This window comes from Panthera tigris, chromosome A1, assembly GCF_018350195.1.
Source record: "Panthera tigris isolate Pti1 chromosome A1, P.tigris_Pti1_mat1.1, whole genome shotgun sequence".
Classification (NCBI taxonomy): domain Eukaryota; kingdom Metazoa; phylum Chordata; class Mammalia; order Carnivora; family Felidae; genus Panthera; species Panthera tigris.
Window position 1 is genome coordinate 3324465 of NC_056660.1, and position 72089 is coordinate 3396553.

Here is a 72089-nt window from a genome sequence, read left to right on the forward strand (position 1 = left end):
ATGCTTCCTCGTCTTTGTCGCTCAACCTACCGTCAGTTCACACTCAGGGGCCAGTTGGGAGAACTATCGAACGTACCACTTGGCTATTGGGATCTAGCTTTTAATTTTACATTTCCTTATCTCAACTTACTGGTGCTTATTTTGTAAAGGAAAGTTCCAAGTGATTTCAGACTGTAAAATAAGTTAATAATCTTAGATAACTTTATATCATACATATATATACATATATGTGTGTGTGTATATATATATATACACACACGCACACACAAATAATATCCAATATCTTAGATAACTTTATGGAACTTGAGATTAAACTTTAACACATTTTTTTATTCAAATACAAGAGATACCAGATATCTCTGGTATCAAGACTAAGTTGAATTCAAAGTAGATTTGGACTGGGGCAGCATGAATATTACTTAATCATATCTTTTAACAGAAATATAAAAGGAAGGTTGTAACAACTGGGTGCTTAAGTGAATGAAAACAAACAAGGGTTGTTCTTTTGTTGTTATCGTGTATGATTAAAAGCTGTATAAGCAGGGACGTGTTATCATAATATAATACACTGGTTTATTGTAATATTTGCATAGTCATATTACTGTATACTATGATTATTAATTTACCAAAAAAGGCGCTGTAAGTATACTGGGAGAACGGAAGGGGGTAGTTTATGTGAATTAATGGCTATGAGGATTGTATAAAATAGATTAAAATCTCAACCTCAATAATAGGAAAATAATAGATATCATCACTTAAAAGTTAAAAATCAAGAAATAGTTTTCTAAGCATTTTATTTGGGAATGTGGTGGCCAATTAAATTAGAAACAGCTGAAAGATGTGAATGAATAGAACAAAATTGGGACGATGGGCAGAGGACCATCATTTTTTTCTTTTCTTTTTTTTTTAATTTTTTTTTTAATGTTACTTATTTTTGACCGAAAGAGAGAGACAGAACATGAGCGGGGGAGGGGCAGAGAGAGAGGGAGACACAGATATCATAAGCAGGCTCCAGGCTCCGAGCTGTCAGCACAGAGCCGACGCGGGGCTCAAACTCACAGACCGCGAGATCATGACCTGAGCCGAAGTTGGACGCTCAATCGACTGAGCCACCCAGGCGCCCCCCCCATCATTTTTTTTCTTAATCACGTATTTGATTATCGCTCCAATAGTACCATCTGGATATACGTATATTATTATTATTTTCATAAAATGAACACTTAAAAAGCGTGGTTTTTTTGAGAAATTAAGTCCCTGTATTAAATTTTGTTTTGTTTTTGTTTTGGTATGAAGGGATAGACCACTGCAACATTTCCCTTTAGCTAATGTAGCAAAGTGCAAATGTTAATCAGGCCAAACTGTTATTTCTTGCCAAAATAGTAAAACACCATCAAGGACAATGAGAATTAAAGAATATAGGTTGCAATCCTGCCTCTCCAATAAATGAAACTATCTTCATATTCTTGTCTAAATGTATTTATCAAGACTAAAAGCTCTGAGTCACACTATCTTGTTTTGGATCCTGGTTGTACCTCTTATTATGTGATTTTGAACAAGTTAATTAAACTCTTTAGTGAACACACATCGCTGCCTTACTTAAAAGTTAAAGAAGAGAATAAATGTAAAACACTTACCTTGAGTGCCTGGCACATATTCGGGTTCCATAAATGTTAGGATTTCTCTAGCCCATCATTAAAATCACAGCAGGGGCACATTTGCATCTTACCATATAAATCCCATTCATAAACCACTTTCCATCTTCTGACGTTGTAATGCCCTGTATTCTACGAACTCCCAGCCATTCTCTAGAAATGCCTTCACTAACTACTCCTCTGTAGATCAGATTGTTCCTTTTCTTTGCTTACGCTCTACAGCAACCAGCTTATTTTCTTAATAAAGCTTAGTGACACACAAAATGAATATTTCTGGGGGTAATTATTTGTTCCATGTCAATTTGTGGCTGATAGTAGACTTGAAACTCTTTGGAGCGGGGACTCTGTCTCAATCATTATTATGTCCTTAGCTGTGAACACAGTATTTGACACATGGTAGGTGTTCATAATATAATTGGCTCAACGAGTGATTGGACAATCATTACTATGGCTGCATAACTTTCCATCAGGTAACTGAGCGAATTCTTCCTCAACTATGTCTTACTGTTAGAATGCTACCAATTTTCAGCTACCCCCCCTTGTTCATTGTGCCGTAGTACGTACTTTAGGATAGGATTTTTTTCTCATTTGGGATTATCCATGTTTAAAGAATACACCCAAAATGCGGATGCTTCTGTCTAAATTCTCAGATCGTATTTATATTACTATAGTATAATAGTATACTTGAATAGACCATCAACATACGTTTGAACGTGTAAGTGAGCAAATGAAAAAGAATGAATGAGTCAAGACTGTCAGGAGATTTCCTGATCTGAACTCTACGTTATGTTTGTTTGTTTCCTTTCCTTAATCCATCTTCCCAGTGACCAAATATTTTGCATGGTTGATGCCTCATCTTTTGAGAGGGAAATAGTACAACACGGAGTACTCTTGCGCTCTTTTTCTTAGCATGTTGATAATTCTATCTCAATGCCCACGTACTTCCTTCATAAATGTGATTTGATGCCTTGTTACTGAAAGCCAACTTCAAAAATCTTCTGTTGTGAGTGACTTTTTTAGAGAAGTCTGCTTTAGTTACCCACCCCCACCCCGGGGATCATCAGCATTGTCATTATCATCATCTTATAAAAAAATGCTGAGAGCTTACGTGCATGGCGTGATGGTGAACACACTACATATATGATCTTGTTCATTCTTGCAAAAACCAACAAATCTCTGATCATTGCCCTATTGCAAAAACGAACCCCCTAAACTTGGTACCTAAGGCCAATCAAGTTACTTGGCTTTGACCCACTTTCAGTTTTATTTTATCCAGTAAATAACCTTGCCTTCCTTTTGACAGTTGTGGAAACTGAGCCTTGTAACATGGAAATAATTAGTACAGACTCACAAATAGAGAATGATGGGTCTTCTTGTCTCCAAAGCCTACATTCTAAGCCAGCACACCACAAAGCTTCCATACTCCGTTTCTGTTATGAGATCTACCATTTGGTACTTCTCTGTCCTTCAAGCATGTGAAGGACACATACTATGCCTTATTCATAGTTGCATATTTGGCACCTATCACAGAACCAGCAGATAAACGTCATCCAGTGATACTGATGTTTACTCACGCATAAAATTTATTTCCACCCACCATTATGAATGGGTTCAACCTATGATCTTATTAAAAAACTCTTGCCCCAAACAAATCCTACTTTCATATTTCTACCTTTCATTTCCACTTTGCAAAAGTTATTTAACTAACCTAACTACATTTCGTGTTCTGTTCTTATTTTAATTTCCTGGTCTGAATGCCAAATAGTATGCTTTCTTGGTTCCATTTGAAATATCAGAGAAAGAAGTTCCAGTCATTCAGATACAGCTTTTTTTTTCTTATTTCTGTCAATTTATCCTTTTCTGTGTGAGGCCCCTTCTAAATCTAAATACTTAAATGAATAAACATTAAGTTTTTTTTTTAAAAAAGGGGCGCTTGGATGTCTCAGTTGGTTGAGCGTCCCACTTTGGCTCAGGTCATGATCTCATGGTTCGTGGGTTCAAGCTCCACGTTGGGCTCTGTGCTGACAGCTCAGGGCCTAGAGACTGCTTTTGATTCTGTATCTCCCTCTCTCTCTGCTCTTCCCCCGCTCTCTCTCTCTCTCTCTCAAAAATAAACGTTGAAAAAAGTTAAAAAATAAATACATAAATAAGTAAATGAATATTAACCATCTGAAAACAGGAGGAATGCAAGAGAATGGCAAAACACTCACATTGTAGTTTCCTAGCAGCCTGGATCTAAGAGGAAAAGTGCTTTATTTAAATGTATGTTATTGCAACACAAATACCAACTAAAGTCACCCTAACCCTTAAGATGTAGCTGGCTCAAAATCCCATCTCTTCAGTCCCATGTTCTCCCCAGATATCTGTGAATTCCTGGTGTTCATGTGCCCTCAGTTTCTGGCTCTCATTCCAATTACGACTGATATAATGCTGATATAAAGTGGACCTCACTGGAGATTTGGGTAAAAAGAAACCGGAGATAACCCTGCCATAACATTTGATCAAGAATTTAAATGTGAACACTAGCTGCTCCTATGGTTTCTTGACAACTTCTCACCAGCACAAGGGGCAGGCTCCCGTCCTACATTCTTCTTCCCTCTTCTCTCCTCACCTCCCTCTCTCTCTTCCTAGGTCACTCCTACAGCCTCTTAACCCCTGCTCCTTGGGTATTGCCCTTGAGGTTCTGACATCTCACACTGCTGCTTCCTTGTCACGATAGGACAAGGACTCATCCAAGCATTAAACCAAAGGAGGCCCTCCTCTCACTTCTTTTCCAGAAATCCCCTGATTGCCCTGCAATGCTGTCTTGCCCCCAGGCCCGGTCAATACTCAGGCATTTGTGTCTGTCTCTTTCTTTGCAAGGACATATCTGCAGACCTCTGCTAGGCACAGAGGTAGGACAATATGCGACTTTTGTGTTAGGCAAACCAGAAATATTGATTAATACGTCCTCAAATCCCACCTGAATTATCAGTTATTTCTTTTCCATTTTGGTGGAAGCATAGAAACTGTTAGTTTTTTTGTACAGGATTCAAAACAAATTTTAATCATTACTTTTTTTCAAGAATTGCACATCTAGATGTCAGCTATCAATTAGCTTTGATATACATATGGCCATATACATGTTTATATACACATTTATACAGATTATATAAATATAATAGCTATATTGTTATGTTATATATAAATCATCTATATACTATAGATGATCCTTTATCAATGCTAATTGATAACTATGTAAATGCAATATATATATAAATTGTAACTATATAAATGCAATATATATAAAACTGTGTGTATACTAAGTCATATATACACATGTACATACACATTAATTTATATGTATTAAATTTTATATAAATATACACATACACGTACACAACGCATATCTGCATGGCCATGTTATGTAATAAGATATGTGTGTAATCTATCTCACGTCCTGTTTGTCTCTCCTGCAAGGCACATTAAAGACAGGAAGTTCACCTTGTCTATTCATACACACATTCATCCATGACTCGATAAATGCTGTCACGCGACAAAGATGTATCCGATGCTCTATAGCATCTGGCTTATTTTCTTAATAAAACTTACTGACACACAAAAATGTAATCAGTAAGTGTCAGGTGCCTCCTGTTATTCTTGTTGGCTGCTGATTTCAAGGTCATGGAAGGAAATGATGGAAAGTTCTGGGGTTTATCAAAATCATACATTTAACGCAAAATGACTGGAATGTGAACGTATACACATGGAACCCCTGTTACTGGTTTGTCACACTGTAGAAAGTTCTCTCCCTCCTTGAGTACTCACAAAGCAGTCTTGTCTTCTAACGTCACTCAAAGGGTCCCTTTTCTCAAAAATTGGTCATGAGCAAGCATACACGTGTTCGAGGTGATTCTTCAGTGAAGCAGGTTATATATGAAAAGAACCTTAGATTGCAATTATTTCCATCTCTCATCCTTTCGAAAGCTTTAATATTACTTCTGTAGATGTGATTGTTCAAAGCTATAAATTCCCCACTTACTCATTTTGAAACCCCTCTGACATGTGACCAAGAGTTGGAAATACATAAATGTTAAATTTTACGTTTTATTTTCTGTGTTACCGTAGCTTACTATTCTCTTGTCAATTGTCATCTGTTACCCAATCAAAAGAAAATGGGTAAGGAAAGCTTATTGTAGTCCAAGGACCATTCCTTTTTGCATGACTTTACCAATGTTAATAGGATGTAGGCTAGCAGAATCGGCAGTTCTCAAAAATGGTTAGACCGACTGGGAAAGGAACACGTCTCATGTCTCTCTGTTCTGCCTCTCCCTAACTCCAGTATAAAAATATCTGATTTACAATATGTGTTGGGGTGCACTCTGCCATCAGAAATATTTCCCTGTTGGGGCGCCTGGGTGGCGCAGTCGGTTAAGCGTCCGACTTCAGCCAGGTCACGATCTCGCGGTCCGTGAGTTCGAGCCCCGCGTCGGGCTCTGGGCTGATGGCTCGGAGCCTGGAGCCTGTTTCCGATTCTGTGTCTCCCTCTCTCTCTGCCCCTCCCCCGTTCATGCTCTGTCTCTCTCTGTCCCAAAAATAAATAAAAAACGTTGAAAAAAAAATTTAAAAAAAAAAAAAAAGAAATATTTCCCTGGTGACTCAAGTGCATTCCCTCTTATTGTTTTATAATTTCAAACTCAAGTTCTCATGGCTGCCTTGTTCAGAAATGTGCCTTTTTTCATAAAAGAGACGTTGGACACACGAGTTGCAACAGAACCAGTTTACTCTGTCTCTCACTACAGTTCAACATCGGGTGGCCATAAAACTGGTAACAGGCGTTTCCCATATTTTGTTTCGACACCTGCAAGGTGGGAGGAGTCAGATTTTACAGCCTGAAAGACTTCTGTGATGATTCTAGCTCCTTTTACTGGTGTAAACTCTTGGGGCACTTCTTGTTTTTTGTTTGTTTGTTTTTTTTTTCCTTAGTCTGTTTTCTCATCAAAATGGCAATGTTCACATTCACTGCAGGGGTTTCTGCTGATGTTTTGAGGCTTAAAAGAAATAAGGGCTTTATGTCACATTGTAAATAGAAGACTATTGATTATCTAGACTACTAATTATCATCAAGTATGATGATACCTCGGTTTCCAAACTAAGTTTAAATCATTATTTTATTTTTTAAATTTTTTTTAATGTTTATTTATTTTTGAGAGAAAGAGAGAGTAAGCCTAACAGGGGAAGGGCAGAGAGAGAGGGGGAGACACAGAATCCGAACCAGGCACCGGGCTCCAGCTGTCCGTGCAGAGCCACACGTGGGGCTTGAACCCATGAACCGTGAGATAATGAACAGAGCCTAAGTCAGACACCTAACCCAACTGAGCCACCCAGGCACCCCTGAATCATTATTCTAGTATCTTTCAGGACTCCTTGAGGAAGGGGTTGATTCCAGGATGCAAGCAGATTAAAACAAGATGATCTGGAGTGCGCTGAGGTTCCCAAGAGTGAGAAAATGCTCCAGAAACGTTAGGAACATATTAAAAGGGCACAGTAGACAACCTGAAAAAAGCTCCCAATGGTCAAAACAGCAATAGTTTGAGGAACAAAATCAACAGAGAACTGGATTAGAGTCCACAGACTAAAATAAACACCCATGAGCCCAACACACTGGTATAAGCAAATAATTGAAAAACTTAACAGAGAAGGGATATACCAACTGATGGATAGAGAAGCAATGTGGAAAATATGAACGTTACAACACCACAGTAATAATTGTTGCACGCAAGATTTACAAAAGGATGGGAGAGAAAATCTGAGGAGGAACAGAATAGTTACCTAGTCTCACAATATCTTTCCCAAGATAATTAGGAATTACAAAGGGAAAAAGGTATCTTTATAATGGAAAAAACCCACAGACAACATCTTAACTAAGTAAGCGATCAGGGTAATAAAACATCTGGACATCATATACCCTCGACATGCTGCAGTGAGAAAGGCCCATCGTGTCTGCAATCTTCTTTAAAAACTACCTACCTTCCATCTAATAATGAAAATATATAGGGTTAACCCAAACTGGAGGACGTTCTGTAAAGCAACTGACCAGCACATATTAAATGCCAAGGTTCTGCAAGGCAGGGGAACATTAAGGAAACAAAGGAGATTGGCAACTGACTTCAGTGTGAGTTCTTGACTGGACGTGGCACAGAAATACGGTTGCTGGAAACACACCAATGTTAATCTCTTAGTTTTCGTAATTGTGCCCTGGGTGATGTAAGACATTAACATTATGGAGGATGTGGTGAAGGGTATGCGCAACTGTTCTAGAAGTCTAAATTTATTATAAAGTTAAAAACTATTTTTCAAAGCCAAGTTATTTTCTTTGGGAATATATGCCGCAATAGCAATGAAAATGGGTAACTTCTAGTTATATTACCTATACTTCTGAAGAGTTTTGAGGCAAATTCCCTTAATCTATCCCTGAGTACATGCCCTTTTTCAAAACGAAATGCTTCTGTTGTTCGTCAACGGCATTTTTATTTTTTAATTAATTCATTAGTTTGTTTCTTTTGGTTAAGTAGCTTGAACTCAGGCTCAACGAATGATGTGGAGAGAAGCAAACCGAGATGACATCATGAGTTAGAGTCTAAACCCAGAAAGGATATCCAGAAATAGTCTGCAAGTTTCCAAAAGTCTTCGAGAGAGCAAAGAGATTCAGGATGGAATGAACCACCAAACTTTATCATTTTATTCTCTAGACTCTTCAGGATTTTTAATCTGTTTAAAGAACGAAGAAACACTTGATTTCCTTTCAGAATAAGCATTTTATAAGAGGTATGATAGATTGGGGAAAGCATCAGAGTTCCTGAGATGAAGACAATTCTTGTAACTGCAGAACATGAAATAAGGCTCAGGTATTAATTGGTACAGGTACATTTATTGCAAAATGATGCAAAAAAATTGCATACTGTTTTATTAAAATCAAACACCTGAAAAAAAATTTTTATTTAGATGATCCCATCATCTAGTCATAATAGTTATAAAGCTTCTAGGTTTCAAAACTACGTAAAATTTTCAAAAGAAACTGTGAGATTTCACCATATAGGCGCATCAAAAATAGATCATGATTCACTGTAATTTAATTAAAATAGCCACATGCGTGTTTTTAAGCTTGTTTGTTTATTGATTTGTTTGTTTTTAGTAATCTCTACACCCAAGGTGGGGCTTGCACCCACAACCCCAAGATCAAGAGTCACATGCTTTTTCAACTGAGACACCCAGGTGCCCCAATAGCTCTGTTTCTAAAATGATATTATTTTTGCTTTTAATTATATAAAAGTGCATGGGATTCCCAGTAGAATTTTAAAAGACATCTGCTAATTTCAATGTTAAAAATATTTAGTATTACTGCTCCTGTCCATATATGTCTTATTCTAACTTCTCAGGAGTAGTCTCATTTAAGCTGAAAGATTTGATTACATCTGGTATATAACTCCATATTCTGTTGTGGACTCAAGACCCCAGGAAAACTAATGTTAGGATTGGTGTTTTACACAGGATGTCCTTATGAAGGCATTTAAGGTAATTTTACTTTTAAATAATGAAATCTAACAGCAAAATAATACCTTTCATAAAATGTGAATTGTTTGAAGACCTAGGATAGTGTAAGTTAATGTCACCTCAGTCTTATGTCTCTGGATGATTAAAGGAATCTGCTGGTAGGGGCGGGGGGTGAGGGGGTGAGCGGGGTGGGGGGTCAGCTCCATTCCCCAACTCTCCCCAAGCAGAGAGAATCTCCATTGTGATGGTTTCTCTTTCTTCCCTTCCAATTATCCAACATGTTGTTTCCTTTCTTTCTCTTTCTTTCTTTCTTTCTTTCTTTCTTTCTTTCTTTCTTTCTTTCTCGTTCTTTCTTTCTTGTTCTTTCTTTTTCTTTCTTTCTTTCTGCCTTGCCTTTTCTTTCTTTCTTTTCTTTCTTTCTTTCTTTCTACCTTGCCTTTTCTTTCTTTCTTTCTTTCTTTCTTTCTTTCTTCCTTCATTTTCTTTCTTTCTTTCTTTCTTTCTTTCTTTCTTTCTTTCTTTCTTTCTTTTTTTCTTTCTTCCTGCCTTTCATTTTCTTTCTTTCTTTCTTTCTTTCTTTCTTTCTTTCTTTCTTTCATGTTTATTTATTTACTTTGAGAGAGAGGGGGGAGGGCAGGGCAGGGGCAGAGAGAGGGAGGGAATCCCAGACAGGCTCCACGCTAGCAAGGCAGAGCCGCACACCAGGCTGGAATACAGGAACCAGGAGATTATTACCTGAGGCGAAATCAAGAGTGGGATGCCGAACCAACTGAGCCACCCAGGCACCCCTACCATGTGTTCTTAAGTTTAGGCGCAATGATCCTGAATCTTTGGGGATGATAGGCCCCTCTCAAAACACGATGATATTTATTGCTTATAAAAAAGAAAAGTGTCTATATACAAATGACACCGAATTTTGCTTACTGATTTCAGTGGTTCCTAGGTCTGAGGAAGTTCTCCCATGGGCTTTAGTTTGACACCTTCTGAAAAAGCCATTCTACTCCTAAAATGATTGCGTATTAGGCACAGGTCTAGGCTGGATGAACACGAAGCAGAAAAATTAGTAGGAACTGTCACCCTGTCTCTCAAGGCAATTACAGCGCAGCCGGGGAGAGTACGCAACCATTTACAGAAACAGGAACTATCCCTTGTTGAGTATTTCCACGTGCTTAACAGCGGCTACCTCACTTACCTCTCAAAATAAGTCTGTGTGTAACTGGCCGCATACTTTGCAGACAGGTGCAAAATGAAAATGCGGGCCCCCAGGTTTAAGAAAGCAGGAAAACACTACCTGCAATGGTGCTAAAACACGAAGCTCCCTACTTTCTTGCGCGCTCTCTGTACCCTTCGCCGCAGGATTTGGGTGACGATTTCACAGCTGGCCTCGATCACGCGCAGGGATCATCAGTGCGCATGCGCAGAGCCTCCAGGTGCCGGAGGGCATGGCCCCCACACGGGAACTAGGTCCCCCCCGCCTCCGCTGAGTGGGCGGGCTGCTGCGCTGGCCGGAAGACGGGAGCCCCTGCCGGCCGTCCCCACTCCCCTGGGCCTGCAGTTCCAACCAAAGTGGGTAAGCAGCCCCTAGGACCACTGCGCCTTCCTTGCCGGTGTGCACTGCGTGACTTTGTCATGCCGGGGAGGGGGGGGTCACCCATGGCGGGGGAGGAGACAGACCCTCCCTGTGGAAGTGGACGAAGCAGCAGGGGGGAGACGTTGTGTGGGCTGAGGCCCCCAAGGCCCATCCCCCGCCCCCCATCCCGTGCTCCATTGTCCCATTGGACTTCACCTAAGAAGCACAGATTCAAAGGTGAGAGGATTAAAATGGCGAGACGTTAGAGACCATGAGGATCAGGGCATTTGAGTAGCTGGTGGAGGCACACAGAGCTAGTAATTGCGGAGCTGGGGTTCCAACCCGTGTCTGCGGTTCCAAAGCCAGCTCGTAAGAACTAAGGCACACGGTGAAGGGATGATGACAGATACGAACCAAGTCGTGGCAAGGGCTTGGAAGAAACGGCTGAAGGGGAAAGGCACCCTTAGGTGGAGCACTGGGCTCCTAAGAAGAGGGGCAGGGACTGAGCAGGGGCTGGTGACATGTCTGGGGCGTCAGACACCTGCACCGAACGCGTTGGGAAATGGGCAGGAGAGCAAATGAGACAGTTGTCAGAAGGGCCTCCTGATGCAAGGGTGTGAAAAACGAGGAGAGGGACTGAGATTCGATCTAAGAGGCTTCAGGAAGGTACTGGGGAATCATGAAGCAAAGCTTTCTCCAGGTAATCCATGTACGGCTGACCCTGGAACAACACGGGGTTAAGGGTGCAGACCGCCCACACAGTCAAAAATCCATGTCTATGCTCCCCCAACGCTTTGCAAATAGCCTACTGCTGACCGGAAGACTTGCCAACAACATAAATAGTTGATTAATGCATGTGTTGCAAGTTATACGTGTTATATGCTGCATTATTACAATGAAGTAAGCTAGAGAAAAACATTAAGAAAATCATAAGGAAGAGAAAAATACATCTCTAGGATAGTATTGTATTTATCGACAAAATTGACGTCTAAGTGGACTTGTGCAGTTCAGACCTGTGTTGGTCAAGGGTCACCTGCAAACTGTGGCTCCAGGCACTGGATCCAGATGTCATGAGAGCAAGGGAACGTTCCAGAAGTTTAGCACTGAAACAAAGAATGTCAGGAACAGGCACAGGAGACCCTGCAGTGAAAGAACCAGCAAGTCTGGGGTAACGGATTATGTTTGGAATATAAGACAAGAGCAAATCATTCAGGGAAGGATGGATGAGGTATTTCAAGGATGTTCGTCATATTCCTTTTCAAGCCATAAAGCTCATCAGGCTCCACTGAACTGTATTCATTCAGATGTAACTTCTACAGATACTGACTGGACGGAAGCACTTTCTTTTCTTGCAAGTCTTACCACAATTTTTACAGCCCCCAGCTAAGATTCCCGCAGACATTGAGGAAGAGCGGCAGAGTCTGGTACATGATATGAGACATCAGACCTCCAGACATCGGAGCACATTCTTGCTTTTTGCTGGGCTGCATGTTTTTGTCGGTTTCCACAGCCTCACATCTGCATCTCAGTAAGGCTTTGTTGTTAGTCACTTTGCCACAGAGGGATTTAATAGAAGAATTAAATGGGAGGCACCTGGGTGGCTCAGTGGGTTCAGCCTCTGACTCTTGACTTTGGCTCAGGTCATGATCTCACCATTTGTGGGTTCGAACCCCACACCAGGCTCTGTGCTGACAGCACGGAGCCTGCTTGGGATTCTGCCTCCCTCTCTGTCTGCCCCTCTCCTGCTTGCTCTCTATCTCTATCTCAAAATAAATGAAAATAAACTTTTTAAAAAAAGAAGAATTAAATGGGAGGACCCATATTCTTGGCTAATCAGACTCAACATTGTTGGTTTCTGTAGGGGAGCAATGCATCAGGCTATTATTGGCACGGCAACTAGGTGGCCCAGTCAGAACAGCTCATAGACACACAGCTTCTATCCCTACCCAGGTACATCCATCTAAGCATGGCAGGATGGTCTCAGAATATAAAAAAGCCTAACTGTGGCAGTCACCGGCACCTTTTTTTGCATAGGATTTATTTGATGGTTCTTTTTTCTCAGTCAAATCGGTACATTATCTGGGTACATAACGTCTCTAACAAAGCCTTTTGGATTATCGCCCATCACGTCGAAGAGTTCAACATTGCTAAGCCGCATTTACTCAGATCAGTGACCCCACCAAAGTTAGCTCATTGGTAAGAAAGTCATGCCTACACATGGAAGACTCGTTGACTTTAAAATAAAATTCTACAAAATAAAATAACATAAACTAGCACTCTCCATTCTACGAAGTGTGCTAAATGCCTTTCTGCATCGGTACGATGTCTTCGCAGTCACCCGTCATGCTCTGGCCCTCTGCCCCTTGTACGGAAGAAAAACATCATCCCACTGCTCGCAGCCAGATTCCCAAAGGAACGGGCTGGAGCTCAAAATGTTAACCTCAACTCTCTCTCATAAGAGAGATAAATGTTAGCACTACTCTTTATAAAGTTTAACTTACCCTCCGTGTGCACCCATACGTACAGACACAGATAGGATAACCGAGGGGAAAAAAATAAAGGGAAGAAATGCATGTTGGTTTCAAAATCTTTTCGTGCACATTTCGGAAAATGAAATCAAGTTCAATATTATGAGTTCGTCAGTTTGGTGGGGCTGCCATAGCGAAGCAGCACTGACTGGGTGGTCTAAACAACAGAAATTCTTTTTTTATTTTTTGTCGTTCTGGAGGCTGGAGGTCCGTTGTCAAGATGTTGCCAGGGTTGGTGTCCTCTCTCCTTGGTTTACAGATGGCCGTCTTCTCTCCATGTCTTTGTAGGTGGTTCCTTCTGTCTGTGTCGGATTCGGACCCACCCTAATGACCACACGTCACCTTACCCACCTCTTTAAAGCCCCTCTCTTCAAACACAGTCACATTCTAAGGACTCCAACGTATGAATTTGGGGGGGGGGGACACACTTCAACCCATGACAACTAATAACTCCACTTTGCGAGCCACAAGTCCTGATGTAAATGGAAGAGTCAGTTCCACGTATCACGTATAAAGTTCAACAGTGTTTTGAAAGCCTGCTTGATGCGACCTCGCATATTTCACTTCCGGGAAAAGACTTTCATTTGTTTTTGTTTTCCATCCCTCAGGCAAATCTTCATTTAACATCCATCATGCATAAAAAGCTGTTAAGTGTGCCATGAATGGAAATGGATTCAGAGGCGCGTGTCACACGTGGCCTCCTCTATCAACACGATTTCAAACCTTAATTGATAACGGATCAGGCTCTATGGTTAGTATATGACACATGCCAAAATATAAGCTAGCCCTGAAAACAGTGACTAGAATATAGGAGACAGTCACCAGACGTTTTGAGGAAATATTATATGCATAAGATGATTTTTTTAGCATTTCTCTTTGGTATCTCTAGGGGATAAAAGGGAAGCTGGGACCATAGTCCAGAAAATTTCTTCGTGGAATTCTCCCAGTAACAACTGAGGCTTTGGAATGAAAGAGGGGACCACACCTTCAGAGACTCTGAAGTAAACAATTAAAGTCAGTGGCTGTAGACCACTTGTGACTCATCCTCCTAATTCCTTACCGGAGGACAATTTTTGGCAATTTCTTGTGAAAATAAATTACGGGGAATTGATAAAGAAGATACGCAGAAAGTTTCCAGATTGTATAATATTTCAAAAAGCCCTATGTAGTTTGACCGTAGGTTAATTTTTATTAGATGAATACATTTACTTGGTCACAGTTTACAGATCTTTTTTCCCCTTATGACCAGAACTCTACAATTTTTATCGTATGTCTCGAAAAGAATTTTTCCCCCCTCTGAAGAAGCCCGAGTCAAAACAACAGTGTATTCCTTTTTTCCCCTTCAAATGTTAGGAACAATACTCTTTCTAGATTGATAGCCAACATATCACGTTTTAATCCTGCTGGACCTTTATCTGTGCCGAGTTAGAAACCTTTAAACACAGTTGTTAATCGTGGCCTAGGCGGGCGGACTTTGAACTGCTATCACGCCCTCAGGGCTGTGATTTCTACAGACTCGAAGCGAACACTTAGGTTTGCACGGTGTTGTTAAGATCCTGGGCGTTAGTCATAAAGGAGTCATAAATTATTCCTGTGCAAAGCTCTCTACTTCTCATCCGTCTTTTAGACTTAATACAAAGGCATGTTAGAAGCGGGTCCTGTTACTGTCTGTGAAACAATGCGAGGCTGCGGTAGGTCTATTTGAGACAAGATTTTACAGCTATGTCATAAAACATATCTGAGTAAAAACATATGGTTGCTTGATCATTAAGATTTTTCCAACTGAATGCGCCAAACTTCGCAAGACAGCAGAATTTCGTTTTTGCTTTGATACCTGTAATGAGTGACCAAATAGTCCCCGAAGACCATGACTTTTAACAAAAGATTAACCATTTCCTAAAATCGCGTGCTTGTTCACAGAAGCACGTGAAGAAACCTCTTTCCCGACTGAGCCCAAAATAAAACATGCCCAGGTGTATGGGCTCAAGTCCATTCCGTTTGGCTCCCAACAGCTTCTCTCTGGTGATGTCAGTGCGGATTTCCTGTCCCAAATCACCTCTTGAGGGTCAGGAAGATCTCTTCTCCAAAAAGATACTGATAACGACCTGGGAAAGGAATCACAGAGTAGAGTAAACCGAGAAACCTCGGGTCAGGGAAACATTAAGCAAAATTATTTCCTGAAATTCCTCCTTTTAACTCATTATAGAGAGAACCCGTTTTCTTACGACACTGAAAAGATTCTGGCAGTAAAAGAACAGACACCTATTTTCAGATTTCAGATGAACGGCCCAAGTTCAATTTGGATTAAAGAAAACTCAATGCGCCTAGCAATTATTCATCCCTCTTTCGAGTGGTATGCTTATTGGTTTGTTTTTCGAAACAGATTCTCCTCGACACACAGAATGGCTGAAATGTCCTGAGCGTCACAGTCTTGTGACAGCCAGCTATTGCCCCAAACCCGATGCTGGAACTGTGGCCCCAAAGAGCATGTCACGTGCATACAGGGAAAGGTGTTATCGCTCTGATTTTATCTCTGGCAGGGTCCTGAGAGCAAAACTCCCCACACCCACCCTTGCCGTATCCCAGCTTTGGCTGCAGAGTTTCAGATTCGGGGAAGTTCTGGGAATAAACCAAAAGATGGAATCATTTGGTGAGTCCCTTAAACTAAGTGTTTTTAATGCCACTTGGCTTATTTCAGGTTCTTAAGTTACACTCACTCCCAGTGTGCTTTCTGGCCGTGGGTGGCCCGGGTAAGTCACCGGCAACCCCAACTCTGGTCCACACACATGCTGGCCTCTGACAAAGAGCCACCCTCCGCCCCGCTCCCTCCCTGGTCACAGGGAGCAAACAGGAGAGTTTGTTTTTTCTGAGCATTAAACACTTTCCTAAATTGGAGCTCAGTTTCTACAGCATACTCACATTTCACCTAAGAGACCAACCAAAATAGTCTGATAACATTTTACACACATACACACACATACACACACACACACACACACACACAACAGAGCAGAATGATTAGAAAATCACTCTTTAGGTGATTTTGAGGAATACATTATGCCTTTATTACTGATCATCAGTAAATGCAGCTGATTTTGGATTCCAGTAAAATATTTTAGATTTTATGTATCTACGTGGCCAAAATTTATACCTGGATTGAACACCTAAGTCATTAATTACCGAACAACGTTTGGGTTTTGTGATCGAAATAATAATAGGTATTAATAGATGCTGACTTAGTATTATCTATCACACATACGTGCTTCCCTTTTTAAATTTTTTAACGTTTATTTATTTTTGAGAGAGACAGAGAAAGACAGAGCATGAATGGGGGAGGGGCAGAGAGAAGGAGACAGAGTCTGAAGCAGGCTCCAGGCTCTGAACTGTCAGCACAGAACCCATTGCGGGGCTCGAACCCACGAACTGTGAGATCGTGACCTGAGCCGAAGTCAGTTGCTCAACCGACTCAGCCACCCGGGTGCCCCTATAAGTGCCTCCCTTAATCCACACAACAGCCTCATGAAAGAGACACAAACACCAAGGCATAGAGAAATTATGTGACTAGTCCCAGGCCTCTTGCACCCAAATAGCTGACCTCGGATCTCACCAGAATTCTGACTCTACAGCGCAAACTGAGACCAAACACACAGTATCCATTGCGGAGTGTTTGGAAGACAGGAACCGCTCAAAGCAGCTTCAAACTAGCAGTGTTGCTAAAATTGCAAGAAAACGGATTATCGCTGCTACGTTCCGACAAGTAATTATTTTGGCCAATCCGGATGTGAACAAACAGGATATTCAACCCGTCTCAGTTACATAAGTGAGTGTTGCACATGTTTTCTGACAGAATCATCTCCACCTCCGAATTCATTAGCTTCCACTGACGACATTGCCCTTCTGAAAGTTTGAACCTCTAGGCTAATAAGAGGTTAAAATATTTTAAGCTGTGGGAACTTGGGGAGAAACACCAAAGGGAATTGTTTATGAAAGCTAGTTGGGCAATAAGGTATTCTTAGAAGTAGATACACTCAGCGATTTTCAGGTCTTTAAGTTTGGCAAAGGAAGTTGTCCAATATTAGAATCTGTGTTAAACCTTTATTGATTATATGTGAATCAAAGAAATACACATCACTACGTGCCATTTGCAACCATCGGAGAAATGTTTTATGTGCAACAAGACGAGAGCCTTTAAAACACCTGCCGGACTCCGAAGGTATTGCCTAGGGCAAAAAAATCGTAAGCTTTGGGCCTGACAGGGCTGGATTTGGATTTCTCATTATGGATGTATCCCCAGGAAGGTTTACTCAAGTGCCTGAAGTTTCCATTATCTCATCTTTGAAAGTGTTACTGTGCGGCTTATGTGAAATAATGCGTTTGAGGCACCAAGCAGAGTCTGGCATATAGTGGTACTTTATGTATATAGCGGGACTGTGTAGCCTAATGCGTGCTACTTTCACATCGCCTTTATATACTTGGGGCTAAAGACCCTTGCCATGAGCAAAAGCCCAGCGATGGCTTGTCTTTCAAGGTTAGATTCCTAACATTTGTCCGTCAGGAGCCTAACTTCTCCACTATCTTTCATCGTCATGGGCAGGGGCAACTGTGGGAGACGGGCGTGCGTGTGGAGCACGGCTAGTGCATCTGGAAGGCGGGCAGGGGAACGGCGCTGTGAACGGTGCTACCTGGGCAGCCTGGGCCCTGGGGGCTGCAGAGCAAGAGGTGGGATGCAAGAGGAGGGATGCAGAGCAAGAGGTGGGTGTAGGTGGGTGGATGAGAGGGACCTGCCCCGCGGCATCTCACTGTGCCTCTTCACTCCTTCTCCCGCCGCCCCCAGGGACACGCACACACGCACACGCACACGCACACACACACACACACACAGCTCTGTGTGCATGCGTCCTCAGCGCCGTCCTGGACTGCTTGAAGCCATGACTAGAAAGACAACACGATCGATGTGCCTGTCCTCACTAGGATTTCTCATCACTGCCTTCCTACACCAGCTTCCAAGCAGCCAGCCCCGGGTTAGGGCTGAGAACGACAGGATGCAATGGAGACGAGACACGCGTGGCCTGTGGTGGTTGAAAATGGGTTAAGGACAGAAAACAACCATTTCTAGAGAAGACGCACCCGGAGGCAAAGTCCTGGAGGATGGCTCTGTAAACCACGTCCCTCCCCGCGGGCTTCCTCCGGACGTGTCTTTCACTCCAGCTTTCCAGCTACTTCTCGGGGAGAGTTACTCCCAGAATTCCCACCGAGAAATCTGTCATGCACCCCTTCCACATGGGTGACTTCCTCAGCCGCCAGCAAGCACCTCTTACGTTGATAATGGTTTTACTTTTGGTTCTTGCGATAATGTAACAGATATTAACTGGGCAAGAAAAAATAAAGATTTTGCTGGAAATACGAAGATGGAGGAGGCATTGCCCTGACGTGCTAGGAGCCGGAGGTCCAGGGCGGGAGTCAACGTCAAATACAGAAGTAGGGCATAGTGGGAAAAGGCAGAGGTTGCCGTGGGAGCAGAGAGGGCCTTCCTGTGCCAGGGAGAGCGGTCAGAAGGACGTCCTGGAGGAGTAGCTTCTCTGCTGAATTTTAAATAAAGGAAAATTTTCAGGGGACCAGGATGGTGCCACCACTTAGGTCATTCGCTCGCTCGCTCGCTCTTTTTTGCATTTAACATACTTGATGGGCTTACCAGAAGGAAGGGAAGCGCAGAGAAGACAAACACGGAGAAAGAGAGAATAAGTTCCAACACAGCTCGTCCAAAGTGACACATGGCCACGTGCTTCACAGAGACAGAAATCCCGAATCTGGTGGTGACCACAGGCCACAGCCCACAATAAACGGATCCTAAAACGAATTCCAGACGCTCTCTGTGCACCGTTCCTTTGCCCAAGTAAAACGTGGCATTTGTTTGACAGATGCCATAGTCTGACTCCCCACCGCCGTGTGCCCTGGGGGCGGTGGCTGAGGGGGTGAAGGGCGCCAGAGCTCTCTGTCCCCACTGGCGTTCAAGCCATGGAACAGTTGAGCATAAGGCCCTGAGAGGAAATCTACTTTTAAGCCCCAAACCAGAGTTGTAGGTTTTCTCTGTTTCTGTTATTAGCGCAGTTTAATACATTAAAATATCTAGAACCAGAGCGCACGCTTTATTTTTCTAATACTTTCAACCACAGTGTATTCGAACACCGGCCCTAGAATAATATTACCCAGGAACACAGATGTACCACAGGAGGGAACTGCTGTAGGCCAGTTCCACGTTCCCGCTGATCTTTCCGTCTCCCCCGAGCCCCAAGCCCCCTCCCAGACCCTTAACTATATACACATGTGCATGTGTGCGAACGTATATGTAGGAGTGTACATTTAGAATCATGCCCTCTGGTATATTTGTGTTGTAGCTAAACGTGATACATTCGACATTATTTGGAGACGTTCTTTGCTTGGTGCCTCAACCGTGTGACTCCAGAGTTTCTTAGACTGGAAGACGAGCCAAGTTTACAGACCAGGAAGTTAAGCCTGAGACTTTGTGTTTACCCAGGCCGCTCTGGAGTGCGTGGACGTGGGACAGAACCAAGGATTTCTTACTCTGAATTTCATCTGCCTGTCCCTCTGTGCCCGGCCAAATTATAAAAAGGCAGAGGCAAGAGATCGTGCATGTGTAAGCGTATCTCAGCGTATTTCCCAGTTCTTCTCGGATCCCAAGCAAAGCAGCCTGTTCAAAGCCCCTTCCACAATGATGATCACCTAGATTAAGGAGGAAACCTTATTGAAGGCCCGGTGCTATTTCCACAGAGAAATCCATCTTGCGACGTTGACATTTTTGTTTCCATTAGAAAACCTGGAGCTCGTGGCTACGAAGAAGGCGGACGAGCCCGTGCAAGAGTGTTGTGTCAGCTCCTGATAACGGTGCCATTAATCTTAGCGTCACTCACACTTGAGCAGACTCCAGCAGGTCATCCGCCCCGTCGAGAGTGGGTGGATTTCATTATTTTTCAGCCGTCCCTGATTAGATGGGAGGCAGTGCAATAACAAATGTCACCCAAGGTGACCCCTCCTCCATAAATAACCACCGGCGCCTTCCGTGTGCGGCGCTGGGGCTCCCGATCCGCTCCCCGGGTCTCCAGCACGTTCGAGGGGGGCTGATCTCTGCTGCGTGCGTGGAATAGCCCCTGGTGGGGCTACCAGAAGCCAGGAGGCGGAGTGTCTTGGCGAGGGAGTGCTAAAGAGGGAAGGTATTTGTCCTCTGTCCTCTTTCAGTCCTTGGAATTTTTCATCAATTTTTCAGTCATCCTGAATCCGCTCTGGAATTCGGGAGACTTAATAAGGATGCCACGTAAAGGAATTATCGCAGATGTCTACATGATCCTTCCCAAGTAATCCTTTACATTTTCAAAAAATGCCTTCCTTTGAAGACGAGATGCCCATAAGGGCCTATTGGCTCCTACCGACCTACATATTTTTGATTTCCTAATACTCCAAGCTTGCTTTTGGCAATCCACCAGGGGTCCGGGGTAGGAAAGCTTTGAGTGAGATAGTTTCATACAATAAATTTTCTCTGACAGCTTAAGCACGCGCTCTTAGGACATCCCATTTTCCCAGACACGTATGCTGTGCCCATTCAGAGGGCACGTGCACCCCACGCCTGGCCAGGGAGGCCCACACGCTCATTACTAACCTTTCTTCCCACGAGCAAAAGTGAGACTGTGTTTCTAGCTACACGTCACACAGAAAATATGCTTTTTTCAATAAATGCTTCCGCACTTCTATGACAAACGTCGCTAGGAAGATCCATAAGCCCAACTTTAGTCAAACTATCAGTGATGGTTCCTCGTTGTTTTTTTTTTTTAATAAGGTACTAACTAACATTTTTTTTCTTCTTTTCATGTAAATACAGCTGCTGAGGAAGAGGAGAGCCTAAGGTGTTTTAGTTAGGTGAGCAACTTAAAGACTGTCCCCTGTTGGGTATTTGTAAGCATGAAAAGCTTTTGGTCTTTCACTCCGGATGCGGAGAGAAAGGCTGTTAGTGTCTCCTCCATCCCAGTGGAGAACACAATTCATCTTGCCGGCTACAACCGTGGTTCACTGCGCAGTACTTAGAGAGAGATGGAAAACGTATAGTGTCTGATGTCAGGCATTCAGGGGTGTGCCTGACGAATATCAAGTTAAAATAGCAACGTCGAAACCCGTTCAACCGGAGCCGTAAACCTGTTACCCAGAAACGAAGTTTGCTCAAGTTTTCAGCAACTTCTCCAAACCCTATTTCCGTCTCTCTGAATTCTTTTTTGCTCCAGAATGAGCGTAGAGGGGAGTTAGCATCCGTGCACCGGTCTTCTGGCGTTCATTCATTCATTCATTCATGTAATAAGGAAATACTTCTTGACTTTCTTGGCCTGACCCAGACCGTGTTTCAAAGGCCACACTGAACAGAGCCAAGCACGTGGAAATCCTGGCCTGACCACTTACAAATGATGAGATATCGGACAAGGACTTGACTTAATCGCTCTAAGCCTCGTTTTCCCCAGCTGTCAGACAACCAAGTGGTGCTCACCTCTTGTGGCTTCAGACATTGGATGGGGGACGTGGCTGTACCTTCCAGGAAAACAGAATAGCAATAACCCTGCTTTCATATTTTTTCCTGTATGGCGCGTTAAGCTTTTTCTGTGAGTGTCCGTATAGAGGATCTCATTTCATCCTCAAGCTAGCTCAGTGAGGTGGTGTTTCTTATTTCAGTTGCCTTTGAGAATTGAGGAAACCGAAGCCAGATGGGGGGGGGGGTCACAGATTAGCCGAAGGTTCCTACTCACTAGCGTCCTGGATGACACCTGGCACTGCCTCACCAAGCTTCCCTCGCACAGGATCACGTGCTGACAAAACTATGTTAAAATTGACAACCATCCGTTTGTAGCCTTGGGATCACATTTTAATTTTTCTGTAGTCGACAGTTATCCGTGGGCTCCCCGAATCCCCTGGCAAAACACCTTGATACAAACCCACCGATGCCAGAAATCCCCACAACGGTAACCCCCTCCCTGAGGGTAAACATTGACCTCTTCCCATAATATGGATCAAAAATATACACAGACCTAAACGTGGGAGCATATTTAGTCTATAATACTGCAGAATGCATGCTTTCGTCAGCTCTGTGCTCGAAAGGAAAAAAAATCTAGGCAGAAAGAGAGATCTGGAGTCTGGGGAAAGAGAGCCCAGAGAAGAACAGAAAGAACAGAAAGCAGTCGAGGCAGTCCTGCAGCCGACAATGTGTCCTACATGTGTCCGGAACTTCTCTGCCAGCGTGTGCTGCCCGCAGCCAGAGGGGACCGGCAGGACACGTCGGGCCATTACAGCAGACGCACTTCTCAGGACGTCTCATCGGACCTACCTGGCTCTGCTGAATCTAATTTACACTTTTATTAATAAAAGCCAAGTTTCTGCCCTTCTGGCTGTCTCGATAAACCTTCTTGCCTCTTGATGGAGGCTGATCCTTTGGAGGATAGCACCTCCGGAGGCCTAAATTCACTTTTTTTTTTTTTTTTTTTTTTTGTAATTTTAACAAGGTGTTAAATATGCAGTTTAATTATAAGCCTGAAATTCCAGTGAGGTCGATGACTTTGCCGCTGAGGGACAGAACTACAGGACCTGGGGTGAGGTTCATTTCTGGAGTAGGAACGTGGGGACTCAGCACACAGGCATGTGAAAGTGGCCGAGAGGAGCCTTTTAGGTAATGTCTAGGAATATCTGGCTTCAGTTCGAGATTTTGTGGAAAGAGCAAGGTGGGGGATAGACATTTCTGGAAAGGGGGAGAATCGTGGTTCAATAGACACAACATGGGTTATGCCTGCATGTACGAATTCTCTTCTGCTATTTTAAACTAGGTTCATGGAAAAGTCCCACTGACAGACCAATTATTAATGGATTCACTACATTCCAAACTACATATGGAAAATTTTTCTATAAGAAATGAACAAAGTATGTATTATTTTTTTTATAGAGAGAGGTTTTTAAAAAATTGTTTTCCACATTCCAAAACTTACCATGTTTGCCATAGAAGAAAAAAAAAAACACAAAGCAAAACAAGTATTGATAGAGCATTAGCTTATAGATATTTGTGCTTTGTATCCCTATTATATATTTTGAATTAAAATTAGAGCATTTTTATTTTGTAAGGATCTTTACCATTTCAACTGATGATTAATATGCTAATTTATGTGTGTTTCACGATTTATCTTTTAAAGTACTAATATGGGGCTTAGGCTTATTAACAAATTGTTTATGTAGATGAAACAAAGTCATTAACAGTATACTTAAATCATAGTAATATTAAGAATAAATTTCTGGAAAGAAGACGGCGACATCCAAAAGCCAGTTTCCAAATCAAAAATGCATTTAATACACCTAACCTACTGAGCATCATAACTTAGCCTAGCCTACGTTATGCTTACGTTAGCCTCCAGTCAGGGAAGATCATCAAACACAAAGCCTATTGTCGAATAAAGTGCTGATTGTCTCACGCAATGTACTGAACACCGTACTGAAAGTGACAGAGTGGCTATCTGGGGACAGAATGGTTGTCACCTTGTTGGCTGTTGAGCCTCATAATCGCGTGGCCAGCTGGGAGCTTCTGCCACCACCAGCATCATGAGAGGGAAAGGTCCCACATACCGCTAGCCCGGGAAAAGATCTGAATGCAAAATTCAAAGGACAGTTTCTACTAAAGCACATCTCTTTCATACCATGGTAAACTCAAACAATCCTAAGTTGAACCGTTGTAAGTCAGGGACTTATATTGTAGCCAAGACCATTCTGATGTTGCTTTGTCTTTTTTGTAAGTTTTGATGGATTTTAATTGTGAACTGTCTTTAGCCCAAATAGATAAATGCATCATCTAAAACAAATTACCTATTTGTCCCCACCTTTTCTTTTTAGTCTTATTAGCTATGATCATAAGGAACCCTTTTTAAATATCAGACTCTCATATTTTCACCATTTAACATAAGTTTGATATTTTAGGTATTTCTATCGGGTAAGCAAGTATATCCTTCTCTCCTCTGTTTATCAAGAGTTTAATCAGAATGTACACTCGATTTTCTTAACATTTCTTTAGGAATTTTGGTAATTCTAAGCACTTTATTATAACGTCTATCCTCTAATTTCAGCTCTTAGAGATAGGGTCCTCCATACTTCAACCAGGCACACACTACCAAAAAACAAAAACAAAAACAAAAACAAGACTATTTCCCAGCTTTTCTTGAAATTACATTATGTGGCTAATTTCAGGGTAATGGGACATGAGCAGAAGTGAACTGAGCAGCATTTGGCTTACTTCCTCCTATAGACTTTTTTCTTTACACACAACTAGAATAACACCTTGGAAGAAGAGACAGAAATTAGTTGTTGAGTTTGAGGTGTCCACCTACCTGACCAAAAGTCTGGATTATCTCTAGAATCAGAGTAATTGACCAGTCAAGACCACTAGCCTCTTCTAGACTGCCATGTAAAGGATATATAGTGCATAATTTTATGCATATAGAAGTATATATCTTCTATATGTTAATATTATATATATATTATATAATATATATATATATAATTACACAACTGATTTTAAGAAAGTTGTTCAAAGATGTTAACTTCTTTTCATAAATGACATTTTTTTTCACTTCTTCCACTGATCTTATTCTAGGACTGACTGCCCTTAGTGATTATCTCCCCTAAGTCATCACCAGAAGGTCAAGGCTACTTGAAAGTTCCTACATGCTGAAACAAAAGTTTCAAAGCCTCTGATGATGTGTTAAACAGGTCCCTCCAAGTGCAAGAAATGACTCTTTGCCGCATTCAAGTTGAGGCCATGATGACCCTCCAGATGAATTCTTGAAACCACCCATACCTGATCCCCCGTTCCTTTCCTTTACCAAAGACGCATGACTGGTGAACAAAGGTGCCCATTCAGTGTGTTCACACATACGGTATGATTATCAAAGACAGGTATGGGCTAGATGGAAGGGGTGAGCAGAGACAGGTAACACAGCTGTAGTTTTCGAGACTTGTGCTCTCCTCTATCTTCCTGCCACACTCCTCAAAGCTATGAGGAATGTCTGTGTGTTATAAACATTAGATGGAAAATAGTTAGCCAGGACAAGTCACTTTCCTGTCAAGAGAACAAAAGTTGAAATAATCAGGAGACAGAAAAAGTAGTTATGGTTATTCTAATGCATTGAAATGTTCCCCCAGAAGATATTAGGTCATAAACCCCAGTATCTGTAAATATGACCTTATGTGGAAGTAAAGTGTCTTAGCTGTGACTGAACTATGAAGAGGCCATATTGGACTAGGGTGGGCCCCAATCCAATGACTTTGTCTTTACAAGAGAAAGGAGAAGGAGATTTGTACTCCAACAGAAGCGTCAGGGGAAGGAGGCTGTGCCAAGACCTGCAGCACAGAGAATGAGGCAGCTGTGAGCTAGGGAACAGCAAGGATTGCTGGCGATTGTGGGGGGACTAAGGGAATCAAGGAAGCATTCTTCCCTGGACGTGTCAGAAAGAAGGCCCTGATTTAGAGAATGGTCTGCAGACACCTTGATTTCAGACTTGTAGGCTCCAGAAGGGTGTGAGAATAAATTTCTGTTGTTTTAAGTCACCCGGTTTCTGGTGAAATGCTATAGCAGCCTTGGGAAATTAATACAGCTGCTAAGGGAAAACCAAAGGGTTCTGGTCTTTCCCTACCACCCACCCTCCCCATCCATATGCCTTTTATTTTTCTCTTTTTCTTGTCTTATTGCATTGAGTATGAATTCGTTTTTTGTTTGGGGAAGAGATCTTTGATCGTTCTCCATTAAGGATGATATTTAGCTTTGACTTTAGGAAGCTACAAAATAAAAAGCAAATTAAGTTCAAAGTATGTAGGAGAAAGTAATTAATAACTGTAAGAGTGGAAATAATGTAGTCAGAAGATGTGCAGGATCGACATCAAGTTCTTTAAAAACTTAAGAGAGGTAATAACACTGATGAAATCCGTCACAAAAAAAAAAAGAAAGCACAAATTAAGAATATCAGATATTTCACACCGTTAAAAGCAATATTGAGGTAATATTCAGGGAACCTTTATGCCAATAAATTTGACCATATAGATGAAACTGAAAAATTAATTGAAAAAAACTCATCAAGCTGACATAAGGAGCTATAAAATATCTACATAGTCCTTTATCTATTACATATATTGACTAGAAAATAAAAAATCTTTCCACAAATACTATAAATATGATTTAATTTATATATGGAATCTAAACAAAACAAAGCAAATTAACAGAAACCAAACCAACCCTTAAATGCAGAAAACTGATGTTATCAGAGGGAAGGCAGGTGGGGGCATGGGAGAAATAGATAAAAGGGATTAAGAGATACAAACTTCCAGTTAAAAATAAATAAGTCTTGGAGATTAAAAGTACAGCACAGGGAATGTAGCCAATAGGTATTGAAATACCATTGTGTGTGGCCAATGGTGGTGACCCTTATTGCGGTGAGCATTAAATAATGTACAGAATTATCGAATCTCTATGTTGTGCACCTGAGACTAACATAACATCTTGCTCTGTCCTGACAGCACAGAGCCTTCTTGGGATTCTCTCTATCCCTCCCTCTCTCTCTGCCTCTCCCCTGCTTGCATTCTCTCTCTCAAAAATAAATAAACTTTAGAAAAAAAGAAATAAAACTGTCTCCTTAAAGATGATATGATTGTGGACATACGAAAACCTCATGGAAAATATAAAAGAAAAAGAAAACAGCAGACTACTAGGGGCGCCTGGGTGGCTCAGTTGGTGGGGCCTGCGACTATTGATGTTGCAATTATAAATTCGAGCCTCACGTTAGGTGTGGAGATTACTTAAAAATCAAATCTTGAAACAAAAAGAACCTACTAGAACTCATAAGTGAATTTACTAAGGTCACAGGACTGAAGGGTCGATATACAAACATCAAATATATTTCTATATAACAGTAAGGGAAAATGCAAATGTTAAGTTTTTTAAAAAAATATCATTTAAAATGCATTAAAAATCAAAACCTAACACCTAGAGACGAATCTCACAAAATGTGCAATAGAAGATACACAAACACCCTCTAAGCAAATGTAAATGCACCCAACTTTTTTAGCCATCAGGGAAATAGAAATCAAAGCCACAAAAGATGCCATTACATACCCTGCAGATGAAACTTCTGCACATTGGACTTTGATGTGTCTTTTCTGATCCCTCAATTATAGCAGAGCTTTCAATAATAGCCAAATTATGGAAGGAGCCTATGAGGGGAAAGTGGGTGATGGGCATTGAGGAGGGCACTTGTTGGGATGAGCACTGGGTGTTGTATGGAAGCCAATTTGACCACAAATTATGTTAAATAAATAAGTAAATAAATAAATACATACATGCATACATGTAAGGACGTGAGGGAGGTTGCTTCCAGAGGGCCTCAATGCCGTAGCTCTCCCTTCCCCAAAGTGAACAGTGTTTGGCAGGGAATAAATTGGTCCATTTGCTTTTGGATAGCACAACATTTACACAGAAATGCGTTCCAACCTTTGTTTCTACCCCCACTTAATGTTTCTTTCAGCTTTCCTGAGGGAATATTTTCCAAAATAAAAATGAAAATTACCTGCTTTCCTACAAAGACGTTAGCTCTCCTTTGAACTTCATTCCTTCAGTGCCCTTAAAACTTCATGATGATCACCTTAGGAAGACAGAAGTGGGGGAAATGAGCTGTAAGTAAACTATATGTATGAGAATTTGTCTCTTGTTTGACTGTGTCTAATATTGAAAGGACTTTAGTGAAGGGGGTATGTCAAGGGCAGGATGGGAACTTCACTGGAATGATGGCAAAACTAATGGAAACTTCAAGAAACAATATGCCTACCTTCACTGATGACTGTCCCTCACAGGCATCCTCTGGATTTTTATAAATATACCTTTTAATTATGTGTTCCCTTATCAAAAAAAAGATTATGAATGTATCAACAAAATAGGCTGGACTTATTCTAAGGAACATTACATGACAAAACTTCCAGCATTCTGAAGATGTTTAACTGGTTTCCACTGGACAAGCTCCACGGAATAAAAGCGGTCTGAATTCGACATATCTAAAAACACTGTCCACGTCAATATTTCAAGAACTCATGTTATTCTCAGGGGATTCTTTGAACGTAAGAAGTAAATTACTAAATCACTTTTATATGCATGGGTGATTTTATTCGTACCCGAGGGTGCTGGAAAATAGATATAAATATTTGTAAAGAATGCTATGCATCTTTAGTTTGCTTTCAGTAGGTGTATTCAAAGAAGTCAGCAGGCATGCCAGAGTTTACCAGCATTAGTCCTAAATATCAGCAAAAGGAACCAAACAATGTGCATATTTTTATTAGATGGTTGGTTTAGCAAACTGGGAAATATTTTTAAAAGAGGAGTATCATAAAAGCATCACAGCCACTTTGGTGCAGATGTAGCTGACTTATTATCTAAGGAACATAACTCAGTTTCCCCCCCTACTTACAGAAATTCCATAGAACTTTATGTTTGTGTGTGCACAGGCACTTTGAGTTTCTAACTTTGATATTATTTCACACAAAAAGAGCACTAGGTCTGTAAGGTTTTCAGAGTAAGCTAATGATATTTGTGTGTTGAAGTGTACCAGAAGATTCCTGAAAACTTCCAAAAGTTACTCAAGAATTTTGAGGGGATACACTTGATTCGTTCATTCATTCACTTAAATATTGGATGACCTCAATGCCTCCTCAAGGCCAGGGCAATGCGAGTTTTCCATCTTTCAGTGAGTTAGAACAAAACCCTGACTCGTGATTTACCTCCAGTGAGTTGCATGGTGGAAAGAATTTGTAGAAACCACATTATAGTAACTGTGTGGAGACTGGCAGAGAAAGGGCAAAAGAATGGAAAATATATTGAGTTTTCACTACCCTGCCTGCGTTTAAGGACTCATAGTGGAGAAAGGACCAATAGATGGCTGTCCTTGTGAAGGGCTCTTTTTTGTTTCAAGATTTTCTTGAGCTGGGATGACCTTCCCTGCCTCCTGGAGATCAGAGAGGCCTGAAACATCTCTCTCTCTCTCTGTCTCCAGCGTGATCCAATACAGTTTATTTCATTATGGCTGGATATGTAACAACCTCATTCTTCCTTTCAGATGGAGAACTGCTCTAGGTTACAACATAAGTGAAAGCTGTAAGTGAAATTCTTGGTTTACAAGCCTTTTACTGAGCAGAGTTTGAATGCAGAGAAAGAGGTAGATTGTGTCTGAATATAGGATTCTCATGTTTAGAGACAATAGCCAGGTAATCTCAGACTTCTCTCTGGGCTTTAGATCCTTCCTTCTTCCCTTCCTTCCTTCCTCTTTCTTTTTTCTTCCTTCTCTTCCCTTCTCTTCTTTCTTTTCCCTTTCCTTCCTTCCTTCCTTTCTTTCTTTCTTTCTTTCTTTCCTCCTTCCTTTTTCTTTCTTTCTTTCTTTCTTTCTTTCTTTCTTTCTTTCTTTTTCTTTCATCTTTCAGAGAGAGCTCAAGCCCACAGTTCTCTTCTTAGAAACCCCTGAACTGACAGGGAATAAGCCTTTTGATCAACACTTTTATATAAAAGTCCACATGGCACCCAGGGCAAGGAATTCACTACAGTCTTGCTGACAGATTCATAAACTTTCCTCTTGGAAGAGCAGCAAGATTTATGTTTCCCTCGTTGTGAGTCGACAGAAATAATACAGTATGATTTGCTTCTCTCTTAGTTCCTATAGTCTTCCTCCCAAGGTGTGAACTTCGAAGCTTCCTGACATGAATAGGAGGATTGTTGGTAATTCACCTGCTACCTTTTCACTTAACCTACTCTCAATAGCCTTTAGTGGAGACAGAACAGACCAACTCTTGGGACCATCCATGAGCTTCTGTTCCAAACTATTGTTATGACAGAAAACTAAATCCAACTGTACTTGTTTACTGCAGTGAGCTTACCCCATTTAGAAAGAAGAAAGGAATTGGTATGTTTTCAGAAATTGATTTTACAGGAAAAGGATTAAATATTTAAACTGTTATCTTTCCTATGATCTTTCAGATAGAAATTTTTGCCTAAAAAAACACACAGCAATCAGATACAGTGGCCATTTTACATGTTTTTAAATAAAATATTTAAAGGGTTATAAACAACATAAAGATTATAAAAGCTTAAAGAAATATACCTATATCTATGCATTGGGAATCCACCGGATGCAGCAAAATATGCTTTGTATTTCACAAAATAGATATTGTTAGAATTTAGATATCTCGGGTGCTGAGGCTTCAGATGTTTCCTTAGATGCCTTTTAAAAGCTGAAATCTAATTTTATGAAAACTTAATGAAAACCATAATGGTAATTTTAAAGTTCTAGATGTTAGAGTCATTAAACCAAGCAAGATAGGAACGTCAACAACACCATTTATCTTTCCTCTTCAGAGATCTTCTTCATCGTGAGTGACCTTATGCCACATGGTATGGTGAAGGCACAACATCATTTATTTTTGATGTTTTTATTTTGTTTTATTTTATTTTTTATTTTTGAGAGACAGAGAGAGATAGAGCATGAGTGGGGGAGGGGCAGAGACAGAGAGAAGGAGACACGAAATCTGAAGCAGACTCCAGGCTCTGAGCTGTCAGCACAGAGCCCGACACGGGGCTCGAACTCATGGACCGCGAGATCACCCGAGCCGAACGAAGTCAGACGCTTAACCGACTGAGCCACCCAGGCACCCCGTGGTCAAGGCACAAGTTTCAACAGGTATTTATCCCATTAACTTACAATTTAATACTCATAGCAAGAAAACAAGTGTTACACGTAGTCATATGCAACCAAGAAAATGAATTCATTTTGATTTTGCATATTTAATCCTAAAATCATTACACAAATTTAAAATTTTTCATAATTAAATTACATTCATTTTTTTCTCCAGTGTATAGCTAAGTTTCTGTCTCTTTAGGTAGATAGATGATAGATAGATAGATAGATAAATAGATAGATATAGATATAGATAGATATAGATATAGATGATATATATATAGATATATGTGTGTGTGTGTGTGTGTGTGTGTGTGTGTGTGTGTTGTTAGATGAACAAATGAAACTATGAATGGCCCATCTACTTCCACCTCAGTGTTTCAGAATGAGGATGTGCCTATTTGATGTCTGCCCTAACCTTCGCCTGGACCACTGGGTACTGGAGAGCATATCAATAGGTCATATGAAAAATCAGGAAAACTTGAAACTATTTACCATTGCTCAATATTTCCTTCTTGCCACCCCATCTACACAACCAGGGTAGAAATACCCAGGGCTTCCGCAGTTTTAATGACCGGGGTTGTCACTGAATGCTGCCCACCATGGGAAGACGGGATGTTCAGTTGGCTCTGCTCTGCCTGCTCTCAGGTCTCAGGGCTAGGTCCAGGCATCTCTACCAGGACACTGGCAAAGACTTACAGTTCCATAGTTTCAGCCTGCTTGCCTACCTCATTCTTCACAGTGTTGTTTCTCAGCCTGGAGTGGGTGTGGTGCCATATTGTCTGCTTGATCCCTTCCCTAGTAAAATCACAGATTGTTTCCATTGAGTACTGTCCTTCTAAAACATGACCTTGCGTTATGAAACCACAACCACCTACAATGTAGTCTGTTTAGACACGAGGAAACGCAAGGGGAGGGAGATTTCCCCAAGGGAGGGAGCATTTCTCCAGAAGGCTGCTCAAGGTTCTGTGTGCCCTCTATTTGTCTGTCTCGTAACTCAGGTGCTCTCATCCTCACGGAAGCCCTCAAAGAGGCCCTATCCCACCATGGTCTCAGAATCCTGCCCAGGTTTTTCCAGGTGGAAATTTCAAAAGAATCTTCTATCCTGAAGAGGCTACTTGAGGAAGAGAATGAGTTTGCTCTCCACCCCTAGCCAAAACACACAGGAACACACCAAGAGTTAATAAGCTGGCTTTATCATTGTTCGCTATGAAGCAGAAGATACACTGGGGGGAGATGCTAGAGATTTCTTAGAGGATTTGGACTCACCTTAGAAGACCTGGGGAGAGTTTAAGTAGCAAGTCTGCCTTAAATGGGATGTTGTTAATAATTGAAGGTAACTCTATGATGACACATCTCAAGTCTTGTGGGACTAGATTGAGGTTGAAGCTATAATTATTAAAGGACCAGCAGCCACTCATATTGGTGAGGAGAGGACCTGTTTGGTCATTTCTGTGGATTGGTCAATATTTGCGTCTGTGTTCAGACATGACTAGAGTTTTCTTGCTTTTGTGTTGATCCTTCGTTGTCACATTATGGCTTTGTCTGATGTTGAAATGGTTTTTGTGTTCTACAAGAGAACTGGTTCTGAGGGCCAGGCCATGTTATGGCAACCCAAAGGTCTAAGATAATGCTACTCAGCCAGCTACACTGCTTTTCCCTTCCTTAGTCTTCTGGTTTGGCCAAAGGCAACAAAGTAGGCCATGAGACACTCTTCCATTGTCTTCAGGTTTTCACCATGCTGATACTATACTTGGTTCTCTTAGGAGATAATTTAGAGGACACAGTCTGTGGTCCAACTAGGGTTAATCTCTCCTATTTCAGGAGATTGGTCGGATCCTTTGATGTGACATTAGCTGCCCAGTCGTATTTAAGATTCTTCATAGGATATATCAGCCAACTAGAAAAGGCAATTATCAGAAGGAAAAAAAATTATTAGTCCTCAAAATGAATTTTGAAACCAGGAGCCTATATTAGAAAATCCACATAAGGGATCTAGTTGGGTCTGTTTTGGAAAACCAGGCGATGTTTTTGCTCAGTTTAGTCATGAACTTGTTTATCTTACAGTATGTAGGGGCAGCAAAATATGTTTGCTATGGCATGCATTTCCCCACAGCTAATTAAGGGGAACTCAAAAACTCTGATTCTGTGTAACAATTCTGGCTGATAGTTGGTCTTTTGAACTTCTCCTATTGTCTGAGATAAGTTCTATACGAACCTTTCAGTTGTAGTAACCCTAAAATGAGAATCACAGTTGACATGGTACGCATAAGGACTTATCTCCATTGTCCCTTCTGAAAATTTTATAAATAAGCTTATGCATACCTCATTTTGGGTGTTTGGGGGTAATTTTCTCCCACAGAGGCACAATCAACTGGAGTTGGCATAGTGCTGAATAATTGCAAATCCCTAACAAATATCCCGAACACACAGGATAAATGTCTGCCTGGCAGGCATGTAAAAATCTAATGTCCATATAGGAAAGAATGATCTGGTAAGTGCACAGACCGTAGTGAGAATGTAAGAATTCTTTATCTCAACAGGAAGAGGTGGATTTTCATCTCTTTATGAGGACAAATTGTTTTGAATCAATTTGAAACAGACCGAGAGCGTCTCTGAAGGAAACAAATTAACCATTGTGGTCAGGATAGCTCCAATATTAGTGGGGGGGGGGGGGATTGGCTAACTTTGGTTGATAGGCTGTAATGATCTCAGCAGAAATGTTTTGACGACATGAGGCTAATGTTCACTTTTTAGAAGACTTCAAGGTTGGTATTAATAATGAGAGGGAGACTGAGGACCTCAAAGGGTCACGGAAACAGACCATCTATTCTCTAAAGTGTTTGAAAGAACAGCTATCAGGTGGGGGTGGCAGACCCAGCAAACAGCTATTCAAATCAGTACCTATGGGTTGGGGGAAATGTTCAGTAAAATTTTTAATGGAAAAAGGAGACTTTAAAGAATAAAAATAATAGACTGAAGATCAGAAGCATCCTATTAGTGTTTTAAAAGGTGCTCAAACTCTAAGAACAGGTCGAATCAGTAGTATAGCAAAGAGGCAGAAAAATGTGTGGATGGGTTAGAAATTAATCATGTTCCTTTGTCTTGGATAGAAAGTGTCTGCTTCTGTAGCCTGTGGTTTCCGGACGATTCCAAAGAATCCTTAGTTTGGGTCTTTCAAAGGATTGGACGTGTAGTGGTAAGGAGAAGCACTGTAGGTCATTTAAGTGAATCCAAGGATCGACACCTTTCGCTTGACTTATACGTCAGCAATTCACAGCACTTCTTCCATTGGAGCTCACCGGCAGCCTTCTCTGATGCTTTTACAGACTTGCCAAAATTACGCCATGAGCAGGTGGGGTGTGCTCTGGGAACATCATCAATAATACTTCTTACAAGCAGCTCGCCAACGTCAGGCCAATCCATCTCTGCATCTCTGCTCTCGTAGATAATATTGTGCAATGTCTTTGCTTAATTCCATTTCATTATTGCTATCTTATTAGCTAATCATAAAGCATTTCAAGGTTTTAAATTTTTCAATTGTTTTATAGGAGTTCTTGGAGAGGTCAGGGCATCTCATTTTCTAAAACGTGTCAAAATAATTGACACATCTAAAATCTTACACCTATTATCAATGTACGTGTTTGCATTTTATCTTTTGTCGGGGCAAGTAGCCATCTAACTTGGTTTAATTTCTGGGAGAAACTTTTATTTTAGGGGTAAATTTTTATTTTAGAGGAAGTAACCAACAATGATGAAGAATATTCCGTCTCAGTTGCAGTTATCTTAGGATTTCTAGAGCTGATATTTTGTTACAGGAGAAAGATTTTCAAACGAGAGTTTGGGGAGGCGTCTTGGTTTGTTGTAGATCTATGAGTTGTAGAGTGTTGGGTGACTCAACGTCTCATAAGCAGTGTGTAAATTGTTGCATTTCAAAAGAAGTTGACGAGAAACATTCAAATTTTCCCTGCCTGTTTTTAAAACATCATTATGTGCCATTGTGATTTATGGCTTCACTTGTCATACTGGCACCTGCAATGGATAAGATCATTAAAAACTTTTTTGTGGGGGGGGGGTATTTATCAGAGCCATGGAAAAATTACATTTCTATTAGTTTTAGTTGGAAAAGTTGGAAAAGCATGTTATAACTCATTCCAGGTAATATCTTTCTTTTTTGTATAGCTATTACTCAGACCTATCTAAAGAAATAGTTGAGCGAGCATTATTTCAAAATCAAAATAGCCTTTTTAAAATTTGAAATGCATTATGCACCCGAGGTGCTGACAGCAAGGTCCATGCCAAGCATTTGATCCACGAATACCCATTTTCCAAGTGCTCCAGATCCATAGACCTGCAATCTCTTCCATTTCTGCTGTGGCCAATTTTTAAATAAGGGATCGGGAAACGGTTTAGCGATCATAAATCACACTGATGGCTGGGAAATAAAAAGGGTTCCTTTGCTTCTTCAGATGTGGTTCCACACATTTTTACACATCTTCGAGCTGAATCAGAAATCCAGAGGCAAAATTATGGTGCTTGCACATATCATGGCCCTTTTTGACCTTCGACGGAAGAATATAGGACCAGAAGACCTGACGGGCTTATCTTCTGGCATCCCAAAGTGAAGGTCAATACTGTAGAAGACAATGGGGAAAAAATCAGCTTAAAAGTGAGTGTGGTTTCCCGTGCTGTGTACACGTTACACTAAGTGATTAGTTCAACCAAAACTTAGCGTTCGCTGTACTTGGTCATATTACGGCCATATTTGTGACGTTCGCTAAATGGACTTAGTGACAGTTTCATTTTTACTTTTAAAAATGTCAACCTTAAAAAAGGGGAGGGGGAACTTAGAAACAGAGCATTAACTATAGAAAACAGACTGATGGTTACCAGAGGGGAGGTGGGTGGCAGGGTGGGTAAACGAGGTGATGAGGATTAAGGACCTAATGATGAGCGCCAGGTATTGTATGAATCACTACTTGCGCCTGAAACTAATATTACTCTGTATGTTAACTACCTGGAATTTAAATAAAAACTTAAAAATAAATAAATAAATGCGCGATGGGGATTAAAGAGGGCACTCGTGGTAATAAACACTGGACAATGTACGGAAGTTCTGAATCACTCTGTTGTACACCTGAAACAAACATTACACTGTGTAATCTTCCATTGTGTTAACTCACTGGAATTTATATGCAAACTTAAAAAAAATAATTTAAAAAAGTCAACCTTTCTGATAGGCCTCTTGGCTATTTTCCTCTTATGTTTACTTGTCTTGATTCTTCCAATGCTATTTAAGTGATAACCGTGTGTTACTTTTCTAATTATATGAAGTACAGTAAAACCTTGGTTTCACAGCATGACTCGTTCTGGAAACATGTTTGGAATCCAAAGCGCTTGCATATCAAAGTGAATTTCCCCATAAGAAATAATAGAAACTCAGATGATTCATTCCATAATCCAAAAATATTCATATAAAAATGATTATAATACTGTAATATCATAAAAATAATAAAGAAATTATGAAACATAAAGAAAAACATATTAACCTGCATTTACCTTTGAAAACCTTCGTGGCTGATGTGAGAGAGACAAGAGCGAGGAGGGTTATTGTGTAGGACGACTTTGACTATCACTCACGGAATCACTGCTATCTATTGACTCAACAGAATCTTTTTCTGCATGGGGGCCATTGTATACACTTACACAGATGTTGACTACAACACAGTATTAATAAACTCTTGTCATATACCGTATTTAATGTAACTGGCAATAAGGCAGCAGAGGAAAGGGTCTATATCTGCGGGCAGCCTGACCTAGAATGCAGCAAAACAATCCTAAACTTACTCTTGTCTGGAAAAGCAAAGGACTGTCCACAGGTGCTTTGAAGGGACAAAAAAAATATGCCAGTGTGGGCACCTTCCAACATTCTGAAAAATCACTGATTTCTGCCCAACACTGTGGCCTGAGATGGAGCATCCGAGCGTACATGATCACCCATTATCCCACCGTGAGAGAGAGAGAGAGAAAGGGAGCGAGAGAAACCATTGGCTCGGTTGTGATCATGTGACATTTGGCGTTACATACTACTTGGATTGCAAGACATCACTCGTTTACCAAGTTAAAATTTATTAAAAATGTTTTCTTGTTGTGGGGAATCAGGTTCCACTTACCTAAATGGGTTAGAAAAAGACTTAGGGTGGAAAGCCGCGACCACGGGACGAAGGGGCCTGAGGTTAGCTAGTGGGATATTGTAATGGGATCTTGAGTAACCTGTGATATCATCTTCAAGAATCACTTTCCATCTGACGCCAATATACTATTGTACCTTGATCACAAATTCCACTTGCCCCCAGCCCCTTTGCTTCTTGCACCCAAGTTAATGATTACTACCTGATTATTTTCTTCACCTTCATCACATATATAAGATCTTGTTTTCCTCACATTCACCATCTGGGTTCGAGCCCCGTGTTGGGCTCTGTGCTGACAGCTCGGAGCCTGGAGCCTGCTTTGGATTCGGTGTCTCCCTCTCTCTTTGCCCCTCCCCTGCTCACGCTGTCTCTATCTCTCAAGAATAAATAAACATTAAAAATTTTTTTAATTAAAAAAAATAAATACACAAACAAATAAATAAAATATTGGATATGTACCATGGGGTTGGTACAGATAACAGATGCTACAGTAGTTCACAAGAAGGAATAAACATCTAAGATACAGGGCTAAGAAAGTTTCCTAAAAACTGAAACTAGGTTTTCAAGAAAGAATGGAATTTTTTAAATGTTGATTTATTTATTGTGAGAGAAACAGAGAGAGCAGGAGAGGAGCAGAGAGAGAGCGACAGAGAGAATTTCAAGCCGATTTCATACTCAGTGCAGAGCCAGACACAGGGCTCACTCTTATAACCATGAGATCATGACCTGAGTTGAAATCGAGTCAGACATTTAACCAACTGGAACACCCAGGTGCCTAAAAGAAAGAATTAAATTGAAATGTGCTGAGAGGAGACATTATTATGGGGGGAAATACGAATCTTTCCAAACCAGGTGAGCCTTAATATTTGTGGCGTCCAAGACAAGAGTTTGAATGGAAGTCCACATACTAAGTGTCTAAATATCGAAAAGTTATAAGTCAAAGCTACAAACTATTTAAGAACATACCATTTGTTTTTCTACTCTGATAAATCACTTTGTAACTCGAAAGGCTGCACTTGAATTCAGCATTACTGGGAACGTGTGTGGCTCAGTCGGTTAAGCATCCCACTTTGGCTTGGGTCATGATCTCATGGGTTGTGGGTTCAAGCCTTGCATCAGGCTCTCTGCTATCTTCATGGAGCCCACTTCAGATTCTCTGCCCCCCTCTCTCTCTCTGCCTCTCCCCACCTCGCACTCTGTCTCTCAAAAATAAACATTTTAGATAGATAGATAGATAGATAGATAGATAAATTCGGCATTACCAGGCCCCTCAAATGCCTGAGCTAGAATGTAACAACAGTGATCAGCCTTCCTTACCATCATCTTGCATCACCCCACCCTGCAAGAGGTCTCATGCATGTACCTTTGGACATCCAGTCTAGACATCTAAGCTCAATCTATACTCTACCCCAACAAAGGTCACATTTTGGTCACCTCTCAAGCCTGAAGGATTATATGCCTGCTGCACAGTCTGCTCTTGATGAAATGGATGTAGGGAGAGGCCACACAGGCGCTAGAGACTCTGGGATACCAGCTATCCTTGGTCTAAAAGGAGTATGCAAACTCCAATAGGCATACTCTTTGGCCAAATGACCCCCTGACCTATGGAAAAGTGCTTGGCCAGAGGAAAGGCAGGGCAGGGAGCTCTCTAAAACTCGAGGCCTCTCCTGAGCAAACAATAGGTCAAAGATAACTTTAAAGGGAAAATAAATAATTTTCTTGAAATAAATGAAAACGAAAACACAGCATACCAGAACTTTATGAAATGCAGAAAAAGCAGTTCTAATGGAGAAATTCATAGCAACAAATGCCCACCATAAGAAGCCAGAAGGATCCCAAATAAACAACCTAAATTTCTGCCTTAAGGGGCTAGAAAAAGAAAAACAAACTGAGTCCAAAGTATGCATAAAGAAGGAAATAATAATGACTAGAGCAGAAATAAATGAATAGTGAACAGAAAATAAAACAATAGAAAATATTAACCCAACTGAGCTGGTTTTGAAAAGATGGATAAAATTGACAAATCCTTAGCTAGATTAACCAAGGAAAAAAGAGAGAGGATCCAAATCAAAAAACTATAAATGAAAAAGGAGACCTTATAACCGTTACCACAGAAATACAAAAGATCTTGAGGATACTATCAAAGTTATATTCCAACTAAACAATTTAGCAAGAATGGAAAAATTCTTAGAAACATACAGCCTACCAAAACTGAATCAGGAAGAAATAGAAAATTAAATACACTGATTACTCATAAGGAGGTTGAATTAGTTATCAAAATCCCCCAACAAATAAAATCCCAGGACCGGATGGTTTCACTGGTGAATTTTACCAAACATTTAAAGAATTAACAGCAATCCTTCTCAAAATCTTCCAAAGAATCAAAGAGGTGGGGACACTCCCAAACTCACTTTACAAGGCCAGCATTACCCTGATACCAAAGCCAAGTAAGGACTATACTAGAAAAGAACACTAGAAGCCAATATCCCTTATTAATACGGATGCGAAAATTCTCAAACACTGACGAACCGGACCCAGAAACACATGAAAAGGATCATTCACTATGATTAACTGGGATTTACCCCGATGATGCAAGTGTGGTTCGACAGAGGTAAGTCGATCCATGTGATACATCACATAGTAGACTAGCAGAAAAGAACCATATGATCATCTCAATAGATGCAGAAAAAGCAGCTTTCAACATCTCTTCATGATAAAGACACTTTAAAAATTATGCCTGGAAGGAAAGTATCTCCACACAATAAAGGGCATAGATGACCAGCCCATAGTTCACATTACACTCAAAGGTTAAAAGAGTGAAAGCTTTTCCTCTAAGGTCAAGAACAAGACAAGGGCGCCCACTTTCACCGCTCCTCGTCGACACAGAACAGCAAGTCCTTGTCAGAACAAAGACATCAGACCATTTGACCATCAGAAAAGGAAAAACAAAACAAAACAAAACAAAAGGCATCGGAACTGGAAAGGAAAAGTAAAATTGTCTCCATGTGCGGATGACATAATTTTATCTAGAGGGAACACTAAAGATCCAAAGGAAACTAAAATCAAAACAAAAACAAAAACTGTTAGGATTAGTCAACGAATTCAGCAGTTGCAGGATACGCATACAAAAGTCAGTAGCGTTTCCATACAAGAAATAAAGAAATGGATCCAATTACAACAGCATAAAAAACAAAACGTACTTAGGACTAAATTTACTCAGGGAGGTGAAAAGTTTCTCCTCAGAGAATCACAAGGCAATGATGAAAGAAATCAAAAAGACCCAAGTAGGGGCATCTGGATGGCTCAGTGGTTAAGTGACCAACTCTTGATTTTGGCTCAAGTCATGATCTCAGGGTTCTTGGGACTGAGTCTCACGTCAGGCTCTGCACTGACAGTTTGTAGTCTGTTTGAGATGATCTCTGCCTCTCTCTCTCTCTCTGTCCCTCCCCCACTCATGCTCTCTCTCTCTCTCTCACTCTCAAAATAAATGGATAAACTTTAAAAAAAAGACACAGACAAAAAGGTATCCACATTCATTATTAAAAAGTGCCAATAATATTAAAAGCCACCCATAGATTCAATGAAATCCTTATCAAGATTCAAATGGCATTTAGAAATAGAAAAAAAAAAACTCCTAAAATTTATATGGAACCACAAAAGACCCCAAATGGTCACAGAAAATGAGAAAAATAAATAAGTCTTTAGGCATAATTAAAACAGTCTGATACTGGCAGAAAAACAGACACACAGACCAGTGGAACCAAACCTAGAGCCCAGGAATAAACCCAGCCATATATTGTCAACTAATCTCTGGTAAGGCAGCCAAGAAATCTCAATGAAGAAAAGACAGTAGAAACAGTCCCTTCAAAAATGGCGCTGAGAAACCTGGATACTCACATATAAAAGAATGAACTGGACCCCTATCTCACACCCCTCGCAAAAAAGAACGTAAAATTGATTAAAGACTTAATGGAACGCCGGAAGCCTGAAACCCCCGGAATAAAACATAGGTAAAGGGCTCCTTGACATGGGTCTTGGTAATGATTTTTTGGGAATCATACCTAAAACACAAGCAACTGAATCAAAAGTAAATAAGTGGAACTACACCAAACTAAAAAGCTGTGGGGGGCACATTCGTGGCTCAGCGGGTTGGCTGAGCATCTCACTCTTGATTTCAGCTCAGGTCATGATTCCAGGGTCCTGGGATTGAGCCGTACATCGGGTTCTCTGGCGAGCGTGGAGCCTGCTTGAGATTCTCTCTCTCCCTGTCCTCCATTCAAGCTTTCTCTGTCTTTAAATATATATATATATATATATATGTACATATATATATGTACATATATATGCATATATATACGCATATATATGCATATATATATATACATATATATTTATGATCAAATTTCAAAATGGGCAAAAGACCTGAATAGATATTTTTCCCAAGAAGATGTACAAATGTCCAACAGGAACATGAAAAGTTGCTTAGCATCATTAGCTATTAGGGAAATAGAAATTAAAACCACACAGGGGTCTCACCTCACACCTGTCAGAATGGCCATCGTCAAGAAGACATGGTAATAAGTACCAGTGAGGATGTGGAGAAATGGGAAACCTTGTGCATCCTTGTGGTGGGGTTGTCCATCGGTACCGCTTATCAAAGTTTACAGGTAGAAAATGAATAGGCAAGGGAACGACATTAGCAAGACCATGGGATAGGAGGTCCCAGCCATTATCTTCCCACAGGAAACACAATAATGAGGCAGCTCCTGTAAACAAAAATGGTTTGGGGGGAGCTCAGGAACCCAGTGAGGATGCTGCAGCCACAGTGGCCACAGTGGCACACTAAACAAGAATAAATGCACAGAAAGGGTAGGAAGGCTGGCTTGATTTCACCTGCATCATCCCGTTTCTCAGGCTGGCACAACTCGGTGCTGAGGAGGATATTCTCAGCCTTCCAAGTGCCCTTCCCAGGGAAAAGGACAGCAGTGTCAGCAACCACCTCCTCCAACCTTCTAGGACGCTGCCTGAAGAACTCATTTTGCTTTCCCCCCACCCAGACCGCTGGGGTGAGATCAGCATACCTGAGACATCTACAGTCAGCTAGGAAGAAAGTTGCATGACTCACCCTCCCAGTATGAGCCATGCAGTGAAAGTCATGATTGTTCCCAGTGGCCTCCTTTGCAAAGGACTTGGGCAGCCTTTGCAGCTGAGGACCTCAACGGCCCTTGTAGGCGCAATGAACCTCCATGGCTTTCACCACTGAAGACCCCAAAGTATTCACCATCATGGACCCCATGATGGAGGCCTGCTTTGCAGAAGACCTCAGAGTTAAGGAATGGTCACCATAGCCACAATAGAACCCCGCAAATTTTACCCCCAGCAGAGCCATTCCAGCCAACACCACCACAGGCACCCTGGGCCCCAGGACCCAGTACAAACGCTGCACATGAGCTGCAGCCAATGCCAGCCTCTGCTGCATGTACAACTACAGTCAGCTCCTGACACCATGCACACCCATACCGCCAGCTCCAGGGAAACATCACCCCACCAGCAGAACACAGTAAACTTTCAGCAGCCTACCTCAAAGAAAGGATATTCACAAATCGCCTGACAAAGAATTCAAAATAATTGTTCAAAATAAACGCTGTGAACTCCAAGAGAATACAGCTAACCGCTTTAATAAAATCAAGAAAAAACAAAAGAAAGAAATGAGTTGAACAAAGATATAGAAAAATTTTGAAAAAGAAAACAGAAATTCTGCAGCTGAAGAATGCAGTGACTGCACTAAGAAATGCAATACAGAACCTTAGCTGAAGACTCTCAAGCAGAAGAAAGAATCAGCAAACCCAAAAAGTCATTTGAAGTGATCTAGTTGGAGGAAGAAAAAAAGAATGCAAAAGAGTGAGAAAGCCTCCAAGATTTGTATGACATGATAAAAATAATTAACATACTCAATATAGGAATCCCAGAATAGAAAAGAGGGGGAAAAGGGGCAAAAAAATTGTTTAAAGAAATAATAACTGGGGGCGCTTGTTTAAAGAAACAATAACTGGGGGCTAGACATCCAGACTCAAGAAGCTCATATTACCCCAAATAGGTTGAACATAAAGAGGTCTACACTAACACATATTATAATTAAACTGTCAAAAGTCAAAAACAAAGAGTATTTTGAAAGGTGACACATTACATGTAAGGGCATCCTCATAAGACTATGAGTGTATGTCCCAACAGAAACCTTATAGACCAAGAAAGAGTGGGTTGATTGCATAAAAGTAGAAAAAGAAAAAAAATTGCCAACCAAAAATACTACACCCTGCAAAGCTATTCTTTAAAGAATGAAGGGTAATAAGGTCTTTTCCAAGAAAACAAAAACTTAGAATTTGTTACCACTACACCTACCTTGCAAGAAATTCTTAACAGAGTTTCCCAATGGAATTAAAAACACAAAACACAGCAACATGAAACATATGAGAATGTAAATCTCATTAATAAAGATAAATATATAGTCAAATATAGATTGATAAAATACTGTAGTGGTAACGTGCAAGTTATTCATAGCCCTAACATAAAAGTTTAAAGAAAAAGTGTTGAGAATAACAATCATCACAATAATTTGGTTACGCATTAACAACATAAAAAGAAGTAAACTCTGACTTAGGAACACAAAGTATGGAGGTAAATGTGTAGACTGTTTATATGCAAATGAACTTAAATTGTTACCAAATTAAAACATGGTTATAACTATAAGATGTATAGAAGCCTCATTGCAACCACAGAAGAAAAACCTATGGTAAATACACAGAGGACAAAGAGAAAGGAATTAACCAAAGCCATTACAAAAACTATCTGATAACAAAAGAGAGCAAGAAAGAAAGAAGACTGCAAAAACAACTAACAAAATGACAATAGTAAATCAATAATCACTTTATCACTTTAAATGTAAGTGGATTAAATGCTCCAATCACAGTTCATAGAGTGACTGAATAAATCAAAAAATAAATAAATAAATAAGATCCAGCAATATACTGTCAACAAGAGACTCATTTTAAACGTAGGGGCACACCTAGACTGCAGGTAGAGCAAAGGGAAAAACTATCCCCCATGAAAATGGTTCTTAATAGCAACAAGAATGGTTATACTTATATCAGACAAAATAAACTATAATCAAAACTCTTACTAGAGACAAATAATGTAATTAAGTAATGATAAAGGGTCAATTTCACAGGAATATATAACAATTATAAATATGTATAAATTTAACATCAGAGCACCTAAATATATAAAAAAAAATATTGACAGATCTAAAGGGAAAAAATGATGATACAATATTAGTAGACTTCAATACCCCACTTTCTTTTTTTTAATATGAAATTTATTGTCAAATTGGTTTCCATACAACACCCAGTGCTCATCCCAACAGTTGCCCTCCTCAGTGCCCATCACCCATTTTCCCCTCCCTCCCACCCCCCATCAACCTTCAGTTTGTTCTCAGTTTTTAAGAGTCTCTTATGGTTTGGCTCCTTTCCTCTCTAACTTTTTTTTTCCTTCCCCTCCCCCATGGTCTTCTGTTAAGTTTCTCAGGATCCACATAAAAGTGAAAATACATAGTATCTGTCATTCTCTGTATGACTTATTTCACTTAGCATAACACTCTCCAGTTCCATCCATGTTGCTACAAAAGGCCATATTTCATTCTTTCTCATTGCCAAGTAGTACTCCATTGTGTATATAAACCACATCTTCTTTATCCATTCATCAGTTGATGGACATTTAGGCTCTTTCCATAATTTGGCTATGGTTGAAAGTGCTGCTATAAACATTGGGGTACAAGTGCCCCTATACATCAGCACTCCTGTATCCCTTGGGTAAATTCCTAGCAGTGCTATTGCTGGGTCTTAGGGTAGATCTATTTTTAAGGAATATTTTTTTTTTGAGGAACCTCCACATTGTTTTCCAGAGTGGCTGCACCAGTTTGCATTCCTACCAACAGTGTAAGAGGGTTCCCGTTTCTCCACATCCTTGTCAGCATCTATAGTCTCCTGATTTGTTCATTTTAGCCACTCTGACCGGTGTGAGGTGATATCTCAGTGTGGTTTTCATTTGTATTTCTCTGATGAGGAATGATGCTGAACATCTTTTCATGTGCCTGTTGGCCATCTGGATGTCTTCTTTAGAGAAGTGTCTATTCATGTTTTCTGCCCATTTCTTCACTGGATTATTTGGTTTTCAGGTGCGGAGTTTGGTGAGTTCTTTATAGATTTTGGGTACTAGCCCTTTGTCTGATATGTCATTTGCAAATATCTTTTCCCATTCCGTTGGTTGCCTTTTAGTTTTGTTGATTGTTTCCTTTGCAGTGCAGAAGCTTTTTATCTTCGTGAGGTCCCGATAGTTCACTTTTGCTTTTATTTCCCTTGCCTTTGGAGATGTGTCCAGTAAGAAATTGCCGTGGCTGAGATCAGAGAGGTTTTTTCTTGCTTTCTCCTCTAGGGTTTTGATGGTTTCCTGTCTCACATCCAGGTCCTTTATCCATTTTGAGTTTGTTTTTGTGAATGGTGTGAGAAAGTGGTCTAGTTTCAATCTTCTGCATGTTGCTGCCCAGTTCTCTCAGCACCATTTGTTAAAGACCTTTTTTCCATTGTCTTTTTTCCATTTCCTGCTTTGTCAAAGATTAGTTGGCCATACTTTTGTGGGTCCAGTTCTGGAGTCTCTATTCTATTCCATTGGTCTATGTGTCTGTTTTTGTGCCAATACCATGCTGTCTTGATGATTACAGCTTTGTAGTAGAGGCTAAAGTCTGGGATTGTTATGCCTCCCGCTTTGGTCTTCTTTTTCAATATTACTTTGGCCATCAGGGGTCTTTTGTGGTTCCATACAAATTTTAGGATTGCTTGTTCTAGCTTTGAGAAGAATGCTGGTGCAATTTTGATTGGGATTGCATTGAATGTGTAGATGGCTTTGGGTAGTATTGACATTTTAATAATATTTTTTCTTCCAATCCATGAGCACAGAATGTTTTTCCATTTCCTTGTATCTTCTTCAATTTCCTTCATAAGCTTTCTATAGTTTTCAGCATAGAGGTCTTTTACATCTTTGGTTAGGTTTATTCCCAGGTATTTTATGATTCTTGATGCAATTGTGAATGGGATCAGTTTATTTGTCTCTCTGTGGCTTCATTATTAGTGTATAAGAATGCAACTGATTTTTGTACATTGATTTTGTATCCTGCGACTTTGCTGAATTCATGTATCAGTTCTAGCAGACTTTTGGTGGAGTCGATCGGGTTTCTATGTATAATATGTCATCTGCAGAAAGTGAAAGCTTGACTTCATCTTTGCTAATTTTGATGCCTTTGACAAATTTCCTTTTTTTGTCTTATTGCTGATGTTAGAACTTCCAACACGATGTTAAACAACAGTGGTGAGAGTGGACATCCCTGTCGTGTTCCTGATCTCAGGGCGAAAGCTCTCAGTTTTTCCCCATTGAGGATGATATTAGCTGTGGGCTTTTCATAAATGGCTTTTATGATGTGTAAGTATGTTCCTTCTATCCTGACTTTCTTGAGGATTTTTATTAAGAAAGAATGCTCAATTTTGTCAAATGCTTTTTCTGCATCGATTGACAGGATCATATGGTTCTTATCTTTTCTTTTATTAATGTGATGTATCACATTGATTGATTTGCAAATGTTGAACCAGCTCTGAAGCCCAGGAATGAATCCCACTTGATCATGGTGAATATTCTTTTTATATGCTGTTGAATTCAATTTGCTAGTATCTTGCTGAGAATTTTTACATCCATATTCATCAGGGATATTGGCCTATAGTTCTCTTTTTTTACTAGGTCTCTGTCTGGTTTGGGAATCAAAGTAATGCTGGCTTCATAGGATGAGTCTGGAAGTTTTCCTTCCCTTTCTATTTTTTTGAACAGCTTGAGAAGGATAGGTATTATCTCTGCTTTAAATGTCTGGTAGAATTCCCCAGGGAAGCCATCTGGTCCCGGACTCTTATTTGTTGGGAGATTTTTGATAACTGATTCAATTTCTTCGCTAGTTATGGGTCTGTTCAACTTTTCTATTTCTTCCTGTTTGAGTTTTGGAAGTACATAGGTGCTTAGGAATTTGTGTATTTCTTCCAGGTTGCCCAGTTTGTTGGCATGTAATTTTTCATAGTATTCCCTGATAATTGCTTGTATTTTTGATTGGTTGTAATAATTCAATTTTCATTCATTATTTTATCTATTTGGGTCCTCTCCCTTTTCTTTTTGAGAAGCCTGCCTAGAGGTGTATCAATTTTGTTTATTTTTTCAAAAAGCCAACTCTTGGTTTCATTGATCTGCTCTACAGTTTTTTTAGATTCTATATTGTTTATTTCTGCTCTGATCTTTATTAATTCTCTTCTTCTGCTTGGTTTGGGGTGTCTTTGCCATTCTGCTTCTAATTCCTTTAGGTGTGCTGTTAGATTTTGTATTTGGGATTTTTCTTGTTTCTTGAGATAGGCCTGAATTGCAATGTATTTTCCTCTCGGGACTGCCTTCACTGCATCCCAAAGCGTTTGGATTGTTGTATTTTCATTTTCATTTATTTCCATATATTTTTTAATTTCTTCTCTAATTGCCTGGTTGACCCATTCTTTCTTTAGTAGGGTGTTCTTTAACCTCCATGCTTTTGGAGGTTTTCCAGACTTTTTCCTGTGGTTGATTTCCAGTCTCATAGCATTGTGGTCTGAAAGTGTGCATGTTATGATCTCAATTCTTTTATACTTGTTAAAGGCTGTTTTGTGACCCAGTGTGTAATCTGTCTTGGAGAATGTTCCATGTGCACTCGAGAAGAAAGTATATTCTGTTGCTTTGGGATGCAGAGTTCTAAATATATCTGTGAAGTCCATCTGATCCAATATATCATTCAGGGCCCTTGTTTCTTTATTGATCCTGTGTCTAGATGATCTATCCATTGTTGTATGTGGGGTATTAAAGTCCCCTGCAATTACCACATTCTTATCAATAAGGTTGCTTATGTTTGTAATTGTTTTATATATTTGGGGGCTCCCATATTCAGTACACAGGCATTTATAATTGTTAGCTCTTCCTGATGGATAGACCCTGTAATTATTATATAATGCCCTTCTTCATCTCTTGTTACAGCCTTTAATTGAAAGTCTAGTTTGTCTGATATAAGTATGGCTACTCCAACTTTCTTTTGGCTTCCAGTAGCATGACAAATTGTTCTCCATCCCCTCACTTTCAATCTAAAGGTGTCCTCAGGTCTAAAATGAGTCTCTTGTAGACAGCAAATAGATGGGTCTTGTTTTTTTATCCATTCTGATACCCTATGTCTTTTGGTTGGAGCATTTAGTCCATTTAAATTCACTGTTTTTATTGAAAGATATGTGTTTAGGGTCATTGTGATGTCTGTAGGTTTCATGCTTGTAGTGATGTCTCTGTCACTTTGTGGTCCTTGCAACATTGCACTCACAGATTCCCCCTTAAGATCTCTTGTAGGGATGGTTTAATGGTGATGAATTCCTTCAGTTTTTGTTTGTTTGGGAAAATCTTTATCTGTCCTTCCATTCTGAATGACAGACTTGCTGGATAAAGGATGCATATTTTTTTTTCTGTTCATCACATTGAAGATTTCCTGCCATTCCTTTCTGGCCTGCCAGGTTTCAGTAGATAGGTCTGCTACTACTCTTATGTGTCTACCTTTGTAAGTTAAAGCATGTTTATCTCTAGCTGCTTTCAGAATTTTCTCTTTGTTCTTGTATTTTGCCAGTTTCACTATGATATGTCATATGTCATAAAGAAGATCAATTCAAGTTATTTCTGAAGGGAGTTCTCTGTGCCTCTTGGATTTCAATGCCTTTTTCCTTTCCCAGATCAGGGAAGTTCTCAGCTATGATTTGTTCAAGTACACTTTCAACCCCTTTCTCTTCTTCTTCTGGAATTCCTATGATACGGATATTGTTCCATTTGATCACATCACTTAGTTCTCTAATTCTCCCCTCATACTCCTGGATTTTTTTATCTCTCTTTTTCTCAACTTTCTGCTTTCCTATAATTTTATCTTCTAATTCACCTATTCTCTCCTCTGCCTCTTCAATCCGAGCTGTGGTCACCTCCATTTTATTTTGCACTTCATTTATAGCATTTTTTAGCTCCTCATGACTATTTCTTAGTCCCTTGATCTCTGTAGCAATAGATTCTCTGCTGTCCTCTATACTTTTTTTAAGCCCAGCAATTAATTTTATGACTATTTTTCTAAATTCTTGTTCCGTTATATTGCTTAAATCGGTTTTGATCAATTCGTTAGCTGTCACTGCTTCCTGGAGTTTCTTTTGAGGAGAATTCTTCTGTTTTATCATTTTGGGTAGTCCCTGTGGTAGCTCCAAACTACAGGGCACTTTCCCTGTGCTGTCCAGAGTAACTTGTGTTGGTGGGTGGGGCCACAATCAGACCTGATGTCTGTCCCCAGCCCACTGCTGGGGCCATAGTCAGACTGCTGTGTACCTTATCTTCCCCTCTCCCAGGGGCAGGACTCACTGTGGGGTGGTGTGGCCCCTGTCTGGGCTACTTGCACTCTTCCAGGTTTGTGGTGTTGCTTTGATGGGATCTAGCCAACGGCGTATTAGCTGGGGTGGATCTGCAAGGTGCACAGGGGCAGGAGGGGCAGGCTTAGCTCACTTTGCTGTCAGTGGTCCCCTGTGGGAGGGGCCCTGCAGCACCAATACCCCACTTTCAATAATGGATAGAACATACAGGGATAAAATCAATAAGAAAACAGCTGATTTGAAGGACACTATAGACCAAATGGACCTAACACATACAGAATGTTCCAACAAACAGCAACAGAACACACAATTTCCTAAAGTGCATACAGAACATTCTCCAGGATAAATCATATGTTAAGTCACAAAAGAAGTCTTAAAAAATTTAAGAGGAATGCAATCATACCAAGTATCTCCTCAGACCACAGTGGACCGAAATTAAAAATTAAAAACAGAAAGAAAAGATGAAAATTCACAAACACATGGAAACGAAACAACACACCCTAGAAAAACAATTAGGTAAAAGATAAAATCAAAAGGGAAATATTAAAAATACCTGAGACAACCAAAAATGAAAACATAACTCACCAAAATGTATAGGATGCAACAAAAGCAGAACTATGAGGGAAGTGTATAGCATTAACAATCTACATTAAAAAAATAATGTTATATCTAAACAAGATAAGTAAAGAACTAGAAAAAGAACAAACAAATCTCAAAGTTAACAGAAGGAAGGAAATAATAAATATTAGAGCAGAAATAAAAGAGAGAACAGAAAAGGAGGAAAAATCAACAAAACCAAGAATTGGGTTTTTTTTAGAAAACATAAACAAATTGACAAATCCTTAGCTAGACCAAGAAAAAAAGAGAAGACACAAATAAAATCAGAAATTAAAGATCAGATATTATAATAAAGACAAAGAAATGAATCATAAAGAATTATCAGGAACAATTATAAGCCAACATACTGGACAACCTAGAAGAAATGGATACATTCCCAGAAACATACAACCTACTGAGACTGAATCAGGAATCAGCAATAGAATGAATAATCAAATTGTGGTATTCTTTTCATGTACCTTTTGTCTACTTATTTTAAATTAGTTTTGTTGTCAGAACTGGTTTACATTTACACAAAAATTAAGGAGATAGTAAAGAGAATTCTCATATACACAGCACCCAGTTTGCCCTATTGGCACCTTACATTGGTATGGTACATTTGTTACTGCTAAGGAACCAATATAGCATTACGTATTTTTGGAAGTTTATAGTTTACTAAATCTTCTTAGCTTTTAAGTAACAATCTTTTTCTGTTCAGGGTTCCATCTAGGATACCACATTCTGTCTCATCATCACAACTCCTTAGGTTCCTCTTTGTTGTGACAGTTTTTCAGTCATTCCTTGTTTTTGATGACCTTGACAGTTTTAAGTTCAAGAATTTTGTAGGATGTCTTTCTACTGGAATTCATCTGTTGTTCTTCTCAAGATGAGACTGGAGTTCTAGGTTTTGATATGATGCCATTTTATCACATCATATCAAAATACATAGTTTAATGTTACTGATATTGACCTTGATTACCTGGCTGACATTGTACTTGTCAGGTCTCTCCACTAAAAAGCTTATTAGTTTATTCTCCTTTTCCATACTTTACTCTTTGGAAGGAAATCATTATGCAGGGCTCCACTTTAGGAGTGAGGCAATATCTGATATTTTTATATAGTAGGATATAAATTCACACCAATAAAAAGGAGGAAAAGCATGCCCTGATAAAAGGAACAGCATAGTTAAGTTTCAAAGTTATTAAGACGCATGGAAGAAGCCAGGCATAAAAGTATATACGCTGTAGGACTCATTTATATAAAATTCAAGGATAGACAAAAGTAGTCATTGGCTATTGAAATCAGAACACTTGAATGCCTGCCTCCAAGGAGGGAGATTGACAAAAAACGAGCACCGGAAGTTCTCTGAGGTGATGAAATGTCCTGTGTCTTGATTGGGATGTACTCATTTGTCTCAATTTCGTTAATAGAAAACTTAAGATCTTGATTTCACTTACACAATCCATATCTTAATTGAAATAACTACATTTAAAAAGAGCCTTTTGCATGTGTTGCCAAAGACATCAGCAATGATCCTGGTGAAATCAGTTTCAGGACAACTGTTGATGTAGAAGATGTCTTGGATCTTGAATTTCCCTAAAAGACCCACAAGTATGGAATGGAGTGAGTGAAAGAATATCACTTAATAAGGCAGACTGCTAATCAAACTTGAAAAATTAGAAGATGAAGAGAGGGCTAAAGATCTACAAAGAACAGAAATCAAACCTCACGAACATACAGTAAGAGTGCTGTTCTCACAAAGAACTAAAAATAGAGTCTACAGAGCATCCAAGTGCCACAGCAATTTAATTGAGGGGAAAAATGCAAGGAGATGACTAATAATGTTCTTGCAACAGGCTTACCTCTAGACCCCAGTCTAGCAATTTGGGTAGATCTTACTTCTTTTTACAGTGACCTCTGGAGGTTTGCTAAGCCCTTGAAACACGCCAGTAAGAAATAACGTTAAATTTTATGGCTTTTCAGGACACACACAGGTACTATGGAACCATAATTTTAAAAGCATGTGTAAAAGCACATATAAAATAATATACTGTATGGCATACAAGAATCGGTACAATTCTCACATGATTGTCTAATGAGTTGGTGGCTGCATTTCATTTTGTCTTGTGTAATTTGAGAAAATCTCTAGAAAATTAACAAGAGAACAGAGAAGATCATTAAAAGAATAGAGGGGGAAACTTCTCTGGAAATAAATTAGGGAAATTATCCAGCATGCCTGAAGAGAAAAAAAAAAAAAAAACCCGTAAAAGCTTCTTTCTGTTGAAATACAAAAAGAAAATCTGCTCTGTATAATAAATGAGAACTTTCTGAAAATCTATTTAACCTCTGATGGAGCTCTCGGTAGAAACTAAGAGAAGACACAAAAAACACTGACCATAAAGGGAAATATACAAAGAAAGAGGACCTTTACTTTGTACATTTGTCGATGGGTGGGAGAGGGAATCAAGATCCTTATACAAATATTTTTCCAAAATCCTTATATTAAATCTAGAACTATAAAAAACAAGTCAAAACTGAGAGATTGAGGCTCAGATACTTTTAAGCCTACATCAAATAAAAAACATTTTGTGGGACTAAGTATTTCATTAGAAAAGCAAGAGCCAGCCTATGAAAGTCTAAATTAAATGGAAAGGATCATTAAGATATGAATGCAGACAATCACATATTCCAGTGAAAAACAAAGAGAATATGGGTGTTAATTACATCGACTTTAATTAAAACCTCCTTCCAGAACATACTTTTTTTTTCTTTTTTTTTTTTTTTTTGGCAATGATTCACTCTACAAACGTTTTTTGAGGACAGCTCTTAATTCTGGGCACTTGGTTTTCAGAGATGAACAAACAAAATCCCTGCTATCAAATAACTCATTGCTTGCATTTTTTCTGGATTTTTGAAAAATTTTGTCTTGTTTTTCGGTATAGTATTATTCCAAGACTGGGAGATGGGATAAGATCTCCTCTTAATATTCCTTCTAATCACATAATTTTATTAAACATCTTGTTGCCCACTCAGGAGATCAGCATTACTAACTCATCTACATTGGTAAGAGCTTAAATAAATATATGGTTATTGTTGGGCTTTGAGAAAGGATATTAGATTACATACCGAGGGAGCTAAAGCCAACATAAAGGAACATTTATGTCTCTGTTTTCCTATGGCAAGAGGTTTTGATTCCAAAGAACTCCCAAGCTTAAGCTATTTATTTAAGCATTTGTCCAATATCACAATATCAACTGGTTATTGCATTCTGTGTACCTGCAATTCTTTCACTATTTAATGCCTAAGTGTTTTAAATTGTTTAAAGATAAACCTGGTGTATTTAGATAACTGAGCAGTTATTTTAGAGATAGATACATCTCCAACCAAGGAAGGGCAGTGAAGCCTCAGGAGTCCATGAAATCAGAAAATATTTTTGTTGTAAATATTGATTCTAACATTTTGATTTTAACTATAAATACCACTTCTAATATATGAAATAGAAGCTCTAAAATGAGGATAAAGAAATTGTCGAGTCAAATCTCTCCATGAGACTCAAGGATTGAATTTTGTCCTGATTCTTTCTGAATCTACCCATCTTATTTTAGCTAAAAGTGTTTTGCCTTGAGCAGAGCTGAGCTGGGGAAGTTTAACACATTTTCTGGCACCATAATTTGGGATTCATTGAAATTCTTTCTTTTGTTTTTTTAAATTATTTCCAAAAATAACTGCAGAGACTGTTAGGTAAAATTAACAAGAGTATTTAACAAAGAAACAATAGCCAGTGTTAAAAGCCCAAATTCTTATGGGGAGAGAGGGGTGGATTTTACACACACACACACACACCCCACATATTTGAAAATGCTTCACTGATTGGTCATTGCTATCAAATAACAGAAAACAGCTGCATTTAGTAAAGTAAAAACTGGACTGCAATTGTAACCTTAGCTTTTCATTTGATACTTGGGGTTGTGGGGGGATAGGGGGACCCTTCCTCTGCATATGATACCAAAATATGACCATCACCATCATTAGTAAACCAGTGAAACCAACATCAAAAATTAGCACTGATTAACTTATCTGCCCACAATCTCTTCCCTCTGCCCTCTTTGGTCATAGGTAGTTTTCTCCAGGTAACAATTTCTGTCTCCACTGGGCACACAGTAGACACTCTGATTTGTTTAAGAAAACACATACGTGATCTTAAAAATATCCATTATTAATTCCACTAGGAAGCCTGACGTTTGTAAGCTTCAAATTAAGGTTGCCACCCTGAAAGTGTGACTGTCCGAACTGCACTAGTCGACTTTTTTTCCCCTCGATTGTACAGTTGATCTTTGAACAACGCGGGTTTGAACTGCATGGGTCCATGTACACTCATTTTTTTTTTTTTTTCCTGCGGAAAGCTTTATTGTTTCCATTTGGTCCTTGGCTTGGGAGAGGGCCCCAGGGTGGTTAAAAAGCTGCCCAGTGGCTGCAGGGAGAAGCCCAGGTGGAAGTCCTGACACCAGGGTATACGAGGGGCCTGTCAAGGGCTATTGAGCCCCTGTGGCTCCCAGTTGTGCTTGAGGGTGAACTTTTCGGGGAGACAGTCTCCCAGCCCTGCCTCTGGAGGTCAGCCAAGTGGTCGCCCATCTTCTTGACTTTCACTTCCTCGTGTAGGAAGTAGCTCTCCAGGAAGTCACAGGGATGGGGGCCCACAACCGGGGCATGCAGATCCAAAAGGGCCTGGTTCAGCTTCTTCCCTAGGATCGTGGTAGGTTCCCTAGCGTGCAAGGTTTGACCTCACCCCTCTCGGGATGACTTTGGCATGTGCTGGCAGAGGGTTATAGGTGAGGCTTCTGGTCAACAGTAGACTATTATTAGTAGTTGAGATTTTAGGGAGTCAGAAGTTATAGACAGACTTTCGATTGCATCCCTAACCCTCACTCTTTCAAGGGTCAACTGTATTTCTCTTCTGGGGTTGACTTGGTTGGCTGAGTCTAGGTGGTCAAATGATGGTTTTAGGGCTATGCACATCTCTCCCTGCCTATTCTCTGGCTGTACTTCTGCCGGCTTTATATGTATCTTTTATCTCATAGTACTAGAAAACACAGCACTTATCCCAAGGGCTTGAGCAAAATTTCCAGCGATGATTCTGACTGGCCAGTCCTGTGTAACACATCGGTCCCTGGACTGAGCAAGATTGCTCTGGAATGGGCAGTGCAAGTGTCCACTGATATTGCCATCCCTGTCAGTTGCTGCACCACCTAAGATTTGCTCACTTGCAAATGACAGAATACTATCTTAAAGCAATTTAAGTAAATAAGAGAATCGATTGGATAACAAATTCTAAAAAACATATCGAACTCCTAAGGCTCGAGAAAGATAGGAGCGCATCTGAGTGCAGGAATCGTAGAACCAAGGATGTACAAGTTGCCAAGACCCTGCTTCCATCTTTTGCCACATTTCTGTTTCCATAACAGCTTAATTCTGTGTTCTGGCAAATTCTCCTTTCCCTTTGTAGTGCAAATCGTGGAAACATGGGGGATCTCCAGTCACTACATCCTCCTACAGGGGTAACTACTATCGTAACTTCTAACACGACCCACAGGACTAAGGTCTGTGGAGACTTCTAACACCATAGGATAATTTTGCTTATTTTCAAACTTCGTATACATGGAAATCATATAGAACGTATTCTTGTGTACCTGGCTTCTTGACGTGAATAGTAGGTTTTTGGAATTTATCTCTGCTATTTGTTCGTTGTAGTCTATATGTTAGCATCACCATATAGTATTCTGCTGTCTGACTCTAACAGTATTCATTCTTTAATTCCATGATTATAAAGACTTGGAGTTGTCTCCCATTTAGAGAAAATAAACTTTGATGAACTTCTGTGTGTGTGTGTGTGTGTGTGTGTGTGTGTGTGTGTGTGAACAAGTAAATATTTCACTGGATACATCCCTAGGAGTAGAATTCTGGGTGATAGAGTCTATGAATATTTACCTCTAGCCAACATTACTAGTTTTCTAAAGTGTTTGTATCACTTTTCACTCTTACCAACAGTGAAGGAGAACTTCGGTTACTCCACATCCTTGCCTACTTTTAGTATTTCCAGGTTTTGCTTTGTTTTGTTTTGTTTTTTAATTCTGGTCGGTATGTAGTGCTATCCCATTGACGTGCGATTTACATGAAGCTAATCATTAATGAGATCATTTTTTTGTTGTTTATTGGCTGATAGAATTTCCTTTTTTTATTTTTTTCCTAAACGCCTGCTAAATTTCTTGGTCCTCACATTACTACTTCTGCTTGTCTCGCATTTTTCTTTTTGATCTTTATGAGTTATTTGTGCACTTTGGATACAAGCCTTTATTCCATTATATGTGTTGCTCAATCTCTTGCTGTATGACTTGCGATTTTACTCGACTAATTCTTTTGATGAACAAATTTTTATTTTGGTGAAACTGAATTGGTCAATATTTCCCATTATGCTAGTACTTTTACTTTCTGTTTAAGAATTTTCTGCTTACTCGGTGGTTACAAAAATGTTTTCCTATGGTGTTATCTCAGTGTTTTATTGTTTCAGTCTCCTCGTGTGGATCCATAATCTACCTGGAATTGACTTTTCTTTATGGTGTGGTTTATAATGTATTGATTTTATATACATTATAGTAGGGGTCAAAAATAATTTTTTCTTTAGGGATATTCAATCCACCTAATTATATTTCTTGAAACTATCATTCTTTCTCTATTACATAGCATATCATGAATCAACTGACCTTGTATATATGGGTCTATGTCGGAACTACATGTTATTCCATTAGGCAATTATCCACCCTTGCGTTAATATTATACTGTCTTAAGTGGTTGGTAGTAAGTCTTTATATTTGGAAGTGTAAGTCTTCCAATTTTGTATTTCTTCAAGATTTGTCTCAGCTATTTGGGGTCCTTCTGTAGTACTTTATACACTTTTGAAAGCTGTTATTTTTTTACAAAAAAAAAAATAAGGAAAACCCTGCTAAAATTTAGACTGAGATCCTACTGAGTCTGTAGATAAATGTTAGGGATAATTGATAGTTTTACATTATTGAAACTTTTAATCCATGAACATGGCACAGCACTCCATTTATTAAATAAAATTCCATAAATTAAATTTCCTTACTAAATTTATTACCAGGAATTTGATTGTATGCTATTATAAATCATACTTCTAAGACTTCATTTCTACTTGTTTTCCACTGGCAGAAAAATACAACTCAGTTTTATATTGACTCTGTATAAAGAGGACTTACTAAATGTAATTATTAATTTGAATAGATTGTCTGAAGATTATTGTGAATTTTCTATTTTAATGAAGGATTAAATTTATTTGACAGGTACAGATAATTGAAAAATTCTATTTTTTTCTGAATCCACTCTGCATTACAAAAATTGTAAAATTTCTCACTGTATCACTTGCATTTAATGAATATTATTTAGCTGTACTAGTTTTTTAAATAACATTTATTATGTTTTCATTCATTCTCTTTTGTTTATCATTATATAGAGAGTATCTATCCTTCAATTTAAGTATTTAAGGTTATGTCAGCAGTGTTTATTTGCTGTTGTTGTTGTTGTTGTTGTTTCCATCCAGACTGACTGTATTCTAATTAGAGAATTTAGGCCATTTACATTTTCTGATATATTTGGATTTACATCTCACAGTTTACGGGCTGGTTCACATTTTTCCCAGGTGTTCTCCATTTTCGTTCTTCTTACACTTTTTTAGATTAATTGACGATCTTCATATTGTTTCATTGTTCAATTTTTCCAATATTCACTTGCATTATTTACCATTTTTAGTGATTAACACAGAGATTAAAACATGATTTTTATTTATGGTAGACCGAAGCAGACATGTTGCTAATTAGTGCCTAATTACTTACAATTTATTTTAACAAATGATGCATATCAGTTCTAATATACTAATATATGATAGTCATTTTGCTTGGCACACAACTCTTTATTCCCCAGAAATATTTCTTGCTATATTTAACTTCTCACTTTTAGTGTTAGTGTTATCATGCATTTTAGTCTTTTAATGTACTCATAATCGCCACACTGGATTTTATCGTTTTGTAGTCGATACGTGTTTGTATTTTCTCATATGTTTCCAGCTGCTGTGACTCCTCATTGCTCTTGGCTCTTCCGTGTTTCCATCTAAAGAAACTTTCTACCTTTGGGACTGACTCCGATTTCAGCTTCTCTTACAGCAGTTCTGGATGAGGATTATTTTGATTTTTGTTCACCATGTCCCATAAACCTTTTTTTTTTTCCTTTCTATTTTACACCCAGCTTTTCGTCTTGAAAGTTTCTGCTGGTTTATTTTTCAGTTCACCAGCCCTCTCTTCTGCGAGCTCCTAGCTGCTGGCAAGTCCATATTTTTACCTCATTTTCAATGTACATTTTTCAAGTCGAAGATTTTCATGACTATCTTGTGAATTCTACATCACGTCACCTACTTTCTTGAACACATTGATCTTAGTTATTTAAAAGCTGTGTAATACACTTCCATTAGCTGCATTATTTTTAAGTCTAATTCTATTTTCTACATTTTCTTGTGTGGCTCTGTTTTTATGGTGTGATTATTATTTTTTTAATTGGCTATTAGATGGCAGGTGAAGGATTTTTATCCTCCTTCAGAAAGGTTGCAGCTTTCTCTCTGTTGTTGAGATTTAGTCAACGCAAATCATTGTAATGTTTCTAGAACCAAGAAGACTGGAAGTTGTGTCGGAATGTCTTCAAGGATCCGCTCTTTCCTAGCATGTCGCCTTCCAATTGGCCTGCCTGCAAGCCTCCGGATTCTGACCGAACCCTTTCTCCTTCATGATGCTTGAATTGTTGTGCGTGTTTGGTTTTTTTGTTGAGTTTCGTTGTTGTTGTTTTGTTTGTTGGTTTGGTTTGTTTTGGTTTTGGCTCTAAACATTTCCAGAAAACTCCATCATAGTTTTCGGTGGCTTTCTGCTGAGCTCCTTATCTTCAGGATTTAGCAAATGCCTCCAGGGGAAAAAAGACATAACATGTAAGACATCTCTACATCTCCCTTCTCACCAGGAGGTTAGCTTCTCACATCCCAGCTGTTTGAAGTTCCAAACTCCAGTTTCTTGGTCTCCATCTCCGTGAAATTGCCAAATGATCTGATGGTTTCTATGCCCCTTACAGAATCTCTCTGCCTGAATGAAACCTTGGCTTCACCCCTTGTGAACAAACTGAAAAATTCCCAGAGAAGAGGGGCTCTTAGAATGGCCTCACATATCTCTCAGGTCTTTTGCTTTCCTGAACCTTGACGTTTCCAATGCCTTTCTGGCAGTTCTCCAATGCATTCAAATGGTTTAATCCAATTTTTTAATTTGGTTTCAAGCTGACTTATTGGTGTGCAGCGTGCTACTCTATAACAAATGGAAGCAGAAATATCAACTCATTTTGGTCAAGAAAAATGGCATCTCCTTCTTACATCCATTACTGTTGTTAATAGGCTATTGTTGTTTTTAATTCCAGACAACTAAAGCTTCTACACTATTTCGTGCTAGTAAGTGGCCATAAGCAAGTCTACATCACTCTGAAGTGTTGAGCAGTGTTTCATCCAGAAGCAAAAAATCCTCATCTTTTGCAGATGTCATCATGTTTTAGGTTACACACTAATTTTTGGTAGGGCATGCAGCATATCTCAAAGGCAGTGGCATCCTGTTTTTTCACTCTGGTAGGTACTCCCAGTCACCAGAACTGTTAAGAAAACTCAAGAAGCTCACCTGCTTGTTTGTTCATTTGTTTTTCATGAGGTAAATATTGGACCAGCCACAGGAGTTGGGTGTGCAATCCTCGCAGGTCTCAAATATACCTGATGCCATTTTCATCAATATGAAATATGCACTTTTCAATTAAAATAGACTTATCTCATACTGATCCTCAATCTATCTATATTTAAAACTTTATATTTTTTACAGACATTTGGAAGAAACTTTTTTCCCTTCATTCCATGTTCCAAAAGATTTTTGAGTGTAAAAATAGTTCCATTCCATCAGTGATTAACACATAAAATATATAAATGGGAAAATATTTTCCATGTTCTATTGGCCCTCACGTGTGTTCATACAATATTAAATATTTTTCATGGGTACAACTGGTTTTGTCATTTTGAGAATTCATATAGATATCACTGGATGAATTCAGGTGCTTGCAACTCTAATATGATGCAACTGTGTTATGGCTGGCTTAGTAGAATGTGGTTTTATGTGAGTAAATGGAAGTACCATGGTAGAAAGAGAGAAATGTCTTTGCCCTTTGTGATTAGGGCTCACTTTGACTTCTGGGTTATGCTTAGGCCTCATGCATGAAGGGAATATCAATTACAAGAGGATATAAAAAATCATTAGGACAATGAAAGACTCAAGCCACGTTCACGTGGAATAGCTCACAGGACTGAAAAGAAGGCAGCACTCCTCAAGGGACAAGATTGCCACTATTTGGAAATATTTCCCGCGAGCACTTAGGAGATATTCTTGGTCCTTATGAGGTATAGAGGCTCAATGGATCAAAGTGTGGGCAGGCTTGACTTGAGATTTATATGAAGAACTTTTTAGTAATTGGGGTCATATTAGCATGAGTAAATTAACACAGGAAATAAAAATGCATAGAACACTAAAGATGTTCAGCGGTTTCTTGGGTATAGTATCAAGGGGATAAATAAATACATCCTATGGGGGGGGGGAGCATGTAATCTAGGTGATTTCCAAGATGCCTTCCAGCTCTCAGACTCTAAGATCCAGCAGTGTGATTACAGAGATCTCTGTTTTCCTTTCTCATCTAATAACATTTATTTATACAGAACATCAAACATGGATTTTCTATCTTTTGTAATTTGGGGAAAGGATTGAAAACTTGAAAAAGAATAAACTGTCTGTATAAAATGTTATCATGTTATAGTGTTGAGCTCAAATTTTCCACCGCACAGTGATTTCTATAATTAGCACTAGTAAAGGAGATAGGACCTCCTTTGATTTGATTTAAAGATTTTAAATCAAGCCAAGTGTTCTTTCACCTTATAAAAAGGCTAGCTTTTCCTCCAGTCACCTTCATTTTTTTTTCCTTCTGAGGCCTTCCCAGGAACACATCTAACATTCAGATTTCTACCAACATCTGTTTGCGACAATCCGTGCATTATCTAAGACACTGGAAGTTTCCGTGCTGTGCTCTACACTCCTTCTGAGTCCTCTAACATCCATATTTCGACCAGATCAAAGTATTCTAGGTTTTTCTCTACCATGCATTCTCAGACAGTTCCCAGCCTCCACCCATTAGCCAATCCCGAATCCAGTTCCACATATTTTGGTGTTTGTTACAAGAGACCCCACTTCCTGGTACCAAAATCTCTATTAGTTTCTTGAGGATTCAGGAAGTCAGAGCCACAAACTGGGTGACTTCAAAAAGCAGAAATGTATTCTCTGATAGTTCTGAAGGCCAGAGGCTGAAATCAGAGTTGGCAGGGTCATTGTCCCTCTGGAGACTCTAGGGAAGAATCTGTTCCCTCTTCTTGGATCACAAATGCACCTGTTCCATGACATTCCTTGGCTTGGAGCTGCCTCACTGCAATGTCTACCCCTATCGTCACATGGCCTTCCTCCCTACATGCCTTTGTCTCTGTGTGTCTCTTCCATAATGACACCACTCATTGAATTCAGGGACCACCTCACTCAGTATGACCTCATCTTTACCAATTGTATCTGTAAAGACCCTGTTTCCAAGTTAGGTCACATTCTGAGGTTCCAGGTAGACATGAAATTGTGGGGGCGGGGGGGGGTGCAGGGAGCTATTCAACCAACTACATAGGTCTGTTCTCTGAGGGCTGTAGTGTGTCCAAACGTCCTACTTCCAGAAGTTAACATAGTATCTGGCACTGAGACTGAATGAATGAATACATGAATGTCTTCAATTTCCAACTCTGTCAAATAGGGCCAGTGAAGTCCCAAAGCTTAGACAAATAATTAAACAATGCGCATGTCATTTGAGCATGATTTAGGATCCCAGCCTTGACTTTCAAGCTACCTGTGTAGCCACACGTTCCCACTGCTCCAGGGTCTCCTTTCATGTCACCTCATTGACTGTCTCCAGATAAGCTTGCCTGAGGACACCCTCCACTCTCACTCACTGAGATGGGCGTTTGCCATTTTCAGTTGGGCTTTTGCTATTCCAGGAGGATTCTTGTCAAATACTTTTCCTGACTCCTCTCGCAAGAAAGGATCCTACTAGACCATCAACATTTACAGAAATGTAAATTCATCTCATAACTTTGGTAAGTCACTGAAATTTTCTGCGCCTCTGTTTCTTTATGTTTGTAAAGTGGGATTAATTGTGGCACCTACATCATGGGATTGCTGTAACTACTAAATAAGTTATTATTTATATTTATATTTTAATATAATTCAATATATTATTTATATTTATATTTATATCATATTTAAATGCCTAAAACTGTGTCTGGCAGAGTAAGTGCCTTATGTGCCTTTGTTAATTAAATTGTATTTCATGTCAGTTAATAAAATCTATTGAAGTGTCTCTGTAAGTGAATTATTAAGTAGCTATCAAGTGCCCCCAAAGTGCTGGGTGTTTCTCATAATTTTCTTAGAGACGTAGCAACTTAGAACTGGTTTCTTCAAGGTAGTTGCTAAATTCAGAAACATGAAGGAAAATTTTCTGAGAAGCATTTTCCTGGCTAAGCTTAAAGGTCTGCCTCTCAAACACTTCTGTTTTGGAGATATGACATTTTATAGCATGAATGGAAAAAATTGCCTGGAAGCTATAGTGTTTTTTTTTCTTTTTTTTACATAACACCCACTATTTGTACCTTACATTTTATAGTTTACAGAATGTTTGTTTTAAATAGTCGGTAGGGTTGCAAAAAGCTTGCCCAATGTGCCTCCTAATCTGTGAATCACATAATCTGAGAACGTTGAAGATCTGTTGATGTCCTTTTCTTGGCCCATCCCCTGCATACTCACTTGAAGGGCTGTCAAAGTTGGCATGACTTAAATGTCATTTTTTAAATAAGTGAGGATATAAAGTCAGGCTGAGGTTCTGTGTGTGTGTGTGCATGCACGTGTGTGTGCGTGTTTGTGTTGAAGCCGAGTGTGGCCAATACCATAATTTTATTGAATATGAAAATTAACCCAGACGTCACCTGAAATCAGTCGTTTTTCTCACCCTCCTGTAGGGCTGGTTCAACTGAGTTCAGTCAAGGTGACACTCATGAGCTGAGAATATGGCAGCTAAGAATGATAGAGACATCAGGAACATTCTTTGGGTTTTAGCCCCGCCCCTGTTTTATGCCACCGCACCCCCACCTTGTGTACTTTGCTAGAACCTGAAATGTGTTATTATTCCTCTTGGGAGGTCCGTTTACGTTGAAGGCACATCTGGCTTAATTAAGTTGACAGCTGCTACCGGTACTTTGGACAAGGTCCAGGCATCACAGTGCGTTACCATTCCCTTAACAGTTTAACCTTTCCTCGTCTCATCTTCGGATCGCGAACGAACTTGAGAGATGTGCTTTTATTATTTGTTAATACATGTTCAGTTTCTACCACGCTACCAAAAGCGTAATCAGCAGAGACCACAGTAAAAGCCAAAGGGCATTTCCCTAATGCCGGTTGGTAAACTGCAAAGACCAAACTATCAAAACCCGTGAAAACCGGGCTGCAAAGCATAATAGTAAGTGGTCCAGGGTGGTTGGAGAAAAGGCTGAGAAAACAATCCCACTTTCAAGGCTTATGGCTTGAGTTTGCTTATATAAAATCTTTAAGCAGTAAAAAGCGATTATAGTTATTGCTGCTTCAACTGCAGCCAACAGAGAAGGTGGTCTTCAGATTCCCCACACACGCTGATGTTTCTCATCGACATTGTTGTTCTTCTAGCGATGGGGTAACCGAAAGCTTTGGCGCGTGCATATGGGACAAATCAGTTGGTTGCAAAGCCATGCAGTCTATGCTTTAAACCACCTGCATTCAATGCCTTTGCAGTTGTTTTAATTAATTTGTGCATAGCTTTCTTCCACTAGTGCTCCGCGTAGAAAAGCACTGACAATAACAACTGCTTTTAGCTGCCTAACCCAAGCCTGAGCCCAGATTAATAAAAGCGAAGTCAATTCCAAAGGCCTTTCCAAGGAAAGGTGGTTAGCTTTTCCCGGCCATATTCACTTAGAGCACGAAAGTGTTTTATTTAACAAATTGCCGCTTGCCTTCCTGGAGGGTCAACTAGTAGAATATTTGGTTCTCTATGGGGTTTTGTTTTTCCAACAAGCGGTACCTTTGGGAGGCCAGGGGACAAAGGGAATCTTTCGAAACTGAAGGCCATTCGGTTTGCCAAGAACATGATCTTCCTTTGGCTATTATTTTCAATCATTACGGTTAAATTGTTTTTTTCCCCCTTATAATTCATCTTTCCTTTGATTGGTCCCTGGATGTGCATAATGCTCCAAGTTTATTGCGCCATACTTCCTCCGAGAATTTCATGTTGAAGTGCGTGCTGTCTTACAAAATAGGCCCAACCGTACATTTTTCACATTCACATTTTTGTTAACTTTGCTTCACCTTTAGATTTGGAATGTCTCATTTTACTGAGAGCACTTTTTGTGAGACTGATGGAGTTGACCATCTGTACCGTGTCACTTTCACACGCGATCGCACGTGCAGCTTACTGGGAATCTGGTAAAACCTAGGAATCGGCGAAAGCAAATAAGTCTGCCAGAAAAGAATGATGCCCGAGGAAAGCACAGAAGCTGGGATCACCTCCACAGTTATCCAACAGTACCCCATGATGGAATGCAGTGACACATTTGTATTTGGAGGAGGATGCGAACCTCTTCTTCCATGCCTCTTCCTACATTTGAGAAAACACACTTTCCAGACCCTTGGACTTAGGAATCTGTCATTAGCTAACTTCTTTGCCTAGAGAGGAATGACCACCTGTGCCGGGATACTTGTCCTTTATCCCTGACTTGTCATTCATAAAGGAACACCTTGAGAGGCACCAGGTACCTCTGTCGGTTGAGTGACTGACTCTTGATTTAGGCTCCGATTGCAATCTCACAGCTATGGGATCGAGCCCTGCGTCAGGCTCTGCACCGGGCATGGAACCTGCTTGGGATTCTCTCTCTCCGTCTCTCACTGCCCCTCCCCTGCTCTCTCTCTTTCCCTCTCTCTGGAAGGAAGGAAGGAAGGAAGGAAGGAAGGAAGGAAGGGAGGGAGGGAGGAAGGGAGAAAGGAAAGAACACCTTGAGGTACAGGAAGCCTAGAGCTGTTTTTCCTCAAAGCAGGTGGAGTTGGAAGGTCTAAGTAGGCATGGGACTGGCGTATCTCAGTAAATAAGCGATACCTTATAAACATGAGTTGATGGGGTAACTAAGGACACTGTGTCTGTATGAAGCTCTCCTGAGTGTCTCCTCTTACCCGACAGCACTTCAGGGATTAGGATTGCTGTTCTAGGTCAAGTCAAAATAGATTCCAAGATAGATTTTCCTCTCAGGAACAACTAGGACACCCTTAAGTCCCCAGGGCGCTAAGTTGTCTCCTTCTTTGCTCTCAAGTGACTGATCAGAATGGTGTGGGGCCATGACGCAGCAGTCAGGCCCTGGAAATGCTGGAGGAGTTCCAAGCCTCCAGCTCGCCACTGTGTCACCCCATACCCTGAGTGCCCGTCCGTGACCTGGATTGGCCTCTCAAAGTAGCTCACCTGGGGAAGAGACAGGCTAGGACTTCTAGGCTGCCAATGAAATCCCAATGACAAAATATTCAGGTAGGTTACTTGGGTTCATAGCAGATATAAACAATCATATTTCTTAGACATATGTATCTTAGGAAAAATCATCTGTATTTTATTACCCTCCCCCAAAAAACCAAACAACCTTTTTACCAAAGTATGTTACCTGCCATTATAATGTTCCTTACAATGTATTGGTAGATGTAAAATGACAAATTAGCAAAATGAGAAAAAGTTTTATCACATCTTTTTGCTGCCCCACCAGCCAATTGAGCAAATAGGAGCATATAACACATTTAAAAGCTATATTAGCAATTAACTATCATGTATGCTTTGATGTCTTTCCGAAAACAAACAAAAACTAAAATGAGTAATTGAGTGAGCAAGCAAAAAAAAAAAAAAAATCAATCTGTGCTTCTTCAAATGTTAACTGAATGACAGTAAAACCTGTGCTCTTTGATCAAATACTATCAGAATAAGGGATTCCTTTTTTTTTTTTTTTTTACTTCTTACAGTCTCTACACAAGTCAGGTCAAAGGTCTGTTTTCATTTATATAAATATTAATAACCATACAATAAAGTTTTATGATCTAATCAGACACCGTGCCCTGAATATTAGTCATAGGCCACGTGCATTATGTTTCTACCTGCTGGGGATCACTCAGCATCGCGGCTGGCTTGTTTGTAATAAACCCTTTGGACAACTGTGGTGCTGTCTTCTCCCTCTGTAGTAATTCATGCAAGTGACAAAGGATAATGCCGTCCTCTGTCCCCGGGACAACAAAAACCATTTGTTCCTCTGAGCCTCCAGGTATCCACTTAAGTAGGCCTTTTAGGTGCTTTTCTTCCCTGCTAGTTAAATGAGATAAATGTAGGCTACTTTGTGAGTTCCCATCAAGGAACGAAGAAGAGCGACCCTACACCTGCAGGAAGCTCGTGAATCTGGGGCAACCTCGCCGAGCTCCCCACGCATACTCCGTTCCCCCAGCCTAGAGAGCTGACAGCCAGCTTCTCCAAACTGGACCTGCGTGTCTCTGAGCTGTCCTCATGTCACTTCAAAGAAACCACGCTTGCCGGGTTTCAGAGCTACATCTTCGGTTTCCAGATACTCTTTCTTTTAAAAGGCTCGGACAGATCTAACAAGTAAGTACAAAGGATGTCATTTGAGTCTGAAAAATATAGAAAAAAAATGACTACTTGACTTATTTTTTAGACCAAACATTTAGCTGTTTGGAAATATCTGTTTTTGACTATTTATCCTTATCCAGATGTTTGGCATTTCGTAGTCATGGATTAAGTGCTCCTATTAGTATATAAAGTGTCAAGTCCTTGTAAATTTGGGCAAACTAAGAGACTGCCTTCTTTCGTAGCACAATCAAAACAACATTTTCTCCCCTCGCTTATAATCTCATGTCCCAAAGAGGAAGAAGTTGTCCCTGAAATAGTTATTTTCATCCAGCTGCTAATTGTTTATATTGAGGATGAGACTCACGAGCTCACAAAAACACAAATGAACTAAGCAGTCAGGGCACAAGGAGGCTTGCAGGGCTCAGGAGACCACTTGGGTCCCACTCATGTGGGAGCCATCCCACAGGTCAGCCCTCTCAGTGGGCAGCACCCAGGCCTGAGCCCCAGGAAAAGCACCACCCTGCCAACGTAGGGGATGCGGACGCAATCGTGACGCTCACAAGTTTCCAGCTTTAGGGCTGAGGGTGTTAGAGGCTAAAGCCCGCAGCCCTTGGCAACGGGCAGGGGCTGGCCCAGCCAAGTCTCCTGGGGCTTGCAAGTGTGCTGGGGGGGTGGGGGGGACGGCGGAGGGGGAAGGGTTTTCGGTGGCGGTAGCTCCCAGGCAATGTCACTAAGCACTCCACGCAGCTATCTTCAATGCTGTCAGAGAATCCACGTCAGACCCCAAAAGTAGACTAGTTGTGAGACTAAACATCAGTGGCTTAAATCAGTATTATTACTGTTATTGTTTTTTAAGGTCAAGAATTTGTACAGTGTTTTGTTTATATTTCATTGTATACTGTGACATATTAGAAAGAGCCCTGGATGGAAGTTTAAAAATGTAGATTTTATTATAAAGATCATATCCAAATACTACCAAGTATTTGATTTGGGGAAAATCGCTTAACCTCTCTGAGTCATTTTGTAGATTCTCTATAGTTAGGTTACACAACATCAACAATTAGAAGTTGTCAGAAGGGGTCCATGAAAACATAGACCTTTTGAGCTCAAGCGTAGGGTATGAGACTGGAGAGATGGACACTTTTGCCTTGTAGACTATGGTAAAGCAGTGAGAATATAAGCTGAATGCTTGGGAAAGCCTTTGGAGGGTTTTGGAAAAGCCTTTGTTAGATGATATAATTTGACTCACATTTTAAGATGTCATTCAGACTGGCATGTAGAAACTTGACTGTAAGGGGACCGGGAAGCCTTTCAGAGGCTAGCACAGTATTTTATGAAAGACAGGGTGGTCCGAATTAGGGTGACTCTGACGTCCAGATGGTGGTACTCGTGGCCATGGTGAGAACTGGCCCATTTGAGACACCAGCAGGTCAAAGACTCAATCAAGTGTGTTTTCCAGGTTGTTTGGCCTGAGCAGCAGGGTAAATGGTGTGAACTTGGGAAGCCAGAGTGGGCAAACAACTTGGAGAGTAAAGCACAAGCCAGCAAAAACCAAGAGTCAGTATGGCATCCGTTTAAGTCACCTGCAGACACCTGATAGAGAATGTGAGCAGGTCGGTCACGAGTCTACATGTCAAGGGTGACGGCGGGGCTGGGGCATGAGTTTGGCATATCGATAGAATTTAAACGATCGCTCCCATAGACCACTCAAGCCTAGGCTGTTAGGGCAAATAGAAATGGGAAGATGGCCCAAGACTAGATGTCAGTGTCCTCCAACATTTCCAAGTCAGGAAGAGCAGAAACCAGCACAGAGCCGGAGTCATACATGACCTTCTCGGGGTGGCCTTCCTTATACCTCATTCCCCGATACTGAGCTAGGTTGTGGTTCTATGGAAGGCTGTGCTTGTCTGTGGTAGCATTTATCTAAAGCAACTCTTTTACACAAGATGATTTATTCCACGGAGGTAGGGACTGTGTCTCATGTATTACACTTTGCCCTAAAACTGACCCAGGCAAATGGCAGACTTTGAAAGTTTAGACATAAAAAGGTACATGGATACCCTAGAATTGTATCCCATTTCCTAAGTAACTTGTGTCAGTGGCCACTTCGATCCCGTAATAGATGGGGTTTGAGGTAGTCAACCAGTAATACGTGGTCCTTGGTGCATTTGGAGTGTTACATTTAGCCTACAAAGGGCACAGAAAGACAAAAAAGAAAAAAGAACCTCTCTCTCTCTCTCTCTCTCTTTCTTTTCCTCACTTGCCCTCTCTCCCTCTCTCTCTCCTCCCTCCTTTTAGTTTTATAGAGCTGTGGCTGAAAAGAAATGCCCTAAGAAAAAAGTCCTAATATGAGGGGTGCCTGGGTGGCTCAGTCAGTTAAGTGTCCGACTTTGACCCAGGTCATGATCTCATAGCTCATGAGATAGAGCAGCTCCTCATGGGGCTCGCTGCTGTTGACACAGAGCCTGCTTCGGGTCCTCTGTCCCCCATCCCCTCTCTCTGCCCCTCCCCCACTCTCTCCCTCCCTCCCTTTCTCTCTTTCTCTCAAAAATAAATAAACAAGCATTTAAAAAAAGAAAAAGAAAGAAATCCTCTACGATGAAATTACAAAATTTCACATTTGGAGTCATTTTGCTTGATTTCTAATTTCATCTCCATAGCGCACTCCCCCACTCTCAGCCTTATTTTTAACCAAGTGTGCGACCAGCCCCGCCTTGTTCAAAATGTCCACGTCAAAGGATGATATACACACATGCACACACATCCATATTCATCATCTGCCCCTTGTATCATCCAGGCGATTTATCTGTTGCATCTTACATCTTGGTATTGGATTTATAAGTTATGTGATCATTCATTTTCTGTGTCAGTTTCCCACTTCTCATTTTGCAGATTCAATGCACTTCTATTAATTTGGCACCTGGAACTGATAGATATACTATGTGGTATTACGTCCCTAGTTAAATCAAAAGGGCAGACCAGTACCTTTCCAGCGCCAATATTTTATTGTTGGTCATTTTGTTTTGTATTAAGCTAAGCCATGCCTTTTAATAATATGCCTCAGTATTCCTGATCAGGAAAATGGGAATAGAATCTGCAGTGTTTCCTCCTCATAAAGATAGCGTAAATATTCCTGAAGCCAAAGTCATTGTCTTTGACTTGTGTAATTAACGAAATGAATTTCCGCGCAGAAGACCATGTTTGCCGGAGTGACAAGGAGAGCCTGTGCGTCCACAGCCGATGTCTGTTTGCAGCAAAGGGCTGGCTAGAAGTTTTAGCAGTGGCCAACCAAGCCTTGTCGATGGTCTTTACATTCGTAGATGAAATCTAGGAAAACGGTTACTTCTGTAAAATTTGAAAAGGATTAGATGCCTGTGCATTAGAATAACATCTGTAGTTATACCGGGAGGATAAAATTACCAGGGTGATCAATCCTTATCCTTCAAGATGTAAGCTGAATAACAGCTGGGTTTGAGAAGAAAAGTTCTACCCCTGTGATCACATTTCATCGACGATCAGACACGAGATGAGTCGCTGACCGCTGCTAAAACTCCTGGCCCAGACCTTTGTTACAAACACACTGACTGTGGATGAATAGATCCTCTGTGTCACTCAGGCAAACCCTGTGATTTATAAGGGAACCTTCAGGACTTGGAATCCAGAAACCCCTTTAAGCTCAAGTATCCACGAGGGCTTCCCAGACAAGTATGTCACTGATTCAAATGTAAACCAGGCCAATGGATGCTAGGAAAATGCCCCCGACGTACCCACTGCCAAGGTGCCTGATATGCTGGAAGTCAAGTTAGGGCAAGAGATGGTCAGTGCTACCAGGTTCTAAAAAGAGGTGGCCATTCTGGAGCCCTAGTGACTGTCTTCCTCCTTTATCCTCCCTTCTTTTCCACCCTTAAATCTGTACTGGGAAAGGATCCTATCTGGTAAGTTCAGCTCTTCTCTTAAGAACGGTTGAAAGGAGGTGTGGAGTAAATGTTGTGAGAAGGAAACACGAACCAAAAGTTAGCAGAACAAATCCAAGTCGCAGACATATCAAGACAGTTAGCAACGCCAGAAATAAACACAGCCGAGCGTAGATCAACAGAGAATGTGGATGGAAACTTCGCTGTGGGTATCACTGGGAAGAGGAATTAAACAAGCAGATGGTAATATTGGAGGGAAAGAGGAAGCAAAAAAAAGAAAATATAAAAAGAGGAATGAACGATATGACAGCTTTTGGTGGGATAAAAGAAACTTGGAATTGTTTTCTACCTAGCAAGAGTTAAGATAAGAATCGTGATGAAAATAGGGCACCTGGGTAGATCTGTAGGTTGAACCACTGACTCTTGATTTCCACTCCGGTCATGATCTTGCAGTTCATGAGCACACAGCACGGACCCCTGTGCCGGTCTCCGTGCTGTGTGCGCAGAGTCGGCTTGGGATTCTCTCTCTCTCTCTCTCTCTGCCCTTCCCTGCTCACGTGCACTCTCTATCTCAAAATAAATAAAAAGCCATTAAAAAAAGAAGAATCATGATGAAAATAACACACTCATGAAAAGATTATATAAATGCACAGGAGAACTTTAGGGTTAAAAATAGGGCTCAGACAATTCTAGAAAGCAAGTACATATATATTTGTCCAACCCAAACCACTGCTGCCTCAAATCAGCGGCAAAACTGAGTATATCAAAATCTAACTTAGATTTGAGGAGATATAAAACAGTCTACAGACATATTTAGTTTAAAAACTTCCAGCAAATCGGAAACAAAGTGCAAAGCAAAATTTAAAAATTTAATTTTTCAAAA

At 40.2% G+C, this 72089-nt stretch overlaps 1 long non-coding RNA gene across 1 annotated transcript; it reads left to right on the forward strand.

Annotated features, from left to right (window-relative positions):
• Window positions 1-10692: 10692 nt before the first annotated feature.
• On the forward strand, window positions 10693-21254 carry LOC122230767. Its single transcript, XR_006207844.1, has 3 exons — window positions 10693-10755; window positions 15824-15933; window positions 21175-21254. It is a non-coding gene; the product is annotated as an uncharacterized LOC122230767 (long non-coding RNA).
• The last annotated feature ends 50835 nt before the right edge of the window (window positions 21255-72089 follow it).